We start from the raw sequence: 71453 nt of genomic DNA on the forward strand, positions 1-71453 counted from the left end.
AATTTACCAAATAATAAAATAAATTACAAAACATTCATCACGTGTATCGCACATGTCTTTTACTAGTATATATATATATATATATATAACTTGACTCATATAGTTTCATTAGAACCAGGGAGTCAGTGTTTGCACAGGGGCACGTGCCCCCTGGCCTTTCCCTACTTACTATAATATATATACTAAATTTATATATTTTTACATGTGTATATGAAAAAATTCATATAATGCTCCCCTAAAATTTTTATTTTCTAAAATTATCTCTTTAATTTTATGTTTCTTTTCTTTTTTATTCTTTAAATTTTTTTAATTTCCTTTAAAAAAGTCAAATTTTCCTTTTTGAATCAAACTCCTTTCTTAAATTACTCATTAATTGACATATTATTTTAAGAAATTTTTATTCTTTGTCTCCTAATTTATAAAATCTATATTTATTGTCTTTTTAGTCTATGCCCCCTGAATTTAATTTCTAACTCCGCCCCTGATTTAAACATTTAGTGAAAAATACAATTATTATACAATTATTTGGAATCACGTACATGTAATAGAAATTATTGAGTGCTTGAGAGTTAATTAAACTATCATATACTGGTACCTATATATATATATATGTATATATATACCTATATATGTATGTATATATATATAATGAATCAAGTAGTTTTCTCTTGGGTTTTAATTTGGCCCAATTTATAAGGTTTCAATGCAACAAAAAAGATTTTATCAAACACAAAAGAGACAAGGGGTGAAGAGAGAATCTTTCAATTGAGCGTGAATAATAAGAGAAAGACACACCTTGGAGTTGTTGTTGATGAAGATAAAGTTTAGATTGGGGTCATGTTAGGTGAATAAGAAAAGTGTTGTGGTCACGTTTGGTGAATAACAAAAATTTCTATTTTTGTGGCCTTTTAGAAACAAGAAACAATAAATAAAAACATTACCAAACGACCATAAGAACTAGTTAAACATGTTTTTAGAGGTTTTATTTATTTTTTTAAAAATCGTGCTTGTTTTGGTCTCTTTTTTTAAAGCGCTTCATTACTATTCAAATGACATCAAACATTATCAAACATGCTATGGCAACAAGCATTACCAAACATTCTTTGTACTTTTGCTTCGCTGCAGGATATGGGCAAAAGCACGAAGCAAAAATACTTACCATACGGCAAACCGGACCTAAACTTTTCTTCTAAACAAATGTACTTGAAATATTAGACGTTAAATGGCTGCTCGGCTAATGCTTTTGTTTCGTGTCTTTTGCTTTTGCTAGTGTACTACGCTTCCGACGAAAACATAAAAATGATGTTTTTGTTTGCTTCTGCACTAATAAATAAAAAATTCTAAAATGACTTTTGTAACTAGCTATTCAATTTTTCAAACGTACAACACTTTTTATCAAATATACTTTCATATTTTTGCTTCAAGCAATATTGGTAGTACACAACTGTATAAAGTGGGGTTTGTGATTTTTGTCCTAATAAAAATAGTAAATTGCATGAAAACTCCCTCTACTTTTCATTTTTAGTAAGAATTACTAAAACCCTTTTGAAGAAAAAAATTTGACATAAAACCCCATAATTTTTCATTATGTTGCAAGGGAATATTATAATGACAAAATGCCCTTTAATATAAATTTTGAGAAAATGGTGCCCCTTAATATATAAAAAATAAATAAATAAATAAATTCATTGGCATAGTGTTGTTAAAAATTATGAAATTGAAAATACCTTGGACCTTTTTAAAATTTTCTTAACTTTTTTTTTATAAATTTAAAAAGAAAATAAAAGCTAAAATGAAAATTATTTAAAGGAAAACCTATTTTTTTTTTTAAATTATCTTGAGAGGCATTTTTGTCATTATAATATCACTTTAATGATATGTAATTTTTAAACTTTCTTAACGTTCTATTTTTAAAAGATTAAAAAAATCTAAAATTTAAAATAATTATTTTTCTTAAATTTATATTAAGGGATATTTTTGTCATTATCAATTGGTAACAAATTAGATAGTTAGTTAGTTAGTTAGTTAGTTAGTTGGGTTTTATGCAGATTTTTATTTATTTATTTATTTATTTATTTGCTAAAAATAAAAAATAAAGGAAAGTTTTATGCAATTTGTCCAATAAAAAAAATTGATGGATTAGAAATGAATCCGGTACTGTAGTACATAACAATCACGTGCTGAATGAAAAAGTAAATAATATTGAGGATTTGAACAACTCCCACCATCAGGTCCCCACTGTCACTATTCTGTGCTTTCCTCCGCATTGTTTCAGAATCTCTCTCTACATTCGATTTTCACCTAGGGTTTGGTGGCCTCCCAAAATTAAGGTATTCATGTACTCTATCTATTTCTCTCATTTCTATTGTCTATCATATTCTCCATTTTGTATATGGTGTTTTTCTCTTGGTTGACAATTGTTTGAATCTTCTGGGCTTATCTGTCGTTCCAATCGAGAGGCGGGACGGTGTTTTTTGTCACTTAATCTTAATGTTTCTTGTCGATCGAACATGTATATTTTTTCTTCTGTATTGTTAATTTGTTGGATATGTTTGCATGAATTGTTGGTGGTCTGATCTGTCTATAATTTAAATTCTCAATTGTTTAGTTAATTAAAGATGTTAATTTTGTTGGGTTCATGGGATTTTGATTACATGGGATGTACCCTTGTGGGTTTTCAGTTTTTGCAGTTTCATTAACATGGTTCTCCGATCTAATTAATTATGCTGGTGATTCTAAATGGATTAGTAATGAGTTAATTAAGTTTCTTCACTGAGAAAATTTTAAGATACATGGGTTTTTCTGAGAGAGCCACGCTATGCCATTCTGGTTAGGTTCCAAGGTTATGAGCTTGTTTAACATTAAATTGAGTTAGTATTTGGATGGGATAATTTTGAGTTCAATCAATAGAGCAATGTATCTTATTTACATATGTGGATTAGTTAAACTAATGATTGTGGACCGGGCCATTTTATGTAGAAAGTCACAACACGTGGATCCCATTAGGGTAAATTTTAACCAAGAGCGTCAAAGTCTTGTTATTCAGTTAAGATCCTCCACTTCTCTGGACCGCACTGCAGTTAATGAACAAGTGAGACTAGGAAACAAAGTTTGGTTTAAATCCTAGATATTACATTTGGTTTGGTGTAAAATTAATTTTTGTTAAACCTAATAGCTGAAAAACACGACTGCCATTTAATTGATTGTGTGGAACATGGTGTTATTTTTTTGGCAGGAAAGTAATTGTTCTTACCTCTTTTGTTCTCCAAAATATTATGGATTTTGTGTCAGGTGTTTTCTTACAAAATGGTTGCTTAAATAACGTCGGTGTTTACGTCACCAATCACGGCGGTATGCCATATGGAGAAGGTAGTTAAAGGAGTCTCTCCATAAATCATATTGGCATAATTTTGTTCCATCAAAATGGAGGATGAGAATGGGCTTGAGCTTAGTTTGGGTCTATCTTGTGGTGGATCATCTGCCAAATCAAAAGGCAAAACTGTTAGCTCCACAGATACTAGGACTGATGGAGGCGATGAAGGCAACAAAGTGGTGGATGATTTCAAGAGTTTTCTTCACGGTGGCACCCAGAAACAGGACTCTGGTACTGGGTCTCAGAGAAATGATCCAGTAAAACCGGAGGACAACTTCGTTCATAACCTTTCCAAAGCTGTGGTTGATGTGGATGGTTATGCAAGCTTGAATGGTAGAGGGCTTTGGGTTGCAAACAGTAAGAGATCTGCTGAAGTTGAAGAAGAGAATAGGCCAGAGACTGGTAACAAACCTAAAAATTTGTTTGATGAGATAAGCCATCAAAAAAAGCGTGGCAGAGAAGTTCATCATGGTCAGTTACACGACAAGCCTATAACGTCGCACATTTCCATAACCACAGATGATGGCTCAGCTGCTGATAATGAAGATGTGGCAGACTCTGAAGTCGAGGGCTCAACCTCAAGACTAATTTCACACCATGATGATAGCTCCAAAAGACACACTGGGAATGGTGTCTCATCTGAGGTCACAAAAGAGGTTCACGTGGTTACTGGTTCAAGCCTTGTTGAATTACAAGGGCAAAAGAGGTATAAGGTTTCATCAGAAAAGGAATTTAAACTTGGGAACATGCCCTCTGGTGCTACATACCCAGCACAATCTGTAAACATCATGAATTTTCCTTACTCGATACCTTTGAAGGATTCTAACTCTGTTGGTGCACCCAACACATCAGGCTTTCAATTATCTGGCATGACGCAAATGATGGCTGCTGCAAATAGTGATCGACCAGGGACCCAGCCTGTGATACCTGGAAACTTACCATTGATGTTTAGCTATTCTCCTGGTCACCATCCGGCATTGGATAAGGATAATTCCTGGGGTTTGGTTTCTCATCCCCAACAAGTTCACCCATCCTTTTCTGGCAGAATTCCACCAAACTCAGGTAAACAAAATGATGGGCTAAAGATATGCCAACGTTTTCTCGTCTTTCTTTTATAATCTTTTGTTGAGCTTTAACATGGCTAGAATATATAAAAGATGGAGATATTTTGGTTGATTTCCCATACAATTCTATTATCCTTCGACTCAGCTCCACACTGAGATTCTCATTGATACAGTTTAATTGTTAGATTGTTGGTTGATTTGACAATTCACTTTATTTCCTTCTGATGATTATAACCTGGCAAGGATGTAAAATTGGTCTGTATAATAAATCTTGTTAAGTTCTAGGAAACTGGGTTATACTTCAGATGTAGACATTATGCGTTTTGGGAACAGATTCAAGATTTCACTGTGAAAAAAAAAAAATTCAATATTGGAGATTGTTGTGTATGAGACACAGTTATTTGATTTCCATAATTGACCTCTTGAATAGTTTTTAGTTGTTTACCTTATTGGGTATTTTGTACTGTTACTTGGGAAAAAAAAAAATTAGTTGTTATACCAATTTCTGACTGCTGATCTTATTTTTGCCATATACCATTATGATTTTTCTCCACTGTATTTATGTTGCTGATATGATTTTAAATGAGATTTGTTTACTTAATTCTTACCTTATGGATGTAGCTGCCATGCCAGTGGTTGTGCACAAGTTATCTGAAACTTACGATGGAAGGACATTAGAACAGGCTAAAATTGATGGGAAACAGCATGCCACTGAAGAAGGTTCCTCTTCTCAAAAACAAAATATTATGAATGGCAACAGCATGATCTTCAGGGCCAAAGATCCTTCTGACCAACCATCTGAATTTCCAGCTATAAGGCCAGGTATTGCCGCAGACCTCAAATTTGGGGGATGTGGTTCCCACCCGAATCTACCATGGGTTTCCACAACGGGTCCTGGCCCAAATGGTAGGACAATTTCTGGTGTAACTATCAGATACAGCGCAACCCAAATTAAGATTGTTTGTGCTTGCCATGGGTCTCACATGTCCCCTGAAGAGTTTGTTCAGCACGCTGGTGAAGCACAAACAAATCCAGATAATGGCACCGGTTTGGTGTCATTTCCAAGCAGCAATCCTTCTGCCTCAACTCAAAGCTAATGCATTAGTTTTATGAACCAGGCTAATAAATATTAACATCTGATGTGATGAAGAAGTCCTTCTTATGGTTTTGTATACCACATGTTGGGTTTCTCCTCGAATGTCTCACTCAACAGGATTAGATGTTTAATTTCCCTTCTGTCAGTTCCCTTTCCTGCTGCAATTGAAAAAGCAGTTGTATGTAATAACCTTACAGCAATCATTCCTTTGTCAATTATATATATTAAGCTTCATATCTTTTCAATAGTAGCTCTCTAAGACATGTCTCTCCTTTATTATTTTTATTTTATACAGTATAGAGCTACTTTCAAACTCCGTCATTGTAAGAAGGTGGTTAAATGGAAATATGAATTTGTGCGTGGTGGGTAAGAATTAATGCAGCCGCAAGGATGATTACTAGTCATTTTCGATAGATCCCTGCATTTTTACATGGTGTCCAATGTGAATGATGTACTTAAAAGGCATATTGTAATTTTCAATTCTGCGTTTTCAGTGTTCATCTGTTCTTATATTTGATCTTGATGATGTGTAATGGTATTTTTGTGCATAACATATCATTGTGTTTTGAATGTTAAAGGGGTTTGATGAGAACTAATAAAGTATGCTTTACCCAGATTTTGTATTACAGCAACAAAAGTGTTAGAATTAAATCTTAGCATCCTTGGACGTAACAAATTTCACATAGACCGGGCGACAGCGGTGAGATTTTGTAGACAGCAAGAATGTACTGCTTGTTATGCTTGTATTCTAAATTAATTAGAGGAATTTCCCTTCTGTCCATTATCCTCCATGTGCAAGCTTAGGAAAAACTATTAGTGTTTGTGTTTATTCCTTACAACTTGGTTTTGCCAGACGAGTATGAGTATGAACACATTAATGCTTCAGACACAAGTTGGACCATAGTTTACTGTTCCTTTTTAAGAATAACTCAGTAGATAATTATCCACTAAAAAAATCAGATTTTTATCTCCGGGGTTTTGAGTATAATTATTACCTGATTTTTAATTTCATTTTCGGATAATGTCAATTGACAAGATTGTTCGACAGGTAATTATTAGATTAGAATGCACAATTTGACTTTCTTTCTATTTTAAGAGGCTTGTGATGTAACTGATATTAACTCTTAATTACTATCCATAATCTTCCCAATATATATATATATATATATATATATATATATATATATATTATATGAGATTTTATACTGCTTAGAACAAGTCAATTTATCTCATGTTTCAACTTCTTCTAATTTAGTAGTAGTTAAAATGTTTATATAATTTTATTCCTTTTTTATACCAAAACCCTCTGTATTGCCTACCAAATTAGAAGTTAAATATGTATACAAAATTATAAGCCTCACCACCTGTCTATCACTGTTGAACATCAAATTTAAAAACTTCCCACTACAAAATTAAAATAATTTCTCAAATTGGGAACACACAAGAACTACCTATGCAGAAACCAGGGGGAGGCTTATTAAAAGAGTCATACATAACAAACCTCATCTCAAGTTAGCCTTTATAAACTTTAAGAGCCTCCTTCTGCACACATAATACACATTTTCCGGCAGCCCGCTCACCGGAGAGAATTTAGAATCCCCGGACAATTTTCTGAACTCCAATCCTGCCATGGATCAATTGGGTATGTTCATTTTTTCCATCTTCTTTATGTTCTTCCAAGTTGAAGCACAATCCGAAGATTCCCCTGATTCCCAAGATGCTGTATCCAATTTTCAACCAAGCCTTGCTGTTGTGATTGGTATCCTTGCCATCATGTTTTCAATTACATTCACACTCCTCGTCTATGCAAAGTTGTGTCACAGGGCATCATATGTTCATACACAAAATCAAGGCGGACTTGTTCGATCAAGGTCTCAATTGTCTGGAATCGATAAAGCTGTGATTGAGTCACTTCCTTTCTTTAGATTCTCTTCCCTTAGAGGGTCAAGGGAAGGACTTGAATGTGCAGTCTGTCTTTCAAAGTTTGAAGATTTTGAAATTCTTCGGTTACTGCCCAAATGCAAACACGCATTTCACATTGATTGTGTTGATCAGTGGCTAGAGAAACACTCGAGCTGTCCTCTGTGCAGGCGAAAGGTCAGTGCTGACGACCTTACATTCTTGACATATTCGAGTAGTTTGAGGTACTTGTGGGACCAGTCTTCGCTGCGCGAGGACTCAAATTTGGAGCTTTTTGTGGAGAGAGAGGAAGATCATCATCGCGGTTCTTCAAGATTTAGCATTGGAAGCAGTTTTAGGAGATTCGAAAAGGGTAAGAAAGAGGAAGAATTGCTGATCCAAGAAAATTGTGATACTAGTGATGACAGCAACCAAAAGGCCCTGCACAAGTTGAATCACAAGATCATATTGTCTGATGTTGTCCTGAAGAACAGATGGAGCAGTGTGAGTTCTTCTGATCTCATGTTCTTGAATTCGGAGATGCTTAATGCTATGTCAAGCAATAGATTCTCTTCTTTGGACTCGAACAATGATCAGCAATTACCAACCGCGAGAGTGATTGAAGATGGTCATGTTATGAAGATTAAGGAAGAGATGGAGAGGAAGAGAGTGTTTGAAAGCAAGGTGAGTATGATCAACCAGAGTGATTCATTGTCATTTTTAGGAGGACTTCCTAATACTTCAGAGTCCAATTATATCAATCCAAGTCAACCATCAAGAATTGTAAATCCCAATCAGAAAAGGTCGATGTCGGAGATAACAGTTCATCCAAGATTCACTGAATCCACCATGAGAAATGGTGTTAGAGAGCCTTCTTCTCTGTCTGAAAATAATGTCAAGGAGGAAAGATTGAGGAGGCTTTGGTTGCCGATTGCACGAAGAACAGTTCAATGGTTTGCTAATAGAGAAAAAAGGAATCAACAGTCTCAAAACACAGGACAGTTGTCTATGAATGTATAAACCATCTATGCAGAATTTGAAGCTAGCTTCTGATCAGAATACTCATCACATTCACAGCAATAGCAGTAGCCTATAAATTCATGGAAAACTTAGGTTTTTTAATTACCCTGAAGAGCAGCATAATATATACTTTTCATTTATTGATTTCATGATTTCACTGTTGATAACATGTTTCTCAGTTGATCATGTTTTCTTTATTTAAATACTAGTAGATCTATAAGAAGCATTAAATCTGTTTCATACATAAATCCTCACATTTCATTCATTTTTTTTCCCCTTAATTCTTGTCTGTTACATTGAAGATTTAGTTCCTTAATAAGAATGCATACCTTTATGGTCATACCAATTTTTTTTTTTTTTTTAATCCTCAAACAACCACTATATATATATATATATATATAAGACATAATGAACAATGGGACTTGAAAAAGAGAAGCTGTCTGCCAGCAACCCTGGTTCCACGAATCAAGCAAGTTATTTCCTTAGGGATTCTCCAAGTTGGAGACCCAATGAATCAAGTTGTGAGAATCTCTTTTCATTAATAAAATATTTATATATATATATATATAGATAATGCAACTTCTTAGGCTCAATGTACTTCAAGAAACATTATCTTCATAAGCATGTTTAGGATGTTCTTTTCTGTAAGTTTGTAGTTTTGACTCTTGATAGTGGGGCCAACATATTGTCATTTGAATTGTTGGTATTTCTCATACTTTTGACTTCTATATTATATATATAATATATAATATTTTCATACTATTCTGTAAAACAATGTATATCTTTTAATTTTCCTCAATTACAAAGGATGTATGATTCCAAATTACTTCCAATATATTCTTTGTATTGAGGTCTAGTCAACAAATGTTGTATATAATTATAATATATACACCTATTGTTGTACTACATATAAATATGTTCATAATTAATCCTCCTATGTCATGATCAATTTAATTATTTTCATGTTTTCCAGAGTTGCTGTTGCGTTACTTATATAATTCTTCGACCATGGCCTTTGACGTAAGAGATGATTCATCTTTTTTGTCCTCACTCAAGGGATCCATCAATGGTCCTTTCAGGTATCGTGTTCAGCGTTTTTAAATGCTTCTCTCTAATCGTGTTTTTTAATCTACTACCATTACCAAATAATTGATTTCGTGTAAACTGTAACCTTAATAAGATAATAAGCCCTCTCTCTCTCTCTGTCTCTCTCTCTCTCTCTATATATATATATATGCATGTGTACATTTCAGTATATCATAAGCAAATACTGGACTATGCTTTCGTGTATAACTTTTTTTTCTTTTAAAAGAAATCCCTAAATGTAAACTGTAAAAATATTAAAATAAGTCTATAACGAGCTTTTCCTTTTCTTTTATGTGGTTGGAATTGTCACGTTAAATTAACATATTTTGAGTATGAAAAATCGCATATACAACATTCATAGATTATTTTAGCAGACTGTACAAATTATAAAAAAATATCAAAATATCTTAAAATAAAGTGACACGAGCAAATCAAAAGTAAAGATCCAATTTGATCATCAAAAGGGAAATAATGTAGAAGTTTAAATGAAACGTTTAATATACTATAAAAAATTTCATTACTTATTCCTGATCAAAAGTATATATATAAAAAAATAAAAATAAAAAATAAATAAAGAGAATTCATAAATACTATAAAGTCTGTGGGTTGAAGTTCGGATGTGCGAATTTTTTATATATAAATAATTGCTATACGGTGCACCTTATTATAACTTTACTGCAAATTTGAATGAGATCGCCAACACCATTTTGGACATATCAAAAAGTACATAGTAGGTTAAACTTCCCCATTCTTTTTTACTTGAAAAAATAAATTTTTCATGAGTACTGAATCTCAACTGTGAGTTTAAATCCCCTCCACTGTACAAGTTTGCAACTTAAATTTCATTAATGTCACGAGGCTGGTATAAGTGGTATAAGTGGGGGTCCTCCTATTAAAAGACCTTTTTTTAAAATAAATAAATACAAAAGAGAGAGAGAAATATGGATTTATATTTAATTTTGCTATGACATAATACTAAGAAAGAAATTTCTGTATATATAATTACGATTTTATGAAAGGGAGAATAATGAGAGCTTAAAGTGCTCCCACATTCACATTTGAAATAGAATTTCTGTTGCACATATCAAGTAGCCCTACCTACAAATTGTTGAATGACAAGAGTGTAGAAATATATATAAATATATATATATATATATATATATATCATGATGGTACCCTAATTGTAAACTCGCATGTGCCTTCACAGCATTCTCAATTTGACAATTGAGGTGAGACAAGCTCATTGCCTTCTCTTTATGAGACTAGAAGGGTTCCTCTATTATTTTGAGTTTAGCATAATAAATAATACGGAGTAAATAAATATATATATATATATATATATATATAAACAATCTTTGGTGACGAGTTTGGGTTCTTTTTAATGCAAGAGGACATAGATGCATGTTCCCCATTAAGTTTCATCACATCATCGTACAAAACGTCTTACATCATAAGCTCCAAAAGGTACTACCTCATTACGAAAGAAATTGATTGTTGTAAAATGGATGTGACTATATACAAAGTTCAATTAAGCCCACTTGCAATCTAGAAACTATGAACTGAATAAGAAGACAGAGAACAGTTTCATCAAAAAAAAAAAGGCTGATTAATGGGTTTTGACATTCACAGGTTGTTGGACCAAAAACTTTTGAGTAAAGAACACAAGAATTGATGTCATTGCAACCCATCACCTGTGCGATATGTGCGTGTGTGCGTAAACATATATATAAAACAGAAGAAACAATTGTTAGCCGTCTGATTATCTCTAGGTACCTTTCTGTTTTATTCACAATTTATAATCATAGAATTACTTCTCAAAGGTGTATATACACCAAGGGCTAAGGCAAGCAAACGTCATTATCCTTATAAATGCAAGCGTAGTCCAACCACATCAGTGGGTACAAGTTCTCCTAACAACTCACCCTATGGACAAGAAAATGAAGGAATTGGGATGATGATGATGTACATTCTTAGTCTTATAAATACATATATAAATAAATATAACATAAGGATATTTCATGCATTTCAATCCCAACTACTGAACGTTATTTATTTATTTAATGATCAATGTCCAAACTAACAAATAAATGCTGTATATCTATGACATCAACAATACAACAAAATACAGTAACCAAATCAATTTGGTCACCATCAACAACCATTACATATGATTGATAAAGAACCAGAATTTCATTTTTAGAAGGAAAAAAAAAAAAAAAGAGGCATAGCTCATTCATTTACAAAAATACATATTTACAGGAGTGGGTGAGAACAAAAAATATTTTTTAAAAAAGAAATTCTATTCACAGCCTCTCTGTTGAGCTTCCTACGCGGCCAAGTACGTGAAAGCTTTTAAAGGAAAAATTTCTTCTCCACGGCTATCAAATAAAAATCAGGTCCCAGAAGGGGCTTGTCTTTCTCCATTGAATTTGTAAGCTCATAACTTCAAATGCACCATGAATCAATCATGCTAGGGGAGAAAGAACTCCACTCCAAAAAGGTTTATGAATCAAAAATCCATCTTAGGGACGTATTATTTTACCAGTCTTCAAGCCATTCTGGAGTATTGAGTTCTTCTAAGTCACGTGGTGGGGAAAGTAGAGTAGCAGTGAGGTCGTCGGAATGATTTTCCAAATGTTGAGTTATACGAGAAATTATCTCATGAGGAACAGGAAAGCTACCATCCGCGATCCTTTTCCAATCAATGCCATGAAACCATGGATGACTTTTCACAGAGTCAGCACCTTGGCTTCCAAGTCTTGTGCTTTCATCAACTTCAAGAAACTGAATGAATTCATTTGTCAAATAATAAAATAAACTCTTAAGGAAAGATATAATGAATGAAGGGATGAACTAAAAGTTCTAGTTGTACCTTGGTGATGAGATCAACAGCTTCAGGGCTGAAAGTCTCTGGCAGAGTAAGCTGTCCCCTCACAATCTTTGCGAAAGTGTCAAGCTCACTTTCTCTCCATGACCCAAATGGCATTTCACCTTGTAGCATGAAATAGATCAGGACTCCCAATGCCCACCTGCACAGTTTCCACTAACAAGTTTGAGGCCCTGCAAACAGTTTTGAGAGAGGGAGAGAGAGCAAAACCATGAACTGCATGTACGAATTGCAGATAAATTGCCGAAATCTCGAAGAATCTCTCTATAGCACAGATAATACGCAACTCTGTGTTCTCTAACTAATAGATATCCAGGAACCAACTTGATTCCATGGATGATAATTAATTATTTTTTATACTGATTAATTAGTAGTTCATTTGAGAAACTTCCTATATTAGTATTGATTATTAAAATATAAAATATATAGAGACATATTTTAATAATATTCTCATATATGACATGAATTGTCTCTCTCACTGGAGTACAAGTTAGTAATGAACTTTTAAGGAATATTAGGATTAGATATTCCTTTATTGACATGAGATATGTCATGCAGCAATGTTGTTAGAAATATTATCAAAAAGGATATGCTCCATCTTTTTTTTAGGTCAGAAAAGTTATTGACTTGTCATAAGTTCCTAAATGGCAAAATTTTAGTAATTATTAATTCTATTAATTAATTAATTCAGTGTCTATTACAATCAATAATTATTAGAGAAAAGATTGCTATTTTGGGACATCATAACTGATACATGGAAAAACCCGAGTCAGTTTGACAAAGGCAACAGTAAATTAGTATCTAATAGTAAGGACAACGGAATTCAACATCAATTGGCAAAAAGGTAAATAAGGTAAAATTAGAGGAAAAATGAGAAGTTGGACAATTTGTATAGGGAGGAATTTGATTTGATCCACAAAAGAATGCAGGGGAAGTTCATGATAATAGCCCAGAGCGTAATATAGGCACATTTTGAGGCATATGTACAGAAGAGTTTCATTTGTCACACGTCAGCAGGAGAGGAATATAATTCAGTCTCAATGTCCCATCACCAAGAATGGTGGTGATGACATTGATGAGTTGAGGCTTTTGTTTATGAAAAGTGCATGCTAAAACATTGGGGAGGGCAACACAACATTTTTTATGGTTAAGATGGTCAAGTAATTATGTTTTGGGAAGGTCTATATCAGATAGGAATAGTTTAAATAGAGGTGTGACTTGTATCATTGTATTTTGATCAGTCATATCATTCTCTACATAGCTAAGCTAGACAAGGGGCAGCCATGGCCTTTTAATCAAGATGAAAATTTCCAATCTTAAGCTGCTTAGTAACTCAATCGGATTTAAAAAGAGTTTCTATATTTTTGGTATGTTACACTGGTATATTATTCAAGTATCAAGAATACATGTCAGTACGCCTCTTAAATTTCAACTTAAAGTCTTCTTGTTATAATTGAGTGATTAACAAAATTCTTTATATAAGTTTTTCAAAGAGCTTTCATGTGCGTAAACATTTTCTTCAAAACATTTCTTAACATTCTTATCTGAAAATTATACATACATATCCTACCATTGTTCTCCATTTTACAGATCTAATTTTTATCATAAAGCAGTATTAGTGACCCATAAATAAATACATAACCACAGCCTTGGAAAATATTGGTTAGACTTTCTTGAGCTCTCACTCGCAACAGCTACTACTAGATTTTCTTCCTCTAAAAAAAGAAATAAAAAACTGGCTGCTCTTTTTTTATTTTTTTATTGATAATATTGTTACTTTTAACGCCACTATGAAATATAATAATATTCATAATTTCAGGATAAACCCCTCAGAGGTATACATGTGGCATTTTACCAGTCAGCAGGAAGACCGTGGCCTTTTCCCTGGATTATCTCAGGTGATAAAGAGTCTGCCATTCCACATATTGTAAATGTTCTTTCACCGCATAACTCCTTCCCAAATCTAAAGTCCACTAGCTACGAAACAGTAAGACAATAAAAATTATTAAGCATAAAACCATTTGATTTGCCCTTTGCCGCTGGTAAAAAAAAGGAAAAATTCATGTTAATTTACATAATGCAAGCACAGAAACGAAAGAGTACAGCAAAAATATATATATATATATATATATTATGTCACCAACCTGTATATGTCCTGTCTGATCGAACATTAGGACATCTGGAGACACACCTCTGTATAGAACACCATTCTGGAATTCAAATAAAACAGGATAAGAGCAGAAATTAAGAAACCAATAAGAATGTGCAAAAGATTCAGGACTTAATTAAAAGATCAAACATAGGCATCAAACCTTGTGCAAATCTTCTAAGGCAGAAACAACAGAGGCAGCACAAAACCGTGCAGATGGTTCATCAAGTGGCAAATGAAGTATTGAAGCAACTGGGCAAGCAAGGCTTGTATTTAGCAGTATCCCAGCATGTGTTTGATCAGCACAGGTGCATAGAACTTGTGGCACACTGGCCGAAGGGCTTAAACTCTTCATCAGTTTCTTCTCTTTTAAAACTTGTGCTTCCTTCCCAAGCCTTTTGATATTCTGCTTTGAAAACCTTTTCAAGCTAAGAAAATTTTCTAATAGCAGAAAAAGACAAAAAAGCATCATATCAGTACTCCTTTTTTTTTTTTTTGTAAAAAAAAAGTTACATAAACATCATACCAGTACTTGAATTATGCATGCAATGAAGAATGTATTGTCTCATAAATATTATACAGCAGCTCATATCGATCAGCAGATTTCCATGCAAGTATAAACTATCAACCTAAAAAGCCAGCTAAATCAAAGCATGTGTCTTTGGGAATATAAACTATCATTATATAGCATTAAAACCAACCTGAGTCTCTCAGAAGTACAAGCCCGACCTCACTGCAGTCAGTGGAATAGAAACACTTTCTCCACTCCTAGACAGGCATACGAGTAATAAAGTCAGGTGTCAGTCTCTTCGCTAAAGTTCATTGTCATATACATTGAGGAAGACTCAGTAATCCTTACCAAATCAGAGAGCTTGATTTTTGCAAGAGTTGAAGGATCAATACTTTTGATAGATTTCTCCAGAGAACTGAGAGAATAGTCCCTTGACCTAGATAATATTAATTTGTAGAATCAGGGTTCTGTTTTTCCGGTTGCAGCTATTAAACTTAAGTAAAACTAAAATAATGCCAGCATTTTTCATTCCTAGTTCCAAAGTTGCGCATTTGCCAACACTCATTGTAATTTTTTTTTTTTCCGAGGCAAGAAACACACACACACACCCACTTTTTGCCAACACTCATTGTTGGATGTAAAGATTCCCTACATAAGATTGGTACATACTTGTGATCATCCTGCGAAAGCTTTGCCAAAGGACCAACAACCGAGTCAAACTTTTCCTTCGTTAGAACAGCACATACCACATCGCCAACAGCAACTGCATTTAACGAGCTAATATGCTCACCAAGAAGTCTCCACTCTCCAAAATAGCTTCCTTCAGCCTTCTCCACTGAGAGCTCTTTGTTGTTCTGCATATCATCATCCTGCTTTTCACTGTCAGGTACAAGGCTGCAGACATTATGACTATTAACTACTTCTTCATTGAAAGTAATTCTAACTTGACCCTTCTGGATAATGTACAACCCCATGAGAGTCTCATTCTGAAAACACAACAGAGCAATGTAAGAAAAGGAATTCATAATAAATGAAGTATTTTCTTTGTAAAGAGCAATTTTACCTGTTCAATTATTGTCTGCCCATCAGAAAAAGAAACTTCAGAAAGAGAATCTGCAATGTGACTCAGCTGTAAGATTGTTAACCTTGACAGAAGATCCACCGACCGAAGCACCTTCAGTGATGACAAATTTGAAAACTCCGACATAAGAATTCCACGAAAATCTTCTCTTTTCAAGGCCCAAAGAGTTCCATTTGTCACAGCGCGAACAGAAGCCTGGAGTGGTTTATTATACCTGAATGCATTGCATCCACAGAAACCATGAACAGTAAGAACAATACTACCATGGCTAATAAGAAATACTGATACTAAATGTGGTGTTATGTACATGCTGCACACGTGGCATGTCCCAGGAGTCTAATAAGTCGAAACAATAACTGTCAATTCAGTATTACAATCAAACACCAACCACGTTTGCACCATCAAAACCTCAAAGGGCAACCCTCGAGTCCAAAACCTTGACACTCTCTCGGATCCACCAAAGCCTCGAGGAATAACCTTGAGTCCAAAACCCTTACACACTCTCCTATGTCCACCAAAGCCCCAAGAGGCAACCCTCGAGTAAAAAACCTAGAGACACTGTCTAAGGTTCACCAAAACCTCAAGAGGCAACCCTCGACTCCAAAACCCTGAGACACTCTTAGATTCGTCAAAACTTCAAGGGGCAACCCTCGAGTCCAAAAGCCTAAGACTTTCTCTCAGGGCCATTAGAACCTCGAGGTATAGCCAATTCTCCCCTCAAGGATAACTAACTGTTAAGGACAAAAGGTATGAAACAACAATACATGGAATACTTAGGATCTTGGAATGGAGGATGAGAGACCAATCAATGCTGACTGCATTAAATGCTCAATCCCCGCCATCTAATGCACTCATACGAATCCTGATGAAAAAAGAACAATTTGATCGAGCAGCCCTGCACGAGGATAGCTAAAGCAATGATGGCTTAAATTCCTGAACCACTGAGGAATACCCGACAAAGGTTCAAACCTTTGGGTAAAGACTGGGTCCTCGGATGTTATAATTAATGTCAGCCTGGAGCATTAAAGGAGGAGGCCAAGAACTCTAAGAAAATACCTAAACTTACAGACACTTAAATCCCTGCCACGGCACATTTTCCTGTCTTCCCCATTAATCCCTTGGGTCTGTCTGTCTCTTCCCCTCCTTCAACTCATCCTTAAGGGCCCTTCATAATTGTGTGTGATATAACTCATTGATTGATATATATATATATATATATATATATATATATATAGATATATATATATATAATGTTTATTACTAGCTACATTAAATAACCCACGCTAAATCGGTTCTTTTTATGTCAATCAAATGCACCATGTTTCTCAGAAAATTGAATTTTAAATCTACGTATATTACCAAAGTAACAGTTACAACTGTGAACACGCTATATAAAGTTATGCTCGGTAAGTCTTTGCAAATATGTTTTAGAATTCAGATTATTCTGAACCTTTTGGACATATTTTCTAGCTCTCAATAAGGAAAACTTAAAGTCAACTTGTTGAAACTTGAGAAGAATCAATCTTACATCGTCAAGAGAATGTGATTTTGAATTTTTAGTTTAGAATGGGGAGAATTACAATAGTAGAAAGATATTTCTTACATTAATGCCAGCTCCCCAAACGATGATAATTTTTCGGCCGTGTATCGTTGTAAAACCCTGGGCACCTCTCCATTCTTTTCCTCCTGCTATTCATAGTATCTTGTTAACATCAAATCTGAAGAACCTTATTAGAATAACTTTGAATGTTTAAACTGAAAAACTCTTGATCCAGAATCCAAATGACAATCCAAAAGAAATAAGAAGATAATTATCGTGTAACGAAGTATAGCTGCGAATGGAATTTGTGTAACATTTCAGACTTATGGATCTATTAAAAGCAGCTGAAGCCTTCAGGTAGGTTGGTAAATATAAAAGTTGAATAAAACAACAAAAATGGTAACCTGTGTTGCGAAGACCTCAAATTCTCCACTGCCAACAACATAAAAACAGTCACCCTCACCACCCTGCAAAATAAGGATATTCATTATTATGACTTCAAACTCCACTTAAATTTTATTTCAAGAAGAAAATTTTCCTCAGTCTCTTGTATTTGAAACCTGCACACATTTTTAGCTGGATTACAGCAGAGTAAATGAATAACTTCAGATTGAATCACACCTGTGTGCTCCAAGTTTATTCACAAGAAAATAGAAATTTTCACAGGAAAAATACCATTCCATCTGCAGCTTCCAGTTTCGAATATGAGTTTGTTATGCAGAGGATTACAATATGCAAATGCTTCATGCATAAAAGTTCCCACTACCAATCATACACGAAGAGTGCACATACAGCTTTCTAATCCCCAGTAATCATAACTCACATATAAATACTTGTCTTAATCACAAATTTCAGACTGCTGGACCAAGCAATAAGACTGTAATTGGATTATTTTCCTTCAACTGCTTAAACGTTATCACAGCCACAACACTTGGAATTGATATACATTATTGATATTTCTTTATCAGGTAACCTGATTGGCATGTCAGCATCTTATGCAGGGGCGGAGTTAGGGTTGGGATGGGCCCCCAAAATTTTTTGAATTTTTATTAGTACCCCTACATAACAATTAATTAGTAAATATTGTCCATAAAATACATTAAAATTTTCGAAGGCCCCCCGAAAAATTTTCAAACCACTTATATATTGACCCAAAATACAGAGTTTGAAAATCGGCCTCAAAATCGAGAGTTTGAAAATGTGACGACCTTTGTGGGTGGGTGCGAGACACTGGACGAACTACCACCACACTGGCAGACTACAGGGTGTCATGATTCCACATCGCCTGGAGAAGATGAATTGCTATATATAAGGTTCAACGCCTTTCTATGACAACGCGTTTTAAAGCCGTGATGACCATGAACCTATCAGAACTCCAAAGTTAAGCGTGCTTACTCTGGAGTAGTACCAGGATGGGTGACGTCTTGGGAAGTCATAGGGGAGCCAAAAGCGGACAATATTGTACCTGGGTAGGGTGAGGTTTGTTACAAATGGTATCAGAGCCGGAGCCCAACCGAAAGTGTGGCCAACGAGGATGTTGGGCCCCCACCGAGTGTAATTGTGACGACCTTTGTGGGCGGATGCGAGACATTGGACGAGCTACCACACTAGCAAACTACAAGGTTTCATAATCCCACATCACCTGGGGAAGGTGAAGACTGAAGTGCTATATATAAGGTTCAACACCCTTCCATGACACAACGCGTTTTAAAATTGTGATGGTAAGCGTGCTTACTCTGGAGTAGTACCAAGATGGGTGACCTCCTAGGAAGTCTCTGGTCCAAGGGAGTCAAAAGCGGACAATATTGTGTCCGAGTAGGGTGAGGTTATTACAGAAAATAAATTTAGTTTGCGTCTCCGTAAAATTTAAGAAATTTTCAACTAGGAACCTTTTAACTATATTTTTGAAAGCTCAAATATTGTGAAACGAAAATTTAAGTTCATTATTATTAGTCATTGCCGTAACACATTATTGTTTTAATTAAACATACGCAAGTACAGTATCTATAATATTAATTCAATAGAGAAACAAAAGGAGAAAAATCACTAATGTTCTCTTTTGTTTAATAAAAATGCATGAAGCATTTCTTTTCAAAACATTTTTGTATAAAATGGTGTTTACAAGAAAAATATCTAGAATTCAATCTTTATTGGCGAGCCCTAGGAATATTGGGAAGGAAGATAAACTAAAGTATTGTGAGAATGTCAATGACAACAATAATATCATATATGCTAATATGACAAATTCTATAACTATTTGAATAAGTTACTAAACTGATAGTCTTGTTTAATTTAAACTTGAGAGATTTTGGTTCATTAAAGAATTATAAAGATCATTTTTTCTAGGTATATCTTTTCCAAGTGGAATCAAAGTATCCAATTTTTTTCTTCCAAAAATTAGAATTTTGAAAGACAGAAACAATTGATAATGGAAAATTGATTCTATTTTTAATTATAACTTATCGTTTCTTTCTTTATTTTTCTTTCTCATATTAGTTTTCCATCTTTATTAAGTTGTATTTTTCTCATTTTTGGATTTTCTCAAAGTATATGTACCACGACTAATACTTAAACAAAATTATATTATAATTGATTTATAAAAATTTTTAACTTTAGATACATAGTTCAAATTCGGCCCCTCAAACCTAAAATTTCTAGCTCCGCAACTGATCTTATGATTTGTAATGACTCACATGACCATTATCTCGTCCTTCAATTTCAAATCAAAGTAACTTCCATCATTTAAATCTGTAATTGCCTTTGCCAAATCAGTAAAGATATGAAGTCCTTGTAATGAGGATTTCCTTAACGTCCACACTATGGGTGACAATGTTGAAAAAATGAAAAGTAAAATCTATAAATAACCAACCTGTTTCACCACAATGTCTCCTGGTTGAACCTCAACTCTTTGCATGCAATCCAACAAGACATGACACTGAGAATCAGTTAGTTTTCTGAAAAGAAAATGATCATGCAATGCCCGCTCAATGTGTGCCTGTAACAATAAAGGTTCAGAGTAAGGAACCACTACAAAAAAGGGAGAAAAATAAAACAAAATCTCTTTAGTAAATTTGTGCTTAACACAAGGCAATAAATTGTAGGGAAAAAAAAAAAAATTTACTTCCTCTTCCCAGGTCTTCCTGTGGCCCGAAGATGGAGCAACCCAGATTTGCCCTTTCTCTAAAGAACTCTCGATGGCACGAAGACGAGCCCGTGATAAATCATGCCTTGCACGTTGGTTCCTAGAATTCCAGCTTATGGTAGAAGGAGACTCTGATCCTGTCACCTCTACAACTTGAGGGAGAGGGGGTCTTAAAAGTGCACCAGGACTTGTTGATTGATCAACAGTGGTCTGGCACAAAGAAAAAATTGTCAATTAAACTATCAAAAAATCAAAAAGAGTGTGAAAGCACGAAGCAGAATAAGTAAGAATGTCAAGTCTAATAGATTGTGGATAACAAGTACTCTTACATCAGTTAGCCCATTAATATGCACAACTATTACAGTAATGTCATCTGTACGAGTTTCATATTGTAGCCAAAGTCGATAAGATTCCGCAACAATTGCAGCGCAAGCATCACGAGGATCCTTATGTTTTGCAACCTGTGAATAAGTAGCAGAATTAGCAACTGATGATTAGCAGAGAAGAATAAAGAACACATGCGTTTGGCAGTAACGTTTCCTCTAGTTGAGGATGCAAGGAATGGAGAAATTTGGTGAGTAAATAAATGAATTCTCCAAAAGCAGAATCAACCAAACTCTCTACTAATATGAAATTAGGTAATTGGGAACCAATGGAAATTTTTTTCTTCTATTTGTGAGCACGATTTATGAGCTAAACACAGCATCAAAGTTAATGATATTATCCTAAAATGCACTGTTGACGTGGAAGCTTACCTGGCACCATCTCCCTTATATACACCTTGACCACCAGTCGAGCAGGAGGACTGTAGAAGGGCTAACCCTGACAACCCCCTTCCTCATTCTGGTCACTTCTTCATTATTTAACAGTTATTTATGATGAAGTGACTAATGTTCAATTGAATGACACCCTCTGCAGGGTTCTCCTGCTGGCTGTAGGATCAGAAATTTATTATAACTCATTTCAAGTGAAGAGTTGCTCACAAGCCACGAGCACCTCATGGAACCTTCCCCATATGTCCCCTCCCCTCCCCTCCCCTCCCCCTCCCCCCACCCCACCAAAAGCTTTCCTCTTCTCCTCATATAAGCTTTACTGCGGCATAAGACATGGCAAGACCTCTATCGTCGTATACACCTTGTAGCGAATACTGCTTCTCCTTTAATAAGTCCTGCACCTGCTAGGCTGCTGCCTTCACTACAGGCCCTCTAAAAGATAATCACGACAATCTCCTCTCTAAAGATGAGTCTTGTTGATGACAGAATACCTTGACGCACCTCGTGTACAACTAAGTTAAGAGTAAGACTTAAAAGCTACAGGTCTGGTGCTTGGCAAAACGATTATGAACCCACTTGGACCCATTGGCTTCTGGTAGCAGTTGTGAGGCATAGGTCAAGAGTTCGATCTGGTACCGTAACAGGATTATGGCCCACTGTGGGCTCATGTGTGCCGTGGGATCGTAACAAGTATTTGACTAGGTGATTGAAAACACCAAGGGCCTGCTGAGGGAGTCCCTCCTTAAGACCTCTAGTTACCTCAACCTGATTCTAGAGGAGACAAGATCACTGATTCCCGAAATGACATGTTCCCAATATGACATCAGTACCAATTTTTGTACCATTTTACTGCATTTAGGCTCCATTTGTTTGAGCGTAAAATATTTTCTGTGTTTTCCGGTGTTTGGTAGTCCCAAATTCAAAAAAAATCTTTTACAAAGGAAAATAATTTTCCAAAACTTAACCAAAACAACTTACCAATTAATCATCCGAAAGTCGTTTTCCGAGCCTATCAATTTCACTCTTGATCTCCTCAACAAAGCATATGGCATCGAAAACGTCAATCAAGTACATGGAAGAGTTACATAGTGGACCAAAAGCAGTCTAGAGAGAGAGTTTAGAGAGAGAAAGAGGGTGTCTAGATAAAGAAAGAGAGGAGCCCTTTAATAAAGAGAGTTTTTAGAGAGAGAAAGAGAGGAACCCTTTTACATAAGCTATAGTGACCAGAAGCAAAACAACTGTTAAGAGAAGAGCCAATAAACCCAATACTTATTGTGGGGTGAGAGGCACGAGGCCAATCTCTTCTTTAACAACAATCATACAATGTCCTATTTTTTGTTTCTTCAATTGGCTTTTATTATTATATTTTTTTTGTCATCTTTATTGGCTTAGTGATTGACATGTAGTGGTACTTTCTAAAACCTTTAAAAGTGATACGCAAAGTGGAGGAAAAAAAAAAAAACTCACTGTTGCATTCGATGATAGAGAGACATGTTTTGGTTTCCTGATCATTTTTTTTCAAAAATCAATTGATTATTTTTTTTATATTTATTGTCAAATAATAATTATTATTGGTATAAAAATAATTGGACCAATTGATTGTAAGAGAAAAATTGAATAATCAATGACTCAAATAAGAATTTTAATTTTAATTCAAAAATACTTTTAGAAATCAGACACCAAAAATATTTTCAAAACCTTTGTCAAACACTGGAAAATAAAAAATAAATATAACATTCTTCATGAAAAAGTGCTACATAAAAAACATTTTACAAGGAAAATATTTTACGCTCAAACAAATGGAGCCTTAATGATCATCATGCTTCATTAAATAGCTTTATATCGCATTGGACCATAATACCTCACCTCTACAATAATTATAATTGTAGCCATACCTATTCTACCATGTCTCGAGCTAGCAACCAAGGATCCACAATGTTATTCCATCGAGCTGTAGAAAGGTCAGATGTCACTATTCATCCCCTCTTCATCCATCAACTTGGGCATTGGTTTACCTTCACAATCAAAAATAGGTCTTGACTGAGATTTAAGAGGGTAGACGACCCCTGCCTAACAACACTTACTCTTCTTAAAAGAAACCTAAAACCAATAAAGCTTTTGAACCTTGAAACCATCACCTTGGACCCACCTTGCGGAGTCGCGGCTCTCTCTCTCTCTCTCTCTATATCTGCAGCCTTAGCTTCCGCCTAGAATTGTGAACATATCATATGTAATACCACTGTTAACAACCATCTACTCTAAAAAGCTTAAGCTATTAGAGAGATTGTAACTTTAATAGTTAAATCCTCTAACACGCCCCCTCACGTGTACCCTTCTTTTGATCCACCATGTGTTTCAATTTTAATTATTAGGGCGACGGTGAGGCTTGACAAGCATTAGAACACAGGTACAAACATGAAAGCAGCCACTTCATGCAAAATAACACCAAATGTTAGATTTGTCCCCATTCCTTTTTTTCACAAGAAGATGTGGCCCCATTCTTCCCTCCCCAACACCGTGCAGGTAGGTCACATATTGGGTAATGTCCCCAATAATTTATATACATCATGCGTGCATTCACACACCTCCTTTTGTGTTTCCAAATGAATTTTTTTATTTACAAATATATATATATATATATATATGACAGCATATTATAGTCGGCCAAAATAAATAGGGTCTGGTTTGTGCAAGTGGAGGCCATATAGCTTTTTGTACAGCGCGTGAAAAACCTAGACTCAAAGCCTGGACACTATCAATGAGAATTGACTTCATTTTTCAGAGACCGGCTAAGTATATAACATAACACATCCTTTGGACCACCATCTTTGTCTTAAAATTCATAAGTCAAGCCATAAAAAGTTATCAAGATGTGCAAAAATTTTGCTTGTTTGGGACCAAAATGGTATGAACAAAAGCAGATAAAAACTCATTTATTAAAAATAATTTGAAGAAAGTTTTGACCATAATCTGGATACTTTGGCTGATATCAAACAATTTTAGATTTTTAAAATTTAAAAGAATATTATTTTTTCCATAGATGCTGCTGTTAAAAAGAAAATGACCCACATAAAATGATTCCCAACTCAACCATGTGCATGCAAAGAAAAATAATCCTAAAATCTTATTCTTTACATGCACGTGACTCTCTAATATAAAACAGAAACCCACGATTAAATGGTTCATGACCCAAGTATGTGCAAAGCGAAAAATAATAATAAAAAGAACTAAAACATTGTCCTTGTCCGTTGGACATAAGTATTTGATGTGAAATCATTAGACTTGCAGCCATCATCTGGTGATCACACAACACTCCAGTAGCGTTTATCCACATCACTCATTCTATTTCGTATTTTATAAGCAAACCTCATAATCTTGCTCTTCAATCAATTGGTCTATTGAAGCGGAGAAAATAAGCGTAAATCATACTTCGACTTTTACTAAAAAAACATTCTACATAATATAATTTAATCCCACTAAAGACTTATCCAGAACTTACCACAAAAAGGCTTCATCCATTACATTTAATGTGGAGTACATGGATACTGTAGTTTAACATTGCATTCTATCTAGGGTTGTGGTTTCATTAATGCATCAACATGTCTTTTCTCACTGTATGTGCTTGTGTTCTTTCTAATCATCACCTCGTCCTCACACCACCTTAAATTTAAACCATGTATTTTTCATCCTGATTACTGATCTTTCATTTTGAGCCCAATTACTGATACCTCCAACTTCCTGCAGACGAACTTATTCCTATTTCAGACGTTTTAAAAAAGATTTCTAAGTTTAGATTTTAAGTAATGATAACACTCACTTTAATGGAAACGATCATATTATTTAATATTTGATGCTGGTTGTTGAATTTATAATCCCAAGTCAGGAGCCGTGGCAAAACACCCAATTCCCAGGACAAGAAACATGACTCAAAGAAAGCCTAAGCAGTTCTTTTAATATCTTGTACTGTAGAGTTGATGTTAATGTGTGGCCATATCAAAACTCAAACTATGCACCATAAACGAGTATCAGTATACAATCTTAGGCATTCGTCAAGCTAAAAATCACCTGAACCATCAGTTTCCAATTGCAAATGGTTTAGTAACTTAAATTCCACATAGATTATGCATTTAACCTAAAACGAGATAAAAGAAGTTTTGCTCACCATGTCAATCACCATTTGGCTAGAGAGGAACTCGAACACCCCATCACTGGCAAGCACAAAGAAAGGATGACCTGGCGAGAGCTCCAAAACAACAATTTCAGGGTTTGCAACAACACCAATTGTCTCAGCAACAGAGTCACCTATACTTCTTGTAAAAGCCGTACCAGGATACATCCCATTTTGTACCCATAGTCTAGGAGGATCACCATCATCACCTTCTTCAGTGCCCCAACACTGTACATCTGGGTTCTTTAGCCCTTCAATCTGGTCTAAAGTGAGAACTCTTGCTCCACATCGTTTAACACGTTCAAGTTCATCAGATCGAAATGGAGTTTGATCTATTGATAAGTCAACAGCCACAATATCCTTTCCTCTCCTCTCAGCTATAACAGCCCTAGAATCACCAGAATTAGCAATATAGAGCGTTCGACCCCGAACCAATATCGTAATTGAAGTTGTTCCACTCATGCTATCATCCAAAGTATCAGCATGCAACTGCGAATTTGTAGTCAAGAAAGCAGCATGACATGCCTCGACAGCATCCATATGAAATCGACTATTTCGAAGCAGATTTTCACACAACTTCCGCTTGACAAACTGTGAGCATTGCGCCCCGAATTCTCCATGCCCATCAAAGACCCCGAAAAAATGGTCATCAGGGTTTGTCCCAAATGGAGTGTGAATGCAAAAACTATCTTGGTTAGCTTTATCAAGGGCATCAGGGTAATACCCTCTCTGAGATAGGAACGAGTATCGCAATTCGTAGTTCCCAGAAGGAACCTTAATGGTTCTCGACCCATCAGGAGGTAGAAACTGTCCTGAAACCCTAGAAAGTCTAGTAATACCCACTTCAGAATCCCTAGTTCCGCTTAGTGCATTCAATTGATCTCTAATTTCCCCTTCTTCCCCATCTGAAGAAGCAGGTGAGAAAACACCAATCTCAGCTTCTCTTGCATTTTCATTTCCTTTAAACCTGTCTCTAGGTGTACAAACATCACCAATACAGGCCCTTGAATAAACACAACCCATTACCAGGACGAGCAAAGTGAATTTAGCCCAGATAACAGAACAGCCAAAAGCTTCATAAGGTTCAGCGTCAACAATTGGTTGAATCTGTGAACAGCACAATCCACAAAACCCGATCACGTACTCTGCTTCAATAATAACAACGCTGCTTCAATAATAATAACCCCAGTCCAAGAATTCCACCAAAAATTACAAAAATGGTTCCCATTATGGGGAATTTTCTAAATTTCAAATTCAAGAGAATCACACCGAATTTGAAAAAAATGCCAGAGGAACTCGTCAGATTCCAATAAAACCTCATCTGGTCACATCACCAAGTAAACTTCAACTTTCAAGAACTACTTCTACAAGTTAGACAAAACCAGCCAAGCCCAGAATTGGAATTCAAGAAAATCAACATTACGACCCAAAAAAAAAAAAAGATTTGAACTAATACATTTGCAATTACATTCTAATACTTCCAGAAAGCATAGTAGTTAAAAGAAACACACACATATAAGAACAACCCACAACTAAACATTCTATACAAGCAATGATTCGCAAGAAAGATGATGAAGATGTTGAGAGCGTACTTGGGGTTGTGGATCTGGAGACTACTAATGGAATTACCCGAAAGTAAGAAACGACATAGACCTTGCCCAGTTGCAGATATATAAAGTGGTTTACTCGGAATGCATTCAGTGGCGTCGTCTTCTTCGGCTACTGGGTGGCACTGAGAGTGACCGCCGGTGACTGATCGGAGTAAAGGAAGAGGGGTGGTGATGTGGTGAGCCGAGCGCGTAGTGTAGAGATAGAGGAAAGAGACGCGTTGGTCTGTGTTAGGTGATTTGTAGGCGTAAATTAAAGGCTTCAGGGGGGAAGATGTGTCAGTGCATGTGTGGAAGAAAGGGAGGGCCTCAGCCTTTTTGTGGCGACGACATTCCCCAACGCGCCCTATTTCCCACGCGCTTCCGTTCACAAGTTGTATACTCTTTATATATAGAGTTGCGTAACTAAGTGAAGTAACTCGTGTAACTTACAAATCCAACTGCAGTTGCATACTTCTTGAGTTTTGATAAGTTTGGCTTGGACTTGTTTGAAGATTTTAAAACTTGAAAGTTTAATATGGAGCTAAAAAATTTATATGGGGACAAATTAGTAATAAAAAATTAAATTTTAAAAATAAATTAAAATAATTGTAACAAAATCTCTTTTTATCATTAAATGATTAAATTATAGGAGAAGAAAATTTAAAAAAAAACAATAACTCTTTTAACAAGCCAACTTACTACTTTTTATATTTATATAATAAGCTAGTGATATCATTTCATTAATACAGTAGGCATAATTAACATTTCTCGCTTTTTTACTTTTAGTCTTTGAAGGTGTTGTGTTAATCCGATTATGCAAATAGATATAGAAATCATTTTTTTTTATTTAGAAACCCCATTATGTCATCACAAGCTGGCTTTAATAATATTTTCTAACTGTCCAACTTTTTTGCTTTAGTCATGGAACTTAATTGGTTATTTGATCAAATCTACGCTCTAATTTAATAAAATCACCAACTATAGTCTATAATAGCTAAAAAACGAAAGAAAACATCTAATATATTCACTGCCTGGACTGTATTTATGACCCAATATGAGGAAGTTCAATTAAACTGTGAAAATACTATGCATATCCAACTGATTAAAATTGAAATTAAAATGGTCCATTACTTTTGATTTCTACCACATGTTTTTATCTTCTGTAATGCTCTAAACTTCTTCTGAGATTGGCTCAAGTTTTACTCGTATTTACCGTGCCCCTCCTAGCAAAGTTGAAACTTATCCAATGAAAGTGATATGTTCCTTTTTCCAAAACAAACGCGCCATAGGCTCTCTCTCTCACACACACGCGCACACATGTATATATCCCTAATACTAATCTCTCTCACACACACACAATCATTCTTTACATTTTTTATCCGCTACACCTTCCATGAATGTACAGATGTATACCCAACGCGAAAGGAACCACTTTGAATTGAAAATGCCACCCACACTCAGCCATTATAACATAACTCAGAAGTGGACCTCACTTCAAAAAAAAAAATTAATAATTAATGGTTTTTTTCTTTTTCTTTTTTTTCTTTTTTTTCTTTTTTTTTTTTTTTTTTTTGTCATTCAAGGCACTAAGCCCAAAAGCCAATATAATAATATAGAGGCATAAAGTCAAATCAGAAAAGACATACAAATCTTGAAGTAAAGCAAATAAATAAAGAACAGGTTCCAGATTTTGTGGAGGAAACAGAGTCCAATACTCTGCAAACGGAACCACCATGGAAGAGCGCAGCAAACTAGAGAGACCGAAAGATCTGGCCATCAGCACGGCAATCGTTCCAAAGTTACAACTACAATGCGCTCTGACACACAAGAAACCCCGCACAAAATCAAATCAAGTGGAAAAAGATTAAATCATGACAAGGAAAACCAAAACCGACCTAAACCAGATATCTAATCGGAGGAAACAACAGATCCACCCATGTCATCCGAAAACAAATCGAACATGAACAGCTCTAGCCCAAAAAAAAAAAAAAAAAAACGGCATAAAAAAAACATCCACGGAGCGTACTTATTAAAAAACGCAGAGTTTATTGCAACTGTGGGAGACGGCCATCATCTCCCCACTCCCATGGAAAGGAGCAGGGAGGCAGAGTGATAAAGAAGACGAAGGGGTTAAAGAGATATGGGGCTCCAATTAATTATTTAAATCGTGCATTAACCACAATGAAGCATGACCCAGTTATTTACTTATTTATCTTTTAATCATGCGTTATTTATATGTAGTCACTAGTCACATGGGAGAGTGAGTTTAATAAAAAGCTTAAGCAGTTGTGCATGGCTTTAAGCCTAAGTTAAGATAAATATGCAAATCAAGCCATTGTGCATTAAATTAAATAATTAAAATAAAAAATTAATCAACAATGATGAGATCATATTTTGTAGAGAGTAAATTTTCTTGTATTCGAAACTTACATTTTAAATATCATCATATTGAGTATAAACTTAATATTTTGTAGAGAGTGAATTTTCTTGTATTCGAAACTTACATTTTAAATATCAAAGGTCTTGTAGCCTAATAATATCTCATATATTTTTCAAAGTGAATGATGAGAGTTCAAGTCTACAAAGAAACAAAATGAGTGTATGTTTCTTGCTGATAAATAAAAAAATAAAACCTTCATTTTAAAGATTGTAGTCCCATGAGCAATAATTGTGTTTTTATACATGGTTGAATGAAACTTTTATAAGATTATGCACATAATTAATTTTTATTGCAACAAAAATGACAAGTAATATAAGTTTAAGGGTTTAATTCATTTAGACCCCCTGTGATTTGTCAATATTTCAAGGAGGCCCTCCACATTTGCAAATCTTCAATTAGGGCCTTTTACTTTTTATGGTTCGCATTAATTTCCCCCCTTATGTAAAGGTTAAACAAGGTCAAAGACCTTTTTTGCTGATGTCATGAATAAATTTACTGAAAATGCCCAATTTACCCTTAAAATAAGTAAAAAGACATTTACAACCTTCACTTAACAGTGATAGCTTTGGTGAAACCCACTCCAGTTCCAGAGAACTCTAAGTTTTGGTGAAACCCATATCAGTCCGACGAGCTCCAAGGTTTGGTGAAACCCATATCAGTCCGATGATCCTACCTAGTGATAGCTGCAACAGTTCCGACACCATAGTAGACCGCCAATAACTTCTTATTCAACTACCCAACTTCAGAAAAACAGCATGCTACAATTCAGACCGTGAGTTTCATTAATATATCATCACCGATGTATCAAGACCCAATGGAAAAACTTCAGTGACTTCCACCAAAAAAGCATCGGCGAATAATATAGAGAGCGCGTTTTAAGCTTGGTTTTGTGTACTGAATAGTCTGAATGTTAACATGATTGAAGACCCAACATTGAAGATTTGAAAGAAAGCCAATTGAGCTTAGTTACAGTTTCGATAAACTTCAAAACGATGAGTTTCAAAGAGCTCGAAACTGCACAACAGTAAGTCGCTTATCTTATTCTTCTTCACAACCATCTTCTACTTCCTTGTTAGGGATGGCAATTTGACCCGCCCCCGCGGTTACCACCTCGCCCCACCCCGTTTTTGACGGTTTTGGGGGACCGTTTTGCTTATATGGGCGGGGATGGTTTCATGTAATAAAAACCCGAGCAGGTTTGGTGCGGGGGCAGGGGGAGGTCCCCCTGCACCGCCCGCCCCATTTAGATAGGCAAATTACTTAAATACCTTTATTTCAATAGTATATATATTTATCACTATATATTAAGTTGCAATGGTGAAGAATTGAAGATGTAGGGGAAAAAAAAGAGTAAATTTATTTCAACAATAAATAAATTATAGTTTTAAACGGGGCGGGGTGGGTACCCGCGGGGTAAAAAGTTAAACGGTTACGAGGATGGGGTGAAAAGTTCCTCCGTTTTTGCGGTTTTGGGTAGGGACGGGGGCGGGGTTTTTAAACGGTTGTGGGGACGGGGGAGAGTACACCCGCCCAAACCCACCCCCGTTGCCATCCCTATTCCTTGTTACAAGCGAAGACTGAAATAACTGGCAGCGACCAAATTGGTTACTGTTAATGTCTTCATCACCAACGTAATCGTTGGAGTAGCGTACGGTCTCTATTTATAGCAGTGACCTGCTGCTCTATTTAACGTTGCCTTCTTCTCCTTTAGGTCGCAGAAACCTGCTGCTCTAATTAAAGTCGGCAGCAACCGTGAAGGTCACTGCCTTTTTCTCCTTCACCCACGTCACCGGCGATGACCCGGAATCCATTCTTGATAGAGACCCAATGGTCGTCGTCCTTTCTCAAGCTTTTGGGTCGCTGTTAACGACCCAAGTTCCTACCGAAAGTAACTACAGCGACCTGTATTGTAATGTCCCAGATTTTTCTGGACTTTTTTTTAATTTTGAATTTATTTATTCTCTATGCCTCGTTTTTCGTACCACGCGGGCCCAGAAAGCTGTTTCAACCATTTTTTGAGTTGAGGGTTTTAGAAATACATTTCTATTAATGTTAAGTCATTTAGAGGTGACGTGATTATTTTTATAATTTTTTGAAAGTCGGAACGATTTTGGGGCTCGGGAACTTCTCTCAGTTTAGCCATTTGTATTGAAGGGCATTGTCGTCTTTTTGCACATACATACATACACCTATATCTATATATTATAGGATATATTTTGGGGATAGTGATGGCATTGCAATGAAAGGATAAAGACATGATGGTAACTTAACCATAAGTTAGTGATTCACTAAAATGTTGACACTTGGTATATTGTGGACTAAGGAAGCAAATGCAAGACAAGGCCAAGCCCTCATTCCTCCCCATTTCGGCCAATATCCTCTTTCTCTCTCTAGTTCACCTCTTTCTCTCTTTATATCTATACACATGTATGTCCTTTATGTTAAAAACTTGGATTAGAGGCATTTGGAGTGAGAATTTGCAGAAGCCATACGAGAGAAGGTGGAAGAGCTTGGAGATGACCATCTTTTGACACCCATATTGCAAGGTTTAAAGGAGATTTCGAAATCTAGGGTTGCTAAGGGCTTATGTTGGCTATCAATTTTAAGGTAGAGATTTATAATACTTCAAAGCTTTGCATTTTGTTGAATAATTTCCTCTTGATTTCTTACTTATTCTATGTTAAAGGTAAGTTATGTGATTATATGATTTTATGAAAATTGAAGATGATGATATGGGAGTATGCTTATATGGAGTAATTTAATGTCCTTTATGTGCTAAGTGCGAAACATGATGTTCCTAATGTGCTTTATGTGCTAAGTGTGAAGTATGATGTTCCTAAGCTATTAAAATGTTAGCATGTTGATGATGAAATGAAATCTATTTTAAACATGCTTGTAATTGTTCTGTGAGAAATGTCATAATTGTGTATTATTGTAAAGAATGCTATGTTTTATGCTATTATTAGTGTAATAATGAAATTGAAGTGAAATTGAAGAAGTTGATTCATATGCACGGTATAGTGGGGAAATTGAGTTAGAAGTGTGTTGGACCATTTTAGAACGACGAGGAGAGTGAAAAAGAATGATAAGTAGGCTATCTTAGAATAGACGGGAAAGATGAATTTCGAAGTGAACCGGATTTCACAAGTTCGGTACTAATTTGACCTAGAGGGAGCGCGTGTCGGTTTAGGATGCGTAAAGTTGATTAATAGGCCCCAAATGATCATCGGTTTAGAAACCAGAGATAGCTAATCAATCTTGCCTCGATAAAAGTCGGTTAGCAATTTTCGGTGTGAGCTAGGGTTGGTGGAGACCAAAGTTGGGGATAGGGTGCATGGCATTGCATTTTATACATATTGCATTGAAAAGTGTAACTATGGATGATGAGATTGATTTTGTGAATTAAATGCTATAAAATCCCCAAGTATGATTTCGGTTTCTTCTTATTCCCAATGCGTGATGTATGGCTTAAGGGAGTCCAAAATTGGTGTCTTCTACCGAGTCTCTGTGCTCACCCCTTCCATTAACATTTTTTAGTTTATTACGGAGTCGTGGTAGATGACGGACCCTCGCGAACATAGTTAGGGTTGATGGAAATTTACTTTTATTATTCTTTTGTATCAAATGCATAGATGACGTAAATTATTGTAAAGTATTGTAAGTTCGACAGTAATGGTCTAAATTTGTAACTTGTACTTAATTGGACCATTTTCAATTTAATAAGTTTGAAAGTCATGACTCATATCTATACACTTTGGGGACTATTTTTGTATGTAATGGGGCATGAGAATGATAAATGGTGATCATTTTAGCATTATTATAAGTTAGAATGCCAAAGATGCCTATTTAACTCTATAAAAGTTTGGATTGAAGATTTAATGTTGATGTATAAATTTCATTCATCGATGTATCAAGTGTATGACTATATTTCGGAATAATTTTGAACCATGAGAATACATCTAAGTGCCCAAACAACTTGCTTGACCAATACCATAGTTTTGTAGAAGTATTTGGCCATTTTTCAGGTCAGTGCTCAAGCACAGGGCCCTTGCCGAGGACTGTCTGATGCAGGGTGGTTTATGCTTGAGTACAATGTTGAGCTCGAGCATAAATGGATTGTGCTTGAACACAAAGGGGTTTGGTCCTATACTTATGTTAATCCAAACTTCAAATGCCCATAATTTCTTCGTTTTAAAATCGAATAGGGTCATTTTTTAGTCTAACTTGCATATTTTTTAGCCATTTTTCGAATGGTGTAGGCCTCATTCCATGATTTTGATAAGAAATGACCATTTTACCCTTGTCAACCATAATGGCCTAGGGTAAGCCCGAAGTCGAGGTCATCATTCTTTCATGATCCGTTTTGGTTAAACATGATTGGTACACCATTGTTATGACTTCTAACATATATTAAGGTTCATAATGACCATTTTGCCCTTAATGTCCTCGGGTTGGGTTAAGACCCGGTTAGAAATCTGAATTCCCCGAATTTGGGTCGTTACATGTATAGTTGTTGCTACACTCCGATCACTAGGTCGTCTCACAGCGACTTGGTTTCTTCTTTTTCCCAGCAACCCAAGTGTGGTCGCGTTATGGAAAAAGTGGGTAGCCCCATGTTGATTCTTTAATGGCCACCATTAGGTCGCCGTAGTCGCTACTTTCTTCTCCTTCACCAATGTCACTTGCGGTGACTTGGAATCCATTATTGACGGTGACCCAATGGTCGTTGTCCTCTCTCAAGCCTTTGTGTCGCTACAAACCCCCACCCGAAGCAACCTGCAGCGACTTGTATGGTCCCTGCTACGTTCTGACCACCAGGTGTCGCCGTGAGATAACCTGGTTCTTCGTTATCCCGGCAACCCAAGCGTGGTTGTGTTATGACAAAAATGAGTCATCCATGTTGGTCACTCTTGTTGAAATTGAACTTGATTATCTTTAGAAGCCATAAGAACCTATAAGTTGCAAGAAGCAACATGAGGCTTCTGGAAACAAATACCACCGACCATAGAAGGTGTCGTGAAGTAATCGTCCGGTGGAATTCAACCTGACAGCTGCTACATGTTTTTGGACGCGGATTTGAAGCCTATAAATAGATTGCATAATATGTTGTTTAGATATAGAGAAGAGAAGAAAGAAAGGTACAGAGAAAAAGAGAGAGAAATCTCTTCTGTATTTGTTTTTGAGTTATTTCCAATAAATTGAATGTTTGTTTCTCTCTCTTATGTAAGCCTGTGGGTTATACTAATCACCATAAGTGATTTGTGAGTGATCTCTGCCACCAACAGTGGTATCAGAGCGAGGAATAAGTGCAAAATAGAGCACCCAAACCAACAACGCATAAATAAACTTGATAAAAATCACATTTTGATTATAGAAGAAGGTCCACAAGACCAAAACGAACACACTGCTGCAAGAACATCCCAAAAGAGGCCGCACACACTCGCACGCGCCGCCTGAAATTATGCGCGTAAATCTCATGCGCCTTCTCCAGCGAACTTTTCGGCATGTGTTGTATGTGGCAGGTGGCTATAGGAGGTGTCTTTGTCAATTTTTTCAAACTTGGTGTTATTGATATATATCTGTCCTTATGACAAATTTTAAGGGATGTCATTGTACTTTATCATAATAAAAAAATATATAAGGACTGGTATAAAACAAAATATGTCAACAGTCCAAGAGGAAATATTAGTTGAACTAATTTATTTTAAAAAAAACGAAGGAAAAATTTCAAGCTCGTGAGGGTACGCGCAACGGATGTAGAAGAAATAAGAATCAAATTTGGTTGGCTTGCGGCCTGGAGTACCTTCATGCCACCTACCCATTAGAAATAGATGTAGGTGGGTGGATTTCACATCAGATGCAATCACAAGGTTAACTTTATTGGACCACCTCAGTGCCTTTAGCTCACCATTTCCAACCTAAAATGAGCTTCATCTTTTAATTTGGACCATCTAGAAGATCACAGTTGAAACTCTTTCCACCATCTCAAAGAAATAATAAAGGAACCAGTCTAGTAATGTCTTACCCGTTTTTTTAGAGTAAACAGTTGGAGGTTTAATTATTTTTGAAATCATTGTAGAAGTTATTTATCATGATAAAAGTAGGAAAAAAAAAAAAAATTCACAATAATAATTGGACCCATCTCCGAACAATCTTTATGTATAGTTTTAGTAGACTCCTATTAATATATTTTCAAGTATATAATAAATGTACATCTATAAAATAGATCAAGATTTTTGTTATTTTTCTTTTATACCGGCTGAATAACCTTTTTATCTATAAATTAAATTTTATATATTTAGAGGTTTGGGCTTTCAAAAGAGTGATATCGAAGTTCAAATGGAGAGAATTTTTAAACAGGTTCATTTTTAATTAATTAATTAATTTCATTATTCATTATAAGATTTGGGATGACATGGACTCCATCTCGTGGGGTGCTTAGTGCCATAATATCTGCACCACTGTGATTTCAAGTCTTCATATAAAATGATTATGCTGTAACGTATGAAAAATTGAAATAACATGCATAAGTTGCATTTTGAATATTTCATCAGTTGGAGCAAATTATTATTATTATTATTATTATTATTTTGATGGAAATCAATTAATTTGCAGAGCACATTTTGAACAAGAGAATGAAATGAAATTCAACAAAAATGGTTAAAATCTTTTTTGGGTTCTGAGAATGTAATAGGCTGTCTATATTATCCTCTAAGTAGACAAAACCAGTCACATGCTCAAAGGGAAAAAGCATAGCTAGCCTTATTTCTTCTTATGATAGATGCAATGTATCTTCATATATATGAAGAAAAAAAAGGTAATGATCGATGTCTGGAGATCACATGCAGTTGGGTCAATCTGAGTATTTTTGCCTTGTCCAAATCTAAACCTCCAAACACTGCCTAAAGCTCAAAAAAGAAAATGGTTGTGAAACCCTTCCAAAACAGCAAAGATGATGAATTAATGCAACTCCATATATATGACAAAAAAAAAAAAAAAAGAAGAACAGATTGGCCCAATCATGGGCCTATCTATTTATAATGTCAAAACTAGCCCTTGAATGTGAACCCCTTCAAATTTGTAATGTATCTCGAGCTTTTAAATTGGCCCAAATGCAGCCTCGGAATGAAACTTGGATGGGGCTGATGTGGCAGGCTAAAACGGTAAAACCTAACTCTTTGGGCCTATTACAGTATTGATGTTTGAAATTGTGAATAAATTTTCATCAAGGGCTGAGATAGAAAAACCTATTCCAAACCCGTTCTATGTAACAAAATTATTTTCCAAAACCCAACCCGTCTCGTTTACAATTGGTGGAGTGCATAATTTAAATACTTAAATTTAATTTTAAACAAATTAAATATAATATTTTAAAATATAAACAAATGTTAAACATCAATAATAATAAAAATTACTATAACTCTGAATTTACAAATCTACAGCATAGAGAAAAGAACAAAAACTTATATATCAAATAAATTTATTTATATAGATATATTTAAAACTAAATGAGACAGATTGGGAATTAAACAAAATATATGTCTTGTTCAAAATGTATAATAACACCCTGTAAACCCCCAACCCAAACTCTTCCTGACAGATTGGGTAATTCCTAGTTTTGTGGGAAGATGTTTCAGAAAGCAACTCTAGGTAGCTTTGGTTAAACGAGCTTTCAAAGTGAGATAATTTTAAAAAAGTCCCCAAACGGTCATTTTTTTTTTTTCATAAAAGGACTTCTTTTGTTTGGAAACCCGTTTTGGGGGTGCAGGAAGCTCCCCAAACAGGCCCATATCTTGAATATGTGAAAATATGTGGTGTCAAACAAATCCAATATCTTGAATGCCATGAAATCCTAACCGCTGTACGGATATCATAAACCTGAAAACCAAACAGGCGTAAAGTGAACACTCGTGACGCTCTTCAATCGTACGGCATCGGAATCAAAGAACCTCTTCAGCTAAATTCATTTCACTGCTTCTCAAAGCTTTTGGTATCAAATCAAAACCCAACCCTCTTTATTCTCATTCGATTAAGAACAGGGTGGAAGTTTGTCGGAACCAGGAGTCCTTCTCTCTCTACACATATATCATCGATAGATATATATAAACATACATAGAGATAGAAAAGTGAGTGTATAGTGGCGATAGATGGTGAGGATTATACCTATGGCGTCGTCCATTCGTCCTCTCTCCTCTTTCAGATTTTCAGGTATCTCTCGCTTGGGTGTTTCTCTCTCCTCGTGTAGCCCCTCTCGGAGGATCAGTTTCTCTCATCTCGGCAGTGGTAAGACTCTGCTCATTCATATCAATACTCAAATAGTCTTTAAACCCTAGAATTTTATACTTACTCTTCCGATGTACAATTCGCTGCTAACAAGCTTTAAACAGGGAAATTATACATTTATATATATGGACCCAAATTCTGTAAGAAAGGTGATTTAAGAAGCGAAAGGACATGAAATTCATTTTTATTGTTTTTATTAGATAGAGTTCAGGAATTCTCTCTATACGAATTTTGCCAATTTTAGGAGGGATTATTTTATGGGACTCATATTCATCCAAATCTGATGTTATTTTGAAGCCACTACATTCCAATTAACTGAAATTTTGTTTTTTATTGTGCAAATCTTTAGTTTCTCCTCAAATACCTTCATTACCAGGTTTTAGAGATTCTTTTGTTTCATTATATATACTAAGTTTCTTTTTGGGGTAGGGGCGAAGATCTGTTGCTTTGAAAATTTTGGTTTTCGAGTCAGGTCTGGTTAGTTTGATAATTGTATAATTACAGTTTCTCTCATATCGGCAGTGGTTAGACTCTGTTCATTCATATCAATACTCAAATAGTCTTTAAACCCTAGAATTTTATACTTACTCTTCCGATGTACAATTCGCTGTTAACAAGCTTTAAACAGGGAAATTATACATTTATATACTTGGACCCAAATTCTGTAAGAAAGGTGATTTAAGAAGCGAAAGGACATGAAATTCACTTTTATTGTTTTTATTAGATAGAGTTCAGGAATACTCTCTATACGAATTTTGCCAATTTTAGGAGGGATTATTTTACGGGACTCATATTCATCCAAATCTGATGTTATTTTGAAGCCACTACATTCCAATTAACTGAAATTTTGTTTTTTATTGTGCAAATCTTTAGTTTCTCCTCAAATACCTTCATTACCAGGTTTTAGAGATTCTTTTGTTTCATTATATATATTAAGTTTCTTTTTGGGGTAGGGGCGAAGATCTGTTGCTTTGAAAAATTTGGTCTTCGAGTCAGGTCTGGTTAGTTTGATAATTGTATAATTACTGTTTTATTTTTCGTATAGAACAAGCGAAATTGTTTACAAAATCACTGCAATTACTTTGATAATCAAATAACCTTTTAGGTATTTTTTTTCATGGAAGCTTTTAAAAATTGTGTATTTTGTTAAAATGTGATATTGATTTTAGTAGTGATCGGTTAGTCTTGTACAGTATAGATTCTGTTGAAGAATAGTAGAGTTACTGTTATTTTCTCAAATGTAATAGAACAAAGCTCCCTCAACATTCTCCTAAAGCTTACTTGCACTCCAGACATAGATATCCTTTTAGTTTTTGTGCAAAAGAATGGAAAATGGTATATCTGTATCTAGTCCACCTCTCCAAGCACTGCCAATTAGCCGGGTGTTGGGGTTTCAGCTCTTTTTTTTTTTTTTTTTCCCCTTCTTTCCCATTTTTGTTCTTGATCAGTTTATATCCCAGTGTAACTGATATTTATCTATCATTTCAAGAGCTAAAATTGGTGATGCTAATTAAGTGTGTATTTGGGCATGCCATTGAAGTTGAACTGGTCCACTGTGTTATCTTTATCTCACTTTGCACTTGGTTCAAAGTTTGAAAAACATGAGCTGCAAATTTTACACTTGAGATTCACCTTACACTACGCGACTTTCATCTCGCTCGAGCTTTCAGTTCAGTAAGTATGTTCATCTTCCTAAATAAGAAAGCCTTGAGTTTTGAGCTTTGGACTTGAAGCTGAATTCAGATAATCATATTTTCTAGTTAATAATGTTTCTGCCAAATACAATAACACAACCTATTAACAGATTCGCTGAATGATAAATGCTTTAGAAATTGGTTGGGTGTAAGATAAATTTAGTAAAGAATTACATGAGTCCTTCAAGTGCTAATTGAGAAGTTTTGTTGATTGTTAGCTATTCTTTTTCCAAATAATATACATATAGCAAGTCTAGTAATCGAGTTCCACCAACTCTCCGGGCATTCTACGGCATCAATTTGAAATGTTAGAGCTACTGTGCTTTATGTTCCAATCTAATATTCTCAACTAGGTTGATGAGCACAGTTGGCTAGGCTTTTGGATGAACTTGAGCTCAATTAAAACTACAGTAATCATGCTTGATTAGGGTTAATTGTTCTTGAACCAATAACCAAAGAAATACTAAGCTCAAATTGCCGATGGTCAAGTCATTTGTGTTTTATGCTTTTATCTTGATTGATTCTCGAGTAAGAATAAAATTTTGTTAGTTTTAAGATTCTAGTTTCGAGGTGTAATAATCAAAGGATGAGGTATAACTGAATAAATCTCATGTATATGGATGTCCTAGGGTCTGACCTCTTGCTTTGGAATTTTAAAATAGTGGTGGATTCATAAGATGGATACATTGTTTAATTTTACCACACGTTCTTTTTTATTATATTTATCCAGCGGTCCCACAGTCACAGTTTTTTGGCCTAAAGGCTTCTAAGTTGTTAAGAGGAGAGGGACATGGAATGTCAGTCGGCACAGCTGGAAACATTGCACATGCAAGCACTGCCACTACCCAAGAAAATGCCCTAGAGTGGGTCAAAAAGGACAAGAGAAGAATGCTCCATGTTGTTTACCGTGTTGGGGATTTGGAGAGGACAATAAAGTACATTTCCTCAATACACTATGATCTGCTTTGTCTTATTGGAATGTGTTATTCTTTTCAATGGCGATCATGTTTTGATTAGATTCTGATTGATGGCTGCAGATTTTACACGGAGTGCCTTGGGATGAAGCTTCTGCGGAAACGTGACATACCAGAGGAGAGATACACAAATGCATTTCTTGGATATGGTCCAGAAGATTCTCACTTTGTTATTGAACTCACTTACAGTAAGTCATTTGAGAAATTCTTGATATGAATACCATTTCTTAGAATCTTGTATGGAGTTTCCTCTATAATACTCAAATATGCATTTTACTTTATTTATTTATTTCTTCCATTTGCAGATTATGGAGTTGACAAGTATGATATTGGATCTGGTTTTGGCCATTTTGGTATTGCAGTTGAGGATGTAAGTCTCAGTTGAAATTCTTCTTGTTGGTGCATGTATTCTCTAATTGTAGTAGATCAATACAATGACCCCATTTCACCTTGTGACTCACAAGTTCATTATTTTTCATATAAGTTTTTGGTTATATATGTGTAAATTTGACTCGTGTGATGGTTGAAGTAGCACCCGTTGGAGATACAATGAGATAAAATCAATTAAGATGATTAGGACATGTGCAATGAAGACCAACAAGTGCACTAATTAGGTTGAGTGAAATGGTGATGCGGAATGAGAGAGAAGAAGAAGAATTTCTGTGTAATCTGTGTAATCAATAGTCAATAATGATCAAAAGTGTCTATACTCAATGTCGCAAGCCACATATATAAAGCATCAACGTAGTACCCTAATTAAACTCTACTACTGAAAATAAAACCCAAAAGAAATATTTACCTTGTTTGGACGTTCAGAAGCCTTGAGTACACTGATGTGTGATTTGAAGAGGGCCTAGGTTTATAAACATAGCTTCATATTTCCCGTGTTTGGATACAAGCATATGACTAACCTAGGTCTAGAACTAGACCAAACTTGGCCCAGTTTTGTGGTCAGCTAGTTCATCAGTAAGCCAAAAAAAAAAAAATTGGCTAAAGAAATAAGTAAAATAAAGTATAAAATATAAAATAAATCCTTAAATTGTCCTCTATGCCTACTTACAGGAAAAAAAAAAATATATCCTCTATGCCTACGATAAGTGTGTATACCACGTGGCTCATTAGTGTCTGCATACAATAAGGGTAATGCTAGGGGAAGGTGGAATACAAAAATTAACATGGTTGAGCTAGAGAACAAAGACATGACGTGGGGTTTAACAGAGGCTATGGTCTTAGTAGAGCAGAATGCAAAAATAGCTGCCCCCAACCCCGAGTAGTTGGGAAAAGACACTTTTTTAAAAAAGAAAAAAAGAAAAATAATAATAATTTATTATTATTATTTATTTATATTTTTTGTTGGGGGACTTTTGATTCTTAGACTCGAAAATAATAAATCAATTTTTAATGGACTTGTAATTCTTCTCCTCTGTGCCCAGTTTGATGTTGTGTCTGTTTCCCTTTTTCTTTGTGGCATAGATTAATCTGAATGCATATTTTTTTTGGCCATGTAACTATCCTTTTGGACATTAGCACGCACTTCATCACATTTCTCACCCTGTAATCATGACACTGTAACAAACTTTGTGGTTGTATAGGTTGCAAAGACCGTGGATCTCATAAAGGCCAAGGGCGGCAAAGTCACCCGGGAACCCGGTCCTGTCAAAGGTGGCAGTACAGTAATTGCGTTTGTTGAAGATCCCGATGGTTATAAGTTTGAACTTCTGGAAAGAGGACCTACCCCTGAGCCACTGTGTCAATTGATGCTTCGAGTTGGTGATCTTGATCGTTCTATAAATTTTTATGAGAAGGTGAGAATTGCTCCAGCAAGATGGTAAATGCTATACTTGTCAACATAATTATGGTGCCATTGCTATATCTCGCATGATTTACAGCTTTCATTGCTCATTTGTTGTTTACTTTTGCTTATACTGTTGTACATCTTGTATAAAGCTCTGAATCCATCCTTCTTTCCTGTTGTCATTTAGGCTTTTGGCATGGAGCTTCTTCGAAAACGAGACAACCCTGAATACAAGGTAATTTGACATTTTCCTGAGTATAAGGTTAATTCCTTCTGCCACAGATTTTCTAGAACCGTAAGTTTCTCTATGCCTATTATGATCATTGAAGTTCTGTCATGGGAGCTTTTTTTTTAAATTTTTTTTTAAAGGCAGGTGATAGGTTTGTGCATCTGTTGCGCTGATGTAATCTTGTGGTCCTTTTTCAGTATACGATAGCAATGATGGGCTACGGCCCTGAAGATAAAAATGTTGTGCTGGAGTTGACTTACAACTATGGGGTCACTGAGTATGACAAAGGAAATGGTTATGCTCAGGTAAATTTCCTCCTTTTCCTTTCCCCTCAATCTGTAGTCTGTACACATTACTTTATGGAACAATATATTGGTTTTGAACCACAACGGGCCTTCTTGAGGGACCAAATAAGGTGACTGATTTATATTGCTTCTTAACAGATAGCAATAGGCACAGATGATGTCTATAAAACTGCGGAAGCAATTAAGCTCTATGGTGGGAAGATTACCCGAGAACCTGGACCCTTACCTGGTATCAGCACCAAGATTACTGCATGTGTAGATCCTGATAGTTGGAAAACGGTATGGCTCTAAAAGATTCTATGTTATCATGTTTTTTCCTGAGAGCAGAAACTGCTTTATGGATGAATAATCTTATAATCTTAGGAGACAACATACTTGCTTTGGCCTTTGATTGTTTTCTTTTTGTTTTAATATCTACAAGGTATCTAATCTAACTTTTCAATCCCGGATTCTAAAAAATTCAATTAATTTTGTTGTCTTTAATCTTTATATATACTGATATATGACAAGATGTTGTATACGTGAAAATCATTTTCTTGAAAACTGATTTTGCCAATGATCTGGTCAAGTGAATGCATTAGTCTATAACCTAATTGGGTCATTAATTTTTTTTTTGATAAGTAATAATTGAAATAAAAAAGGCGTTCAAGAGGGGAACGCATCCCTTATGCAAAAGTGGAACTAGGGATTAAGATCCCAAAGAAGCCAAAAAAGTAATTAAATCTTCGGTAGAAGAACAGGACTTCCTCTTCACATAATTGAAAAGAGAGCATATGATGTGAAGTTTCTTTCCCTTCGAACATTCTACTATTCCTTTCCTTTCAAATGCACCACCAAACACAATGTAGTACAACTCTCCAATAATCGCGAACAATGCTACTCACACGGCATCCTCTCAATATACAAATCAAATCCTTAGGATAACAAGGCATAACCCAATGCATATCAAACAGACAAAAGATAAGATTCCAACAATCCCTCGCTATAGGACAATGCATGAGAATGTGAGCAACTGACTCACTATCTTGTTTGCACAAACAACACCAATTAACAAGACAATTGCCCCTTTTCCTTATATTATCAATCGTAAGGATCTTACCCCAAACAACGGTCCAAACAAAGAATGCCACTCTAGTTAGAGCTATAGAACGCTAAATAGGCTTCCATGGAAAATCAACAATAACGAAATCAGAAAGACATAAGAATAAGGAACTAACTTCAAAGCGACCATGGGAAGAGGGAATCCATGTCATAACATCACTACCTCTGCCAACTGCCTCCTGTCGATACAACAAATCCATGAAAACACATACGTCATCCACCTCCCAATCCTGAAAAGAGCGTCGAAATTGCATGTCCCACGTAATCCTTCTACTATCAAGTTGATAACAGTTGGCTACGTAGGCAAGTCTATCAACTGCAATACTGTATAACTTGGGAAATAAATGAGATAAAGGCTAGTCTCCACACCAAAGATCCTCCCAAAAGCGTACACATCTGCCATCACGAACTTTGAATCTGATATGAGTAGAAAAAGCATCCCATCCCTTCCTTATGAATTTCGACGCCCCAACTCCTCCCACTAGAGAAACCGGACGAGTAGACCAACCACCACTCTCTTCCCCATATCGGCATGAAACTAACCGTCGCCACGGGCGATGCCTTTCCCTTCCATACCTCCACAGCCATTTACCCAAAAGAGCTTGGTTAAAAGGGACCAGTCTTCTGATACCAAGACCACCAAACTTCATTGGCTTGCAAACTTGTTCCCAATTGACAAGGTGATACTTAAATTCATCACCTCTTCCACCCCAAAAATCCTTTTGAATTTTTTCGATCCTATCAGCAACAGTGCATGGAATTTGGGTCATTAATTGATACATAAGAATAGGTAAACTATGCCTATTGGGTCATTTAAGTGATGGTGGCAATAATTGATGTTTATTTATGATTCATAAGGATAGGTAAGAGCATCTCCAATGCAAAATGCTATATTTCCATGTCAAATCTATATTTTGAGAGGAGCTACAATGTCAAAATGCTATATTTTTGCAATTATGCTCCAATGGTGTATTTCATCCAAAATGCTATTTTTTGACACAACAATCATTCCATGTTTTGAGAGCCCATTGGAGTGCCTTATTTTCATTTTAGCAACTTTTGACAATCTCAAAGCATGAGAGGTCTTTTGAGAGAGTGCATTGGAGTGCCTATGCTCATCCACTTGCTATAGTTTGAGTTTGAGAGGCCATTTGAGAGCTGCTGCTATATTTGAGAATACATTTGAGAATCTCAAAACATGAGAGGCCTTTTGAGAGGTCATTGGAGTGCCTTATTTTCATCCACTTGCTGTATTTTGAGTTCAAGCCCATTTGAGAGGCCATTGGGATGCTCTAAGCAGCCTAATTGTTAGTCTAGATATGGAAGAAAATATGAAATCTATTGAAGTATAAGAATCTGTCCAAATAATGGAAGTCATGCAATTAGGAGAATAGCAAACCACTAAAACCCAATTTTTTAAAAAAGGTTCTATATAAATGAGACATATACCTATAGCATAGGGAGTTCAACAATTATGGATGGAACTCCTATTGTTTTTTTCTTCCATGCTTAAGATTGTCACTAATTTTCGTGAATTAATAATCCTCATAAATTTTGAATGTTAAAATCATATAACTCTTCGATCAAACTGGGTGACCCGTTTGATCAACCAATGATCCTCATAATTTTGTTGTTTTTAAGTCATATAATTCTATGATCAAACTGTCCAGTTGGATCAACCAATTAACTGTGTATATTTTTTGGGTCTTACTGATTTTGGATTGAATCACCCGATCCAAAGAAAGAGCATTGGATCTGGCACAACTTTGTTAAACTGTCTTGGTAACATTGGGGTTGAAAACATTGGTGAAAACCTAAACTCCCTTGTAAAGGGAAGTTGCATCACATATGTGCTGAAGATAACTGTGGCCTGGGCTTGTGAAACCAACCATATGAATCTTTAACTTGGCTTGCGAAATTGCTTTTGGGGGACAAGTACTACCAACCATGGAGAACTATGTGGGATTGAATCCCTAAATATATAAATATATATATATATAAATATATATATATATATATATATATTTATATATATATATATATATATATATTCTTATACTTCCACATAAAACAGTTGCAGGATTTTATCCTGATTTATAAAGGGAAGGTTTTTTTTTTTTTTCTTCTGCCTGTAGTGATTTATAAATTGCACTAGATTCTGTTTTACTGCAAGCTTGAGAAACAATCTTCATGGCAAGACTGGCTTATGAGTTGGTTCTTTTTCTATGGTAAACAGGAGGTCTAGAAGCAAACGGTTCCCTGTGTGTTGTTATTGGTTTATTGTGTTCCATAATATAATAAGTCAAGGCAGGTGACCAGCTCAACTGCTAATAGTTGTTGGCTATAGAAACGGCACTATATTGGCATATTGCAATTTGCAAATGCAATCTTTGATAAAAAAATATTGTATCAAGGCAAGGGGTTGTTTGTCCGGAATACTGGGGGTTACTGCTGTGATGTGGTTTGGTGCAAGTTCTATGGACCATCTTTGCATTCAGTAGCAACTATGGAGATATGATTTAGTTTAGGACTAACGAAAACCATGTCTTATGGCAGTAATATAGGCATAAAATAGTGTGCTACTATTGACACTGTCACAGTTGGTCAGTGCCAGTCAAAGATGCAAAAGTTGTTGGTACCAAATGCACTTTGTGATCTAAGAATTTGTGTTCTAAATTTATATCGACTTAAGCAGTTTTTGATTTCGAATGGCCATACTTGTATGATCCACTGATTTGGTATATTCTCATTTTCAATTCCTGCAGGTTTTTGTTGATAATATTGATTTCCTGAAGGAGTTGGAGTGAATTTTGGAAAGTCATTGATACCAAGCTTGCAACAATGGAGCCTGCGCAGAGACTTTTGACGGTTGATCAATTAAAGCTTCATTGGTGATCAATCCGATTATTTCGAGTAGTCCTCATCAGAGAATGTACTAAATCCCATTTTTGTAGATAAAAGTACAATGACTATTGCAGTAACCAGCGTAATAAGCTTCTTGTCATAGCTGGACTGCATTGTAGAAAGGCTGAGATGTATTTATCTGTTTATTTATTTATTTTCTTGCTCCATTTGTTTCCATGGAAACATTTCTTCCCAACAATGACATCCTAAAGCAAAAGAAATGAAAAAAAGGTTTAACTAGCTACAGGGAACCTTTTCCATGTTGTATGCATTTTCTACATTAATTTTTTATAGTAATTTGTTCTTATTTGGGGCAAGAAACCATACATTGATCTACAGGTATAGATTTTAATGATAAGGTATTGTCATCGTAGGAGATTGCAGTTTAAGAGGCCGTTTGGAGAAACATATAGGCTCTCATTCTCTTCATGGCTGTATTTTGGTTGCCAGAAAACAGTGTCTAGTTGTTTCTACATCTGAATATCTCTCTTTTTACGTCTGAATATCTATCTTTTTACATCTGAATATCTATCTTTCGACAAATTTTCACCTGAATTCTGTTGAATTTTTTTGCTAATGTACCAAATTCTCTTGCAGTCGAATTTTAGGTCAAGTAATTGTTAAGCACTTGCGAAATATATTGGATAACTCAAAGCTGTTGGGAAAATCTTGAAGAGAAGAGTTAAAAACAATGTAGCAAAATTTGATCGATCATTGGACCATATTTTAGGGCAAAGTTTATTGGAGGAGGGCCTAATTTGCTTCTTATTATAAATTATATGGAGAGAGAGAAGGGAGAGAAGAGGAGATGAATGAGACAATTCTTTTTCTTAATTGGTACTCACACACACATGTCTCTTGAACCCCCGACTTTCCTTTGGGAGGTAGGGGCTTGGTACCGCTTGGCCAGGAATGAAATATTTCTAGGAAAGATATTATATCATTTCCTCTTTTTCTTTGGTTTGATGTAAGAAAAAAGAATGAGATAATATCTTATTTTGTTTGTTAGGAGATCAGGGAAGAGAGAATGTTAATTATAAGGAAAGTTTATAATTTAAAAACTAATTTAAAAACTTTTATAATAACCTTGCCATTCTTCCTTCTTGCCTTGTATTCATATTTGGAGGGATGAGAATATGTGATGGAATTGTTCTCCTCTCCTTGCCTTCTCTCTACCAAATGTAGGAAAATTATTTCTTCTTCTTTATCTTTCCTCCACCCTTCTTCCTTCCTTTCTACCAAACAAACATTAGTGCAAATATTGCAAGCAAAAAAAAAAATAAAAAAAAGAAGATAATTTATTGAATCTTTTATCATAGGAGATTATGATTTATTTAATACTAGTCGAAAAAATAAATATCACCATTCATGTCTCTATTTTTTGTTCATTTTCTCTTGATATTTTTAAATTATACAGTACTCCGTATTAAATACGCTATAGCTGTCTTACCTTTTATCTATTATTTTTCTTCCACCTCCTCCAATGCTAAAAAAAGAGAAGATAAATTACACTGACATACCTTAAAATTTTGTTAATATACATTGACTTCCCTTCATCTCTCAAATTACACTTATCTTCGTAAATATTTGTATGTAAATAATACATATCTCTTATTCGTTAATACAAAAAATGCTAATGTTAGGAAATTTTATTTTCAAATTTCAATTGTATCCTTGGAAGACATGTTTATTGTAAGAAAATACAATACATATGAGGGCAGAAATGTAATTACAAACCCGACAAGTCTAATGGGAAACTAAGTGTAATTTGACAAGCAAAACAGGAGATTAATGAATATTAACAAAACCTTGAGGGAGTCGGTATAATTTACCGAAAAAATAAGGACCAATATGAAAAGAGAACTATTTGTTTTTGAAGAAAAATCATTTACTCCGTATAAATATTTTAAAAAAAAGAAAAAGTTATCAGGCAAATTTTTTATTTTATTTTAATTTTTGCATTATTTTAATTTTCTCTATTTGTTGAATTTATTATTTTATTATTTATTTATTTTCACTGTTTGTTGAAAACTTAACAGAACGGTTTCCCTATAAGTTTGTTTCGGAACGCATTCACATCAGAGAATACAAAGGCCCACGAAGCTTCTAAACCCTAATGCCTCATTCAATAAACCCTTTCATCCTCTCTCACATACACTTGTGAGCTTTTTTTTCACTCATCAAGCTTTAATTGTCAGTAGGATAAAAGAAACTGAAGCCCCTAAAATGTACGACGATGGAGACAACAACAAGAACAACAACGGAGAGCACGAATCGACAAGTCAACGATCAGTTCAGAAGAGAAAACGAAAAGAGGTCGCTATTTTCGGCAATTACAGAAACTACTATGGTTATCGTGTAAGTTTTTCTTCTCCTACTCCTTTCTGAAAATATCTAATATATATTAGTATATTTGTTCATGTGTATAAAAGTGTTTTTGGATACTTGTCTAAGTTTGTAAGTAAATCTTCAGGATAAATTTTGACATAATTTGGGATTGGTGTATTTTTTTCCATGTTGGAACTGAGTTATATATATATATATATATATATATATAAATTCGTCCTTCGCATTCAGAACTCACTTAACTTCAAATTTCTTTTTCTAAGTATGTGTTAATTTTATGGGGGATTAATTTTTACTGGTGTCTTGAAATTTCAGGTTGGTCAGGACTTGAAGGAAGATCCTAGGTTAAAGGTTTTTAGAAAGGAATTTTTTGAAGGCAAGGATTGTCTAGACATTGGATGCAATAATGGATCGATAACAATCGCTATTGGTAATTAATTATTGAGTGGAGTGTTGATTTCACTAATAGAGTTGCATCTTTCATTCTCATTTATTATGCTTCATCGTCTATCCTTAGTTTTGTTCTAGTATAAAAATTTCCCCTAAATTAAGAGGGCAAAATTAAAATCACACTGGTCTGATATTGCAATGATAAAAATGAAATCCTATGGAAATTGATAATGAAATACAGGAAATGAAATCCTATGGAGAATATCATTATAGAAAGCAAAAGGGCAAAACAGTATAGATTGTAAAAATTCAGTATCAGTTCTCTGTCTCTCCCTCTTTAACTGAAATCAGATTATGCCTTCTTAAACCATTAAGTACAGAAATTTCACTTGAACAGGGAACTTTTATTTTTTCTTCCCAATGTTGTACGTGAGAGGTTGTGCATGCAGTATGTTTGCGTCCCAAATTCAGCAATACCAAATTTATTTTATTTTATTTTGATCAAGCCTCGTTATAAACTTAATCTCCCTTATAAATTTCTTTGTTGTGGAAACAGCTTTTGGATGCCTTTTTGCAATTGTTGCATTATAAGGATTCTTCAAAATTCTTTAGATATCTAAATGTTATGGTGTACTTCACTCTAGTTCTTGCAAATCAATTTTGATTGTATAATGTGAATAGCAAGAGAAGGTATGACCTTGCTATTGACATATTTTTCTTTGTTATTGGTAATGACAAGAAGATATGATGCAACGAAATTAATAATTCCTTTTTTTCCCCTTCTTCCTCACTTGCAACGAATAAAATATATGTCATAAGATTTGGAAATGGAGTGATGAGACCAATTATTAATTTTTTATAAAAATTGTATGACATTTGAACTATTGTTTGGAAACTTAAAAAATGTTTAAAGCACATATCACAAGTTGCTATTATTGTTGTTGTTAACATTATTATTTGTTCCACTTCTATTATGTTTATTTTCGTGAATCAATTTCACCTAACTTTTGTGCGTTGTGGGAAATTCGCGGGTCTTGGCACATTTTTCATATGACACTAATTGTAGTTTCCCCTTTTTCTTTCTTTTTCTTTTTTCCATGTACAGCGGAAAAGTTTTTTTGCCAGAGCATCCTTGGAATCGACATTGATGGCGGTAAGATTTTTGGTAGAAATTTAGTTTCTTTTGCCATAATTTGGAATATTGCACTTTACTCTTTTGCTTCTTAATATGTCATGGTCAGATGTTGGAAAAAAATTCTAAAATTTGAAATGTTAATAATTTAAATTATTCTTACAATTCTTCTGCATAAAATGTAATTCTTGCACATGATTTATTTCACAATGATTGTTTCCTTAATGATATTTGGTGTGGTGAGTGTGGTGACCGTCCTTTGGCTCGCTCTTATCCTAGACTTTTTAGGATAGCATCGGATAGACACGCCATGGTTGCCGACTGCTATCGGCTCGATAGCGGAAGGACGATTTGGGATGTTTGATTCTTGAGGCATTTTCAGGATTGGGAGTTGGAGGATGTTCTTGCGCTCTTAGAGGTTCTAGGTCATGGGCAGTGGATTGGATTCCCGGATTTGGGTTCCCTCATCTACGGGATGCTTTAATGTCCGGATCTAGGACCCGTGTTCTCGTGGAAGGTTGTTTGGCGTTCCAAGGTCCTCCTTAAGGTAGTTCTTTTTTGTGTGGACTGCTGTTTTGGGGAGGATCCTAACGCTGGTCATCAATTGGTGCTGCATGTGTAAGAGAGATGAGACTATTGATCATCTTTTGTTGCACTGCCCAGTGGCATTGTGAGGGCGTATAGTGGGTGCCCAAGCTCGTGATTTTTGAAGGGCACCGCCCTTGTGTGTTTGGAGGTGCTTATGAATTGAATGTTATAGGAGAAATTGTAAATCTATGGGGGAGATAGGTGGTTGGACTCTCTGAGAGTTTAGGACCCTATTAGGCCTTGTGTAGCTTTTGCCCGTTTGAACGCTTTCTATTCCTACATCTCTACTCATAAAAAAAAAATGTTTCCTTAAATGTAGATTGTTTGACAGCGATACCACGACCATGAATTAATCTTGGCTGGTTCATATTTTACATACTCTTCCATTAGGCATTTGTAGAAAGCCAGTTTGACTTGACATATAGGTTATCCACCCGTCTCATCCTAATACAGGCAGTTACCAAACTTCAAGGGAGGAGTGGGGTGTACATAATAATAACCACCTGAGTCTGAGTTTGTGGTGGGGTTGAGATAACCACAACCTGCCTCGTTGATGTGTGTTTTCTTCAATGATAAAACCACCCGCAATAGTATGAATCCTTGTAGGATAGGGCTATATTGAGGGTGTCGAACTTCAAGGACTATGATGGAATTGTTAAATGTAAAATTAATCCTAATTTAATTCAACCGAGAGATGATTTTGTGATTTTGCTATTTCTAAATTGCTGAAACCAAAAGTAATACTAAAACTAAATGAAATGGTAAGAGTTTTCCAAGAGAAAGGGACTTGGGGGATTGATTTCACCACTAGCCTCATAATCATGGTCAATTATCATAAATTTAGGAAAATTATCATCATGTGTATTTTATGAGTCATGTAGCTACAAGCACACAATGATCTCGTCAAGAAGATTTACACAATCAATTATTAAGTATAGCTCATCTTCGGTTTGCACGAATGGTCTACCTAACTACTCTAATCTAAAGTGTAGTACAACCCGTCTTCCTTAAGCATGAACTATCAAAATACTTATTTGTGCAAGCAATTAAAACCATTGCATAATTATCATTCAAATAATCACAGAAAATAGGAATGATTTGGGTTCAATTAAAACACAATTAATTTCTAAGACAAGAAAAGAATTCCATTGAAATTGATTATAAACTTTAAAAATCCAATTACATTAGTGCAACTAATGCAATTCTTACAATTATGCACTCAATACACATGTATATAAAAATCCCCAAAAATACAAATAATTAAATCATGTTACTTGGCTAGGGTTACATCAATTCCCTAAGAGATGATTTAGCTACTCACGGAGAAGGTAGAAATCTTCAATGGTGCGATGAACGCCATCTACATGGATTGCAACTTTGACCAGGATCACCTTCTTCAAGCTTCAACAATGGAATATTGCTTAAAGCCGCCAATATAATCTTTTGTGTCTTTTTTTCCCTTTTTCTGCTGGACATTTCCCTTTTATATCATATTGTAGGCTTTCCTCCTAGAGAAGGGAAATAGAAAAGGCCCAGCAAAAGAAAAAAGCCCAAACAATCTTTTAAATTTTCGTCAGTTTGTAACGCTGTTTTGACCTGTTTGCATTACGAATCTCGAAATTGCTATTAGACACAAAAACAGCGGGCTTTGAGTCTTCTTTCCAGAGCCGATGAGTTTGCCCAATTCCGAGTTTCGGGTAAAAAGTTATGCCCAAAATAGTGAAGTGGGTCCAGTATTTTCTGCTCAAGTTGTTTCCTTGTTGGAATAGGAAAGCTATATTTTCTTCATACAATGACCCAGAACGAATTATCCTTGAATGATCTTAGCCATTGGTTCACCTTGGATACTCTAGCTTTTGCGGTCTCCATCCGTCGATTGGACTTGAGCAACGGAATTGACTGAATTTTTTGAGATTACTTAAAAATAACAAAAATTAAGAAAATATCATAAGTAATATGAAATAAACATTACTAAGGTATTAAAATGTGCAAATCTAAGGGCTCGAATGTGCAACATTCAGCACTTATCACACCCCTAAACTTACATACTGCCAGTCCCTTAGCAATATACAACAAAAATTAAAATAAAGCAAGTAAGATAACTTCTTCTTTTGTGGGAGAAACGATTGCATTTAGCATATGCAACAAGCCTTTAAACCCCTAGTGGACGAGTTGTAGTTTCATCAGGGTTTCCAGAGATGATACCCATAAACATCCAAAATTGTGCACAAATTTGCACTTAGTACAATTACTTCTATGGAATCAGAAAAGATTGCATATACATCATTATCAAGTTAGCTATCATGTCAAGTATAAGAAAAATTAATATTCCCAAGCAATCCCAAACCTTCAATTACACGAACTAACACTATGGTCCCCACACGAAGTTCAATTCAACATATTCCCAATAGTGATCACTCGCTTCCTTTAGAAGTGAACTAGCATCCAATTATGTGTTTTACCCTTTTATTCTTATATTACACATCACAATAGTTTCAACTCATTAATATTCCTTTCCAAGTTAGAGTACCCAAAACATGAATTCATGACTATACTTATGCATGCAAATTTGTTTCATTTTTCAAATTTTTTTTTCAAAGATGGCAAGCTATGCAATGTTCAAGTCCTTTAAGCTCTCTAGATGGCCCATGTAGCGAGGTTTAAGCCAGTGGCTCCAAAACTAGGTGGGTTTAGGGCATTAGGTGTAAAGACACCCAAAGAGCTTATTAACTCAAGTCAACTAGGCTTTGAACCTAAACTAGCATTACCAACTCTTTTATTTTTTCCTAACCCTCCAATTTTTGACGCAAACACTCACTGCTTACTGAGGCAAGAGGCTTGGTTACTTGGTGAAAGGCGATAACTAATTATGCATCTTTTTCTATCATTATGCCTAGGACATCCACTTTTCAAGGTACTAACTCGTAATTGACACATGAAATATATTACACAAGGTTAGGCTTATACCCCACAAAAGATACTAGCGTGCATATGTGAGAAGTGAAGTACACTAGAGATTAATTACCCTTATCAATAGCTAAACTGAATAATGATGTGGACCACATATGCCAAAAACCTGAATTAAAAATTCAAAACTACCCAAAAATACCAATCAATCGTACATGAACAATAATTCACCCAAATTTGACATGATATGCAATACAACTCTTAATTTCCATAGAAGCAAAATCATTGCTATACTCTTTATCAATAGCATTCAAGCTCACAAAAATTTTTAAAATTGCCCCAGGAGCGTGAATTTGTACTGCGATCATACCTAGTAGGTCGCTTCGACAGAGCCGTGGGGTGTCTTGAAGGGATTGAGGCGTGGGCGTCGAAACTTGGAAGGTTTCATGTGGGGTGAAAGTGTCTCCTTTACCCGATGATCTAGTCCTGTTCAGGTTTCCATTGGAGACTGAGGCCTTAAGGGTGTTGGATGAAGGGAGGAAAAGATGGGGCGACGCCTTATTATCCATCGACATTTGGTACTTCGCCGCCGGCTGTTCTGCTGTAAAAGAACGAGTAATACGAAGGGTGATCCTGTTTGGTTTGCTTCTCCATCTCTGGTGCAACAAGTTATTTGAAGCAATTGGGAACTTATGTGGTGGATTCCGAGGTGTTGAGGCGGATGTCTCGGCGTGTGGATAGCGAATTCTCCTCTATGTTTCCGCCGGAAAAGTGATGCCAGAGTACATTTTTGTTGAGGACCAACGAGTGGCTTATATGTTCAACTTGATAGAGGAAATAACACCTCGTATCCTTTCGAAATCTTACTATGGCGTTGGGGAGTCACATATCCTAGCTGCTGCAACTGGAGGTAGTCGCCGGAATGCACAGATCTTCTATGGCGTCGAAGGAAAGAGGCGACTGCCTATTCACGGGCCAGAAGTGCGTAGAGGGGCCATCAATCAAGCCCTTAGTCACCGCCTTACGTTCCCTCGTAATATCCGCGCTAACGGATACCAACCACGTGGCAGAGATCGAGGCTTTAAGGGAGTCTTTAATGCTGCGGATTCTGATGGGCCTAAGCGCGGATCTGAAGCGGGTTACGGGCCTATCTTGTCTAATGGGCTGCTTGCTCACCCTGGCCCACAGGAGTTGCAGAGGGCTGTTCGTCGGGGGCCTCTTTCTTTTAAGAACAAACCTAGCCCACAGTTCATCGCCAATTCAAGTTATGGACCAATAATGAGTAACCTGAAGAGAAAGGTATTGAGGGGGCCCAAAAATAAAATGTTAGTTTCTTTTATCAATTCCAAGCCCAGCCCACCTTTTTCTAAAGGAGCTAGTCACTCACAGAGGCGTCATTCTGATGATACCTCTGCAATCTTCTGAAATTCTCCGGAGAAGAGAAAATGGATGAACTTATTTGCTGCAGCGACTAGTGGAGGTCCTATTGAGATGGGTTCTCGTCATTCTCAACGTTGTGCAGATATCTTATCTTTATCTCTCCCTGATACTCTTCAGCCGAAAGGAAGAATTGTCAGGTTTTCGTCTCGGGACTTTAACAGAAATCATCACGGAGTTAGATGGTCTCGAAAAGAGAAGCAGAAGTGGACTTCTACTACTGTTCCAGGTACGCCATCAGTTTCACATCCTTAGAATTTTAATGTTCCATCCTCTTCTTCTACCCCTTCTTGTGTGTTGAGGAGTGCTAGTGTTGTGCCGGAATTAGAGAAGGGATGCGAGTTGACTGTTATGAACAATGGAACTGATTCTTCGCATGGGTTGAATACGGAAGGACTGTAGGATAGTGAGTCTGGTGTTTCTAGGCAGCTGAAAATTGCAGATTGTGCAGTTAAGAAATTATCTGAAGGGGTTACAGTCTGTGTGGGCAAAGACCTGCATTTCCAGCTGTCCAATGAAGAGGCCGTAGCCTTGCTCGAAGAGCGTTGTTTAAATGTTGCTCTGAAAGGTCTTAACTGCCTTCCTTACACAGGGACTGACGAGACTGATTTTGTTACAAAATTTGATTCTTTTTATGAGAATGACAGGGAGATGGAAGAGGAGGTGTGTGATGATTTGGGTTCCATCCAACAGGTTTGCTCCAATGAGCTTACACCTTGGGTGGAGAATGGTTCTGAAATCCTATAGGAGGTACCACTGGCTACGGTGAGACCTGACGAACAGGTTGTTGACATGGGGAAAGATTTGGTAGTTGACAATATTGGAGTCACTAGTGAGCTTTTGGGAGTCTCTTCAGAAGGTAATGATGATCAGACATTGTCTATCCTTCAAGCAATTATGGAAGGGAGAGAGGTTGCAGTGACCAATGAAGTTATGAACACGAAGCCTTTATCATCTAGGAAAGGAGCAGAATCTCATTTCTGAAGTTAACTACGAAGGGAAAGGAGGACTGGCGAAGGAAATGGGAAGAACCAGGAGCAGGAGTCTTAGGAAGGGTGGAGGGGAGATTATTTTATCTGGTTTACAATGAAGCTATGAATAATTACATGGAATGTTCATGGTCTTAATGATCCGAACAAGAGAAGGGTGGTGAAGGTAGCTTTAAGGAAGTGGGGTGCCCAGCTTGTTTGCTTACAAGAAACCAAATTGGCATCCATTACAGACAGGGTGGTTAAGAGTTTGTGGGGAGGATTGTTTGTGGAATGGGAGGCCTTGAATGCTATAGGTTCTTCGGGTGGGATATTAGTCATGTGGGATAGTAGGTGGTTAACTCGAACGGATGTCTGGATGGGGAGATTTCCAGTATCTTGTGCACTTATGATGGAAGAGGACAACTTCAAATGGGTTTTTACCGGAGTCAATGGATAGGTTGTTGATGATGAGGACCTATCTTTTGGGAGCAGCTTTGCCATGTCCAAGGATTGTGGTCTTTTCTTTGGTGCCTGGGAGGGGATTTCAATTTTGTTAGGTCCCCGTCAGAGAGGTCTACAGGGGGGAGAAGATCTTTGGAAATGGATCAATTTTATGATTTTATTGACGAACATCTTCTTGTTGGTTTACCAATGGAAGGTGCAACTTATACTTGGTCAAATGGTAGGGATCCAATCACTCTTTCAAGACTGGACAGATTTTAATTTCTGGGGATTGGGAAGAGAAATTCCCGGATGTTGTTCAAGCTGTGTTAGAAAGGGTCACCTTTGATCATGTTCCTTTGGTCTTGGATTGTGGCGGTTTATGTTCTTAAAGATCCCCGTTTAGATTTGAGAATATGTGGTTGCGAGCGGAAGACTTCCAAGGAAAAGTCAGATCTTGGTGGGAGGACGTTATTATTTCAGGATCGCCCAGTTTCGCAATTGCAAAGAAGTTAAGGGCTCTCAAATTAGCTCTTAAGTAGTGGAACAAGGATGTCTTTGGGAATTTGGAATGGAGGAAGAATAGAGTACTTGCTGATTTTTTTGAGATTGATCATCTTGAGGAGGCAGGAGGGGATGTGGAATTTCTACGTTCCAGGAGAGTCTCTTGTTAGGCGGTTTTTGCTGAGATTGCTAGTATGGAGGAGATCTCGCGGCGATAAAAATCTCTGGCTCTTTGGCTAAAGGAAGGTGATCGGAACACAAAATTCTTCCACCAGTTAGCTAACGCTCATAGGAGGAGTAATCATATAGGAAGAATTTAGGTAGATGGTAAGGAATTGTGGAGAGAGGAATAGGTGCGTAACGGTATTGCTTCCATTTATCAGAAGCTTTATATCGAGCCTTAAGTTTGGAGGCCCAAACTTGATGGTCTCCATTTTGAGGCTATTTCTGAGTTTGATAGAGATAGCATTGAGAATATTTTCACTGAAGAAGAAGTTCTTAAAGCTTTATCAAATTGTAATGGAGACAAAACTCCGGGACCTGATGACTTTACCATGCGATTTTTGATGGAAAGTTGGGCAGTTGTAAGAAATGAGGTAATGGGTACTTTTCAAGAGTTTCATTCTTTTGGCGTCTTTGAGAAGTCGTTTAATGCTTCATTCATTGCCCTTATTCCAAAAAAGGGAGGCGCTTCAAATATAAAGGATTTTCGTCCTATCAGTTTGGTGGGCTGTATTTACAAACTTATTGCTAAGGTGTTTGCTTTAAGGATGAGGGAAGTAATGGATGGGATTATTTTGGATTCCCAGAATGCTTTTGTTGGTGGACAACAAATTCTTGATTCAGTTCTTATTGCTGGCGAATGTGTGGACTCCAGAATGCGGAGTGGTATTTCTGGAGTTTTATGCAAACTTGATATTGAGAAAGCATATGGTCATGTGAATTGGAATTTCCTACTCTATTTGTTACAAAGAATGGGGTTTGGAAGCAAATGGAGGAAGTGGATTGAGACTTGTCTTTCGTCTGTCAAGTTTTCAATTCTTGTGAATGGTTCTCCCGCTGGTTTCTTTGGTTGCTCTCGGGGTATAAGACAAGGTGATCCTTTGTCATCTTTCCTTTTTCTTGTTGTTATGGAGGGGTTAAGTAGACTTATGCGCAGGGTAGAGGACCTTGGTTTTATAAAGGGATTCAGGGTGGGCAGAGATTCAGTCCATCAGATGGAGATTTCTCATTTACTCTTTGCAGATGATACCCTGGTTTCTGTGATGCTGATGTGTCTCAACTTTGATACTTGAGGTGTGTATTGACTTGTTTTCAGGCAGTTTCTGGGCTAAAGGTTAATGTGGCTAAGAGTGTGCTTGTCCCAATAGGGAATGTTCAGGATATTTCCTCTTTAGCTGCAGTACTTGGATGCAGGGTGAGCTCATTCCCTATTCCTTATTTGGGCTTGCCCCTAGGGGTCTCTTCAAAGTTAGTGGGTAGTTGGGATTCCGTGATTGACAGGTATGCGAAGAGATCGGCAGGATGGAAGAAGCAATACTTGTCAAAAGGGGGTAAAGTTACTCTTATTAAGAGTACGTTATCGAGTTTGCCCACTTATTTTCTTTCTATGTTCCAAAATCCCTTGTTCCGTTGCAGATAGGATTGAAAAAATTCAAAGGGATTTCCTTTGGGGAGGAAAGGGCGATGAGTTCAAGTACCACCTTGTCAGATAGGAGGAAGTTTGTAAGCCTGTGAAATTGGGTGGACTTGGAATAAGACGTTTAGTTCCTTTCAATCACGCTCTCCTGGGTAAATGGTTATGGAGATATGGGAGGGAAAGACATCGTCCATGGCGTAGGTTAGTCTCTTGTCGGTTTGGGGAAGAGGCTGGAGGTTGGTCTACACGTCCGGTTACCCTGGTGGGAGGAGTAGGGATGTGGAAGGCTATTCGGAAGGGATGGGATGTTTTTTCGGCTCATATCAGATTCAAACTCCGTGATGGTCGTTGCATTCGGTGTGGGGATCAACCACTTTCTCGTACATTTCCTAGATTATTCATTATTGCTGTTGATAAATACGCCTACGTAGTTGACTGTTATCGACTTGATAGCAGCGGGATTACGTGGGATGTGCATTTTCGGCGCTCTTTTAGAATTGGGAGATGGACGAGGTATGTGTTTTTCTGGATCTTCTGTATCGGCAGGAGGGCGTTGGTAGAGGTAATGATGTTTTAATTTGGGCTCCTTCTTCCCATGGTCGCTTCGAAGTTAGATCCTTGTTCTTATGTTTGTCTAATTTTGTTAATCGAGACTTCCCATGGAAAACTATTTGGCGGTCTTTGGCTCCAACTAGGGTGGCTTTCTTTGTTTGGACCACTGTGTGGGGAAAGATTCTGACAATTGATGACTTGAGGAAAATGGGCAATTGTGTCGTTAATCGATGTTGTCTTTGCAAGGATGATGAGGAGTCCGTTAATCACCTCCTTTTGCATTGCCCTGTGGTGGCAAACGATTGCTGGAATCTTATTGTTGGGTTGTTTGGCATGTGTTGGGTTATGCCACGATCTACTAAGGAATTAATTCATGTTTGGAGAGGTTGTCGAGTGAGAAGAGATGTTCGCGATTTCTGGAGAATTGTACCACATTGTGTATGGTGGTGCATTTGGAAGGAGAGAAATAACAGAATATTCGAAGGGAAGAGTCGCCCATGGCAATGGTCAAACTTTACATTTTTCGTTCTCTCTTCAATTATGTGAAGGGGAGTTTTTGTTCTTCTTCTGATGATTTAATTACTTTCTTGGATTCTTTGGGGCCTTAGTCCCGGTTCCTCTTTTGTAATTGGGACGTGTTCCCTTTTTGAACACCTTTTTTAATGTTATTTTTACTTATAAAAAAAAACAAAAAATGCAATTAAATTGCCTTACTCTCAAACTTGAACTGCACATTGTCCACAATGTGCAATGAGAACAAAGAAAAATAAGAGAGAGAACAATATTTCCAAAATACTGAGGGGAATTAGTGAAATTAAACCGGACAAGTAATGAAATAGTTGGGCACTCCTAAACTTGAATCCCAAAACCTACCAAAATAAACAACTCGGCACCACAAGTGAGACTAAACATGTTCCTCTGAGGTAAGAGAGAGAGCACAACAACAATTATAATTAAATATGGAGAGCAAAAATATAGGAGCCAAAAAAGAATTTCAACACCACAAGATAATCACATTATGAGCAAGTGCTCAAAAATATATGAGGATAGGCGACCTCTTCAAGACTGGACAAATGCCTCCTTTCAAATTCTAACACTGCCCATTTAGTTATGTCATACGTTCCCTCTATATCAAAGGTGGTCTCTAAATCCAGAATTTTGTTGCGCCACTCAGCTTTGGGATTATCTTTAGAGGGTCTAGTGTGCTTGGAAGCCGAAGGACGAGTCATAATGAAATATTTAAGTGCAGGAAATTGGTTGAAGAATTTGTTTTCAACACTTTGTAGGCAACTTATAGAAACCCAATTTGCAAAACACACCAACCCCCCCCCCCCCCCCCCCCCCCCCCCCCCCCCCCCCGGCCTTTTCTTTTTTTAAAAAATAATATCCACTACACACAAGCACAAGCTGTATCCACAATCTCAACAATAATAAAACCCAATCAAAAAACAAATAAACCCCCACACCCTTGCAAGCAAAACACAACCCAACTTCTACAACCCAAGCAAGCAAAATCAACAACCCAAGCAACCCAATTCGGCCAGTGTCCACAGAAACCACAAGATATGCAAGTACCCCCCCCCCCCCCCCCCCCCCCCTCCTCTCACTTCTGTAATCAACAATCAAAATAAACCCAAACACAACCCTAACCAAATTATACAATCCCAAACAACCTACAATCAACCCCTACAAATTCAACAACCCAAGCACAAATTTGGCAACAACACCAGCCTGCAAATCGCACCCAAACTCGGCAAGGATGGCTGCCACCGATACCACAAGCGACGCGAGACAGCGACCCTCAAACCGTGGTCGGAAACGAATACAACTCGCCGTCCCACACCCACAATCCACACACGATGGCAACGCAAACCGCCTGCGGGAAGACCGCTACCCCAACATTGATACCCCAAAGCGAAGGACGACAGCGACCCGACCTTGGCCGGAAAAAAAAAAACCAAACTGGAAACCAGGAGGAGACCACGCCCAGTTCGCCGGAGGAAGAAAAAAGAAGGAAATAGGGGTCGCGATGGTGGACGGCGGTGACGAAGAAGTTGATCGAGGGACTGACGAAGATAGTTGTGTCATGTGAGAAATATATGAGAGAGAGTATGTTAGAAACAGAGGAGGAATCCGGATTGGAACAGGAGACAAAATAGCAGTGGCGCACAGCAAGAGATTGGGGCGTTTGAACGCAATAAGTGTGCGTTCAAACTTCGGAGGTCTATTGTAAAGCCCTCTTAGTTTTGAAATTGACGTGAAAATTCCAATTGTAGTGTTCGAACGCCAGGTACCTGGTTTGGGAACAATCCTTTGGGAAGTTCGAACTTCGGACCCCCAATTTTTATAGCTCTCTATTCTTCTCTTTCTTTACCTCCCAGTTGCCCACGCTTGAACACTGACAGTGGGCATTCGAACGCCCATTTTATTTATTTATTTTTTAAGACAAGAAACCTAATCTATAAAAATAAATAAATAAATAAATATATATATATATATATTAAATAAAATAAAATACAGTAAGATAAAAACTAAACTAAAAACAACAACAAAAAGAATATAATATCACCTACAAAAAGAAAACTAAACTAAAACTAAAAAATACTAAAAGTAAAAATAAAAATAACCTAATAAAAAAATTAACCTAGAAACTAAAACTAACCTAATCTACAAAAAGAAAAATAAAAGCAAAATAAAAAAAAGCTACCCTAAAAACAAATAAAAAGATAATCTATCCTACAAAAAGAAAACTAAAATACATAAATAAATAAAAAATACAAAGTAAAAATAAAAATAAAACTAACCTAATCTAAAAATTAGCCTAAAAACTAAAACTAACCTGCTAAACAAAATAAAATGAATAAAAATAAACCTAATCTGACCTACAAAAAGGAAAATAAAATAAAAGTAAAATAAAATAAGAAATAGAAAAATAAAAATAAAAATAAAAATAAAAATGAATACAACCATTTTTCTATGATCCAACCTAATTTTCAATGCTAAGTTATTTATTTTTTTTTTTCTGAGACAAGAAAGTATGAAAACAAAATAAAAGTAAAACAAAAACGAAAACCTAATTCCTACCAATACAAAGGAGACATGTATCCCCCTAAAGGGCTAAATTTAACGTCTATAGCTACACGGAATGCCACTCGACTACTCCTTGGGGGATTTGGGCTTGAAGCAATGGGAACTGGGGGAGTTTCATTGGGACCCAAGAAAAAATACTTGAGCTTATTCGGTGATGGCTTAGGTTTAAGCTTGTGAGTAAACTCACAAGAAGGAATGGATGGAGCACTCGAAATCAAAGGAAGAGGTTCTCTCGATGGAAAAACCGGGACTAAATTATCAATGACATCGAGTGGCATTGAAGATATTCAATTTAACTTTCATGTTTCCAAAAGAAATATCCATAACCCCGGTCCTACAGTTAATGCAAGCATTCGCTGTAGCTAAGGATGGATGACCGAGGATCACGGGAATACATCTTTTGGGATCATGGACAGGGTATGTATCAAGAACAAGAAAGTCTACTGGAAAGTAGAACTTGTCCAATTTAATGAGAACATCTTCAATTATCCCACGTGGTTGCTTTATGGAATGATCATCAAGTTGTAGCTCAATCGACGTGGATTTAAGCTCTCCCAAGCCCAATTACAAGTAAACCGAGTAAGAATAAGATTAACACTAGCTCCGAGCACGGAATAAGGAATATTGCTCTAAGCCGCCAATATAATCTCTCGTGTCTTTTTTCCCCTTTTTCTGCTAGACATCTCCCTTTTATATCTATATGTTGTAGGCTTTCCTCCTAGAGAAGGGAAATAGAAAAGGCCAGCAAAAGAAAGAAGCTCAAATAGTCTTCTAAATTTTCGTCAGTTTGTAACGCTGTTTTGACCTGTTTGGAATACGAATCTCGAAATTGCTATTAGACACAAAAACGACGGGCTTTGAGTCTTCTTTCCAAAGCCGCTGAGTTTGCCTAATTCCGAGTTTCGGGTAAAAAGTTATGCCCAAAACACTGAAGCGGGTCCAGAATTTTTTGCTTAAGTTGTTTCCTTGTTGGAATGGGAAAGCTATATTTTCTTCATATAATGACCCAGAACGAATTTGGCCTGCTGGAAACTCCTTTAAAAGTCTTCTAGAATCATCCATGAATGATCTTAGCCATTGGGTCACCTTAGATACTGTAGCTCTTGCGGTCTCCATCTGTAGATTGAACTTAAAGACCCTACAAGTAACGGAATTGACTGAATTTCTGGAGATTACCTAAAAATAACAAAAATAAAGAAAATATCATAAGTAATATGAAATAAACATTACTAAGGTATTAAAATATGCAAATCTAAGGGCTCGAATGTGCAATATTTAGCGCTTATCACCTGTCCTGGCCTGAAGAAAAGGCTGTGTATACATGGGAGCAACATCACCTGAATGAAATGTTCTTTGTCCCAAATCTATTGGGAGAAGATTGGAGTTCTATTAAGCTTCTATAGATTGTCACCACAGTATCTTCTTCCCTGGTTGCGGGGATTCTTGATAGGGTATCTTTCTCATCATGCGACATGGGAATTAAATTAGAAAACTGAAATATTGTTTTGGTATCATGGCTTGCTTTATATTCGGCCTTTTGTCATATAGTATGATTATTCTCATGGTATCACATGGCCATTAAAAAATAAAATAAAATAAAACAGTTGTGGATGACCAGATATGAAAATCCTCCAATATATATATTACTTTCATGCCCCGTCTCACCCAGCATCAGGTTCAGATTGCATTTTGGGATTTTGTTTTCATCTCAGGCCAGGTGATTTCATCCCAAATCCAATCCATTAACCTCCCTAGTCGTCTGGCTTCATTCACATAGCCGTTTAAAGTTGAAAGTCCATAAGAATGTGTGGATTTTAACTTGGACCCAACATAAGGGATGGCAATTTCCTCCAACCTGGTGGGTTGCCGCCCTACCCCTAGTGGGGCGGATTTGGTAGCCCCCTAAATGGGTTTGGGGCAGGTATGGTAAAATAATTGAAAACTGAAGCAAGTTTGGGGCGGGGGTGGATTTAGTGATGAAACTGCCCCGATTATATATTTATCTTTAAATATTATATATATTTATCTTCTTTATATATATATAAATAATATTTTTAAGAGACTTGTTACTTTGCTAGAAGTGTTATTTAGTAATTTAAAAGCTGGGCTAGCTTATTTATCAGCCCAATTTGAGCACATTGGGCTAGTTTTTTTTTTTTTTTTTACTAAATAATAAAATTGGCATAACCCAACCCACCCTGCTGTTAAACGGAGTACACAGTGAGGAGTCGGTAATTTGTTTGCCGGAGTAGGGGCGGGGATGGTATACTAATTACAAAACATAGTAGGGGTGGAGTTGGCATAATGGATTTACTAACGGGACGGAGTAGGGTTCAGCCAAATCCGCCCTGTTGCCGTCCCTTCATTCACATAGCTGTTTACAGTTGAAAGTCCATAAGACTGTTTGGATTTTGACTTGGACCCAACTTCTAATTTGAGCATATGCTGATGCACGCAAGATGCCCAACTTAACTGTTCTTTTGTGCTAGGGTAGATTGGGCTATTGCATTTTGAATATTGACTGTTGCTTTTTATTCGGTTTTAGAATGGAAAAAAAAGAACAAAAAGAAAAGGAATGAGATCTTATGATTGAGATGTTCTTACAGATTCGTCTTGAATTGTTAGTAAAAATATAAACTGATAATGTAAAAACAGTAGTGAAAACACTGCCTTGGATGAACTGGAGAATTGACAAAATTTTCACTTAATTTATGCTACGCTGTCTTAATTTAGCAAACCAGCTTTTGGCAAACAAAACCAGAGGGGAAAAGCTTAGGAGGTAGGTTTTGTATTGGTGATGACTGGATAGGGGTGTCAAGAGTTCAATGCTGGGTAGTAGTAAATAACAAATTTAATCTCTTATTCTCTTGTAGTCTTGTTAGCCTTCTACGTTCAATCTGTTGTGCTGGATTACACATTTTTTTAAGTTCTGGATTAAGCATTTTTTAAAGTGCTTGTAAGTTTGTTAAATTTGGTCAAATTACTTCTTTCAAAGAAATACTTGCATGTCTTATGCTACATTTTCTTGGATGGAAGTGAATAATACTTAAAATCTTGTATTAAAAATATGATAGGTTTTAGAAAGTGAAGATCACACTGTTGGGTTGAAATTAAACAATACGTGGTATTGGTGATGTACTTCAAGAAACTAATTTCTTTATCTTCCAGATCGAATTGAGGATGCACGTTGGAACCTCAGGAAAACTGTGATGATGACCACTCGTAAGATGCCTCCAAAGATTTCCAAGTTGAAAGATGAAAAGGGAGCAAATGGTTTAAAGCAAAGTGTAACAAAACCGCTGACTGAGGCGACAAGGGAGACTTCCGGGGATTGTTCTCCTTTGCAGGGAAGAGATCTGTTTGACATAATATCTTTCGAGAAAGGAAATTTTGTTCGAAGTTGGCGATCACCAGAGAATAAGTGCTATGATACAATACTTTGGTAAGTTCGTTCTTGCAATTTTATCACTTTTGTTCACTTAAGATGGAATTAGAGTGCCTTGTTGTTATGGAAAGTTGACAATATTGAAAATCTTTTTTTAAGTCATTAATTCATAAGTAATATCTGAATGACATTTATTGAACTTCAAAATAGAATTCCATTCAAAACAAAAATAGTAAAGAAATAAATAAGTGATAGTGATATATATGACAGTCATGGTTTTTTCCAATATAATGTCCAATTGTCCATGATAGTGACAAAACAATCATGCTATGTTTGGTTGCATGGAATTGATGTTCTGTTCTGCTTATTTTTCTGTCACTGGGATCTTGTAATGATCTTATTCTGTTCTGCTTATTTGAAATAAAATTAATGTTGAATTGGATCTGTGTGTGTGTGTGTTTGTGTGCGCTTTTTATGCACTAGGCGTTCTGCAGGTATTCATGGAACAGAAACTAACTTTAGCAGTTTAGCCTTTATCAATTGCTTTTCTATGTATTAGTGAAAAGCCTGATCTATGTAAAAATAACCTCAGAAGGCATCATTATACACAGTATTGTGTTATATACTTAATTGGATCTGTTTCTTACTTTGCAGTTTAAGTGTAACAAAATGGATCCATCTGAACTGGGGTGATGATGGGTTGATTACCTTATTTGCAAATATTTGGAGACTTCTTCAACAGGTATTTGTTATAAACTTATATCCGGTATTTCTTTGCATTTTAAAATTATCATCTAAGGATGGAAACTTTATTCTATGATGGATTCTGGTATTTAAACACTGTTGGTGCCTTTCTTGTGTATATGCTCCTTTTCTGAACTATTTATGTCTAAATTATGATCTTCATTTTGAGCAGGGTGGCATTCTTATTTTGGAACCCCAGCCATGGAATTCATATAGCAAAAACCGTCGTGTGTCAGAGGTATATAATTTGTTATTGCGTTTCTTTTATTTTTGCTATGAATTAAATAATGTGTTCTCATAAAAAATAAAAAAAAAACATAAAATAAAGAATCAAATTATGTTTGTCCAAAAGGACGTTAAACTTGATGCATCTATTGAGGGTAGGGGTTGGGGTCGGAATGGGTCTACAGTTGCCTGAAGCAATGTTTTTCTACTTTTCTGCAGACAGCAGCAAGTAATTATCAAAATATTAAGATCTTTCCGGAAGATTTTCAGGAGATACTTATGGATAAGGTATGTCATACCTATCTTGTTTGGTTCCAAGTTTGATACTGAAACCCTAAATGATACTGAAACCCTAAACAATCATATAGGACTCTCTTCTTCTTCTTCTTTCTTTTTTTTTTTTTTTTTCCATAATTGGGGGGTGAACATTATGATTTCCATTTGATAAAAATAATCTGATGCTGATATTTGACGTGGTTGCAGATTGGATTTAGAAAGGTAGAAGACATCACTTCCAGCTTATCAGGTAGCAATACTGGATTTGACAGGCCTATTTTGGCATTCTGGAAATGATTCATTTTGGCAGTTGGGCGAGGCTGTGTATGAGATTGTAAGATTATTAAGGTACGTTGTGTGAATATAGATAAGACAAGCTGAATGAAGTTGATATAAGCTTGATACCTGGAACAAGAAAAGGAATCCAATTCCTGAATTTTGAAGAAAGCATACAGTTTTCTCCCGTTGGAACTGTGGGTTTTTTTGGTTGATGGAGGGCAGATCTAGTTTATTGCAAGAACAATGATTCTTAGGGCCTTCCAATTTGGTTTTCACTACTTTTTTGTCACCCACCAGACGTAGCCTTCATTTTAAAGGGAAACATATGTAACAACTTACATTTGATGGTATATTATTTTTCCTCCAATCAATTTGTTGCATTTGTCATCAGTTCCATCTTCTATTTAAATGTGTGAAATTTAAGTTGTCTGGCTGCTCTATTGTTTTTGCCGAGGAACCAGTAAGGTTAAATTTGGTTTTGTCTAAAAAGAAATGATAAAACGGTGATATATAGGAATATGATATTGAGAATCCACCGCCTAAGCATTGTTGGTTTGAGGGGCACGTCCTCGGGCTCCTCAAAGGGATAATTGGTGTGTCCAACTAATAAAAATTATCGTAATAATTAATTGAGAGCAGTTTTTAAAAATAAATAAGACCAATTTCATAAAATGGTGTATTTTCATTGATCGGACATAACCAATGACTCGTCAAACGAAATTGTCACATACAAGCACATTAATTTGATTGTGTTCTCGTGTTGGCTAACTTAATTCACCATCTCAAGTCTAACTGCTTGTATGTGATAATTTAGTTTTAAATAACCATCAAAACAATCTTTTGTTATATTCTAGATTTGATGAAAATGGCTCTTTAACATTTCATAATAATATGTTGGAATGTAGTTAGAATTATAAAGAATGATAACAACCAAATGGACAATAGCCCAACTGGTACAAAGAACAAATCACTTCTCCAAAAGGAGTAGACGGCAGAGGCAACTGACTCATTTTTGGTTCCCCATTACATCTTAAGGCTCCCGAATGAACTCGTGGCCATTTCGGTTTGTTTCTGTGCACTAGTCCTTGAGAAATTATTGCAATGCCAAGATCCGATCTATATTCTTACATCAAGCTCATATCCAAATTATAACAACAAACATGTCGAGGACCGGATTAGTAATACACGGGTCACACGAGGTTTTCCAAGGCAGGTTTTATATTTCAAGCCGAGCTCATCTAGTAACACACGGTGTCATAGAACCCTAAACCCAATTTTCTGTTTGTAGTATGTGAGAATGACTTTCTTGCACCTTTAATACTTCATTATCTGTGTTATTAACCAATTGTATCATGTCACATAAGTAAAAATGCTTTTTTTATTGGGTCCTATCATTACGTGTCAGTATTTAATAAGTAGTGATGCATGTCATCACTACAACGGGCGCAATTAATTTTTTCTCAAAGTATGTGAAATAAGTTCGTAAGAAGGATGCTCGACTATACTCATACAGCATCAAGCCAAGAACAATATATCACTCCAGCTCTGTGTCTATATATATATATATGTATATGTATAGAATTATATTGTATTCAATAAGGTGTGTAAGTTGGGCTGCCCAACCCGATACAAACCCGACACCAACCCCAGGCCAGGTCAGGTCGGGCCAACCTAAACATAACCTGGTGTTGGAACAGGTTGGGCTAAACCGAACCCGAAGAGCTCTCGGGAGTGCTAGGCTTACATTGCAATTCCTTATAAGCGATGTTGGATTCCAAAGAGGTATAGAGAGAGTTTTAGGTTAAAAGATAAAACATACCTTCCGTGAAAAGAAAAGGGGCAAAAAAAAAAAAAAAAACCTAACTAAATTGGGTTCGGGTTAGAAAGGTGCAAACCCGAGCCCAACCCGAAGTGGACTCGGGCTAGAAATTTTGCCCCAATTCCAGTCCAAATTTGTAAAATTAAAAGCCCAGCCCAAAAATTTCAGCCTGGGTTCGGATTGGGTCGGTTTGAACCTGCCCAACTTGCACCCCTAATTCATAAATATACTTATTCATAACCAAATTGGTGTTCTTGGTTTAAGCCAAGAATGATATGCTCGTGCTAGCATGAAGGATGGTTGGCCTTTGACTTCTCATAATCTCGCCATACAGCAACCCAAGACCATTGTAAATGCTCTTTTAAAATTTAAAACTTTCAGTTCTTCCAAATGCAATATTACAGTTTGGTTATGGCTCGTCCTCCGAGAAGTTATGCACTTCAATATCCATCATATGATTTAAGCACCTGATAATTATAAGAAATTTTTTGACTGTCACCTCGAAAACTCAATTGACCCTTAAGCAATGGAGCATAAACGTAGAGAGATCATCAGGATCTCGTTACACAAAGTTCAGAGAGCGCGATAGAAACTGATCTATACTAGTGGTGAATCTGATTTAGTCATCTTCTGTCAACTATTGCAAAACCAATATCCATATCACCAGCCTTGATCATATAAAGTATGTGGTGAAATATGTGCTTGAGAAAGAAAGGACGAATCTCATTCAGAGAAAAACACAGTAAAAAGCCTTAATACTGGCCACATCTACTTGAGGTCTCCATCCAGAGGCAGTGCTGATATCACAAAAGACACCAATTCTACAACACCATTAAAACACAGCAATCAGTGTCACTTGCCTAGGTTCAAAAAGAGTGAACCTGAAAGGTCAACAAACAACAGAGTGGGTCATAAAAATTCTCAGATAAACAATTTATCTTATAAGAGGGCCCCAAGAGAATAGTTGGAGTTCCATGACAAATGCATCCCTGATAGCTTTAAAGTAAAACCTTATGGTATCAAAGCAAGAATTAACTCTAATGTCATACAAATCAACAATCAAACCAAAACTTATATCCGGAGAACAAATGTCCAAAAAAATAAAAAATGTGCAATTATATTTGCCACATTACTGAAAAGTATGATGATGTTATTGGTCCTCAATTAGGTAACAGATACAGAGCTATACCTGGCAGCTTATTCCGAAGACCTCTATAGAGAAAAATGGCATTGCTACAATGAAAAGAAAGCAAGATAGATATTATAGTTTCCCCAAGTGGACCAAGTGTTAGCCCCTCAATAGTTGTCCCAAGGCAAGACATAGGCAAGAGGGGTCATGCCATGTCTTGAAAAGCTATGGATTGGCACACTCGGCTTTTCAGTGGCATCCAAATTGAAATCCAACTTTTGCGTTGGACTTCTTATGACTTCAAGCCGGATGTCATTTCAAGCCGCAAAAAATAAGAAGCTAACTGAACCCTAAACCTCCCTCTCTGTCCATCAGTTTTGCCAGCTGCTTGATGCAAATAAGAACAGACACAAACCATTTTGAGTGAGCAACAATTATTACTGCCTTGGCTTTTCAGCATTCTCATCCCTAGGCTTCTGCCTTACACAGCTTCACA

The 71453-nt window shown here is 36.2% G+C and overlaps 6 protein-coding genes across 14 annotated transcripts in view; 4 read left to right on the forward strand and 2 right to left on the reverse strand.

Moving 5' to 3' along the window:
• The first annotated feature begins 2195 nt into the window (after positions 1–2195).
• Positions 2196–5914, forward strand: LOC132277175 (ninja-family protein mc410-like). Of its 2 annotated transcripts, none has more exons than XM_059778945.1 (3): positions 2196–2330; positions 3292–4435; positions 5059–5914. In XM_059778945.1, exons 2-3 carry the CDS (start codon positions 3424–3426, stop codon positions 5532–5534), a joined length of 1488 nt encoding a protein of 495 aa, XP_059634928.1. In that variant the 5' UTR covers positions 2196–2330; positions 3292–3423; the 3' UTR covers positions 5535–5914. The 2 variants fall into 2 exon arrangements, with proteins under 2 accessions (XP_059634928.1, XP_059634929.1); XM_059778946.1 differs by having other exon boundaries at positions 2213–2330; positions 3236–4435.
• A 1248-nt stretch (positions 5915–7162) lies between these two features.
• On the forward strand, positions 7163–8520 carry LOC132279861 (E3 ubiquitin-protein ligase ATL42-like). The gene has a single exon (XM_059781914.1). The coding sequence runs from the start codon at positions 7163–7165 to the stop codon at positions 8450–8452; it is 1290 nt and encodes a 429-aa protein (XP_059637897.1). The 3' UTR covers positions 8453–8520.
• A 3041-nt stretch (positions 8521–11561) lies between these two features.
• Positions 11562–27692, reverse strand: LOC132277176 (protein phosphatase 2C and cyclic nucleotide-binding/kinase domain-containing protein). 6 transcript variants are annotated; one of them, XM_059778951.1, is made up of 16 exons: positions 27419–27690; positions 25784–26896; positions 21178–21309; positions 20828–21058; positions 20576–20701; positions 18111–18173; positions 17770–17852; positions 16149–16380; positions 15755–16071; positions 15434–15521; positions 15276–15342; positions 14738–15015; positions 14570–14635; positions 14281–14402; positions 12411–12567; positions 11562–12322 (listed from the first exon to the last, which is right to left on the reverse strand). In XM_059778951.1, exons 2-16 carry the CDS (start codon positions 26810–26812, stop codon positions 12077–12079), a joined length of 3237 nt encoding a protein of 1078 aa, XP_059634934.1. In that variant the 5' UTR covers positions 26813–26896; positions 27419–27690; the 3' UTR covers positions 11562–12076. The 6 variants fall into 6 exon arrangements, 5 of the variants coding, with proteins under 5 accessions (XP_059634934.1, XP_059634933.1, XP_059634930.1 ...); XM_059778950.1 differs by having other exon boundaries at positions 25784–26934; XM_059778947.1 differs by having other exon boundaries at positions 27382–27690.
• Positions 27693–37738: 10046 nt separating this feature from the next.
• Positions 37739–47349, forward strand: LOC132277178 (probable lactoylglutathione lyase, chloroplastic). Its single transcript, XM_059778952.1, has 9 exons — positions 37739–38101; positions 40526–40730; positions 40833–40957; positions 41075–41139; positions 42362–42574; positions 42752–42799; positions 42991–43098; positions 43237–43377; positions 46965–47349. Exons 1-9 carry the CDS (start codon positions 37966–37968, stop codon positions 47004–47006), a joined length of 1083 nt encoding a protein of 360 aa, XP_059634935.1. The 5' UTR covers positions 37739–37965; the 3' UTR covers positions 47007–47349.
• Positions 47350–49170: 1821 nt separating this feature from the next.
• LOC132277179 (probable RNA methyltransferase At5g51130) lies at positions 49171–68380 on the forward strand. Its single transcript, XM_059778953.1, has 8 exons — positions 49171–49461; positions 49765–49879; positions 50945–50992; positions 66269–66542; positions 67140–67227; positions 67402–67467; positions 67674–67742; positions 67938–68380. Exons 1-8 carry the CDS (start codon positions 49330–49332, stop codon positions 68025–68027), a joined length of 882 nt encoding a protein of 293 aa, XP_059634936.1. The 5' UTR covers positions 49171–49329; the 3' UTR covers positions 68028–68380.
• Positions 68381–70919: 2539 nt separating this feature from the next.
• Positions 70920–71453, reverse strand: part of LOC132277180 (casein kinase 1-like protein 3) — a 14646-nt gene continuing 14112 nt past the window's right edge. For all 3 annotated transcript variants that reach the window (XR_009470989.1, XR_009470988.1, XR_009470987.1), the window contains one exon: positions 70920–71453. This exon is cut by the window's right edge and continues 395 nt beyond it. The gene's annotated coding sequence lies outside the window, so the exon portion shown is untranslated.

The sequence above is a fragment of the Cornus florida genome, unplaced genomic scaffold, assembly GCF_030987335.1.
Source record: "Cornus florida cultivar Cherokee Brave unplaced genomic scaffold, ASM3098733v1 CherokeeBrave_3.0.0_Hap2_Chr10, whole genome shotgun sequence".
NCBI lineage: Eukaryota > Viridiplantae > Streptophyta > Magnoliopsida > Cornales > Cornaceae > Cornus > Cornus florida.

Coding starts and splice junctions, on each gene's coding strand:
- LOC132279861 (XM_059781914.1), top strand. CDS start 7,163: ATGGATCAATTGGGTATGTTCATTTTTTCCATCTTCTTTATGTTCTTC.
- LOC132277176 (XM_059778951.1), bottom strand. CDS start 26,812: ATGGGTTGTGTTTATTCAAGGGCCTGTATTGGTGATGTTTGTACACCT. Junction 20,702..20,827: donor GGAAGACCTGGGAAGAGGAA/GTAAATTTTTTT, acceptor TTATTGTTACAG/GCACACATTGAGCGGGCATT. Junction 15,343..15,433: donor AAATCAAGCTCTCTGATTTG/GTAAGGATTACT, acceptor ATGCCTGTCTAG/GAGTGGAGAAAGTGTTTCTA.
- LOC132277178 (XM_059778952.1), top strand. CDS start 37,966: ATGGTGAGGATTATACCTATGGCGTCGTCCATTCGTCCTCTCTCCTCT. Junction 40,958..41,074: donor TGTTATTGAACTCACTTACA/GTAAGTCATTTG, acceptor TTCCATTTGCAG/ATTATGGAGTTGACAAGTAT. Junction 42,575..42,751: donor CTATAAATTTTTATGAGAAG/GTGAGAATTGCT, acceptor GTTGTCATTTAG/GCTTTTGGCATGGAGCTTCT.
- LOC132277175 (XM_059778945.1), top strand. CDS start 3,424: ATGGAGGATGAGAATGGGCTTGAGCTTAGTTTGGGTCTATCTTGTGGT. Junction 4,436..5,058: donor CAGAATTCCACCAAACTCAG/GTAAACAAAATG, acceptor TTATGGATGTAG/CTGCCATGCCAGTGGTTGTG.
- LOC132277179 (XM_059778953.1), top strand. CDS start 49,330: ATGTACGACGATGGAGACAACAACAAGAACAACAACGGAGAGCACGAA. Junction 49,462..49,764: donor GAAACTACTATGGTTATCGT/GTAAGTTTTTCT, acceptor TTGAAATTTCAG/GTTGGTCAGGACTTGAAGGA. Junction 67,468..67,673: donor AAAACCGTCGTGTGTCAGAG/GTATATAATTTG, acceptor ACTTTTCTGCAG/ACAGCAGCAAGTAATTATCA.